The 72,089-nt window shown below is 35.7% G+C and overlaps 1 protein-coding gene across 1 annotated transcript; it reads left to right on the forward strand.

Moving 5' to 3' along the window:
• Positions 1–4,509: 4,509 nt before the first annotated feature.
• On the forward strand, positions 4,510–53,908 carry LOC140322527 (dual oxidase 1-like). The gene is made up of 32 exons (XM_072399084.1): positions 4,510–4,534; positions 8,573–8,656; positions 8,890–9,054; positions 12,232–12,419; positions 12,591–12,792; positions 16,656–16,822; positions 17,799–17,859; positions 17,973–18,066; positions 20,034–20,124; positions 21,272–21,374; positions 23,641–23,813; positions 26,628–26,803; positions 27,633–27,751; positions 29,479–29,616; positions 30,482–30,598; positions 31,076–31,278; positions 31,778–31,951; positions 32,869–33,094; positions 34,027–34,120; positions 35,144–35,319; positions 37,234–37,303; positions 38,757–38,941; positions 40,371–40,601; positions 41,714–41,813; positions 42,391–42,440; positions 44,223–44,350; positions 44,955–45,108; positions 45,649–45,881; positions 46,408–46,566; positions 48,286–48,441; positions 51,555–51,683; positions 53,193–53,908. Exons 1-32 carry the CDS (start codon positions 4,510–4,512, stop codon positions 53,313–53,315), a joined length of 4,494 nt encoding a protein of 1,497 aa, XP_072255185.1. The 3' UTR covers positions 53,316–53,908.
• Positions 53,909–72,089: the final 18,181 nt, after the last annotated feature.

The following is a 72,089-nucleotide window of genomic DNA, read 5'->3' on the forward strand; positions in this document are numbered from 1 at the left end:
AGTTTGGTATGGTTCAGCAGTTTGTAGCTTCTGTGTTAGTTGATGTGCTTTTATGGCTGTGTGACTTCATAAGTGCTGCATACAGAGAAATATGCACAGTGCTACCTTTGCATCCTGTCTTCTATGGGAGGTGTGAAGCAGCTCAGACTTTGTATGTACATGTCTGGAACTGTATATTAAAATGAGACATACAGCTGCCCTGCCCCACCAAATTTCATCAGGAGTCCATTCCAGGAATCATTTGTATCTCATACAAGGCTGAATGATACACACACATTGCTGAAAGCTTAGAAAGACAAGAAGGGGCAGGGGATACCCAAAACTACTGAAAATTCTGCAATTAAGGTCAGTGATCAATTTCAATATTCTACTGTGCAGAGGGATAACTTTAGGTCAAGGTTTAAATGCTTCATAATGCAAATTCAGAACATATGTGCAGCCACAGGCTGTTGTTTTATTCTATCTTTGCAAAGGTAATACTGTGTTGTAGTGTGTGGCAAGTGCAACATGTATAAGAAGAGTTAAGTTAACCAATTCACACAAATTAGGATTTGACCCAAAAACACTTACTTAAATATCTGCAGGTGCTTTGAGGTTAGTGCTGCCAACCATCCCTGTGTCTTGTCCTGTTCCAAAGTCAATCAGTAGCTGCTGTCATCAGACTAATCCTCACTTTAATCATCCTTCAAGTGCTGTTCAGTGTTGTTATCATTCACAGTATATAGGGATCTCTTTATACCTGTGCAATACCAGTTTGTTAATTTGCACTTCTTGCTTAGTTTTTTTCTATAAATGTATACAGGGCTCTTGTGTACATTGCAAGAAAAGATAAACTGGACATTTAATTCAATAACATGGCATCTTATGAACCAGATATATTGGGCAAAAACATAGCAGTCCACAGGCAAATGCATTGATTCAGCATGTTCATTGTGATTGCTTTAAATGTTCAGCAGACGGAGCATTCACTTGAAGGTCTACCATTGCAAAATTTTGCACTCTATCAAACCACATGTTTTTAGTTCTTCAGTTAGCAAAAAAAAATTACACCCACTGGCCACTTTATAACTTTATTAGGTATATCTTGTTAGTACTGTTTTTTTTATATAAAGTCCTTTATGCAAATCAACACTTTCCAAAGGTGATCCATTGGAGTGAGGTCTGGTGACTGTGGAGGTCTTTGAGTACACTGAACTCATTATCATGTTCAATAAACCAGTTTGAGATGATTTGAGCTTTGTGATGTGATCCCTCTAGAAGTAGTCATCAGAAGATGGGTGCATTACAGTAATAAAGGAATGGACATAGTCAGCAACAATACTAAAGTAGACTGTTGCATTTAATAGATGCTTGCTTGGAACTAAGGGGTCGAAATTGTGGCAAAAACATATCTCCCTTACACTATTACACTACCAATCTGAACCATTGATATATGGTAGGATGGACCATGCTTTCATGTCTTTGATATCCAATTCTAACATTATAATGTGAATGTCAAGACTCATCCAACCAGGCAACATTTTTCCAAACTACTCCTGTCTACTTTTGATGAATCTGTGCAAAATTTAGCATCAGATTCCTAGCTGACAGGAGTTATACCCATTGTGGTCTACTGCTGCTGTAGCCCATCTGCTTTGTGGTTCAACATGTTGTGCAGTGACTGATGCCCTTCTTGGTTGTAACAAGTTAAGCATGAGTTACTATTTACTTTCTATCTTACTCAAACTAGTCTGGCCATTCTCCCCTGACAAAACATAAAAGAACAGAAGAAACAAAGGCTTTTAGGCAAGGTTAGATAAAAGAAAAATGAAAATATTTATTTTTGTTTTAATTAACCTTGCCTAAAAGCCAGTCTTCCTACTCTTCTTTCGTGTTTTGACATATGTATAATTTATAGGCTTGCCAACTGTATTTTTGTTATATTAGGTCTCCTTTTGGTTAACCACCCACTACCTACCATTCTCCTCTGACCTCTGGATTCCAAAAGGCATTTATGTTTTTTTAGGTGAATCTGTGTATGTAATCATTGTAATTTAAAATGGTGTGAACAGACGGGATTTTAGTGCAGAACCATTCTGACAACTTCTATGTAAAATACATTGTGCTACATTGCGCTGCACTTGCACATCACATTGTACATTTTCAGCATATGTACAGATAAATGAATGTGAGTCATTGAGGTCAATCAAAATTGCTGAAGTCCAGCAGAAGACCTTGCGGGCATCACATCACTGGCAATTAGGTGAATAATGTTCCACTTTAAATATAATTGAAGCCAACCTGCTCCAATAGGTTTTCCAATTATTTATTTATTTTTCTGCTGTATTTAATTTGAGACATTTCCAGTCTGTTGTGAAAGGTAAAGGATATTTATAACTTACAGGCTAAACTAAAAAATCTTAGGAGAAGAGCGTTTGATTGCTTCATGTTATTTTAAACTTATTGGGAGCACATTCAACCTATAGATTTACACCCTGTGTCTTGTGAATTTACTGTCTAGATGCCTAGACACATTCTAAGCCTTCCTTAGTAACTATTCATACTCCTTACATCTGTTGCCATGTTTGCATGAAAGCAATTGTAAGAAAGCAATGTAATCATTTTGAAAGTTTTAAAAATCACAGCAAGATGAATTTGAAATATAACTTTTAATTATAAACTAGTTTGTGTAGTAGTTATGAAAAATTATTTTAAATAGGTGATGCAGCAAAAGGGAAAAATCTTTGGATCAATGACCACAATTTATCTGATTTACTGCATAATATGAGGGAAAAAAATCATATTGTAAGTAAAATTTTGTAGCATGGCAGATCAAATTTTAACAGACAACCATTTGCTGATTTTATTAGTTTAATGATATTCAAATCAGGCATTTTAAGAAATGTCTAAGAGAAACAGAGATTTTATACTTATCTCAGTCAAGAACCTGAGGCAACCTAAGTTTTGCATTCTGATATCAGTTTGCAATTTGTGCATGCAATTTTTAATGTACATGCAGCACAAATACAAATGTAACCACCTATCTTCCTGTGCAGGAACCAGCCGAACAAAAATAAATCAAAACAATTTATTGGTGTAATACTGATTGCTGGGTATCTGATAGTAACCAACCTGAATTTACTGTTTTAAAGCCAGTCCAGTACAAGTTTGGTTCAGAATGGCTACGATGGGTTATTGATCTGACCCCCTTGAATCCCGTAGCTCCTTACCTCTTTTGAGTTTCAGATTGTTTAATCATTTTGGAGATGGTTGGTTTTGTACCTTATACTTTTAGCATTTGTAGTCTACTCTGCAGTTTAATTTTTTTATCATTTTTGAGACAGTTAGTGCTTTAATATGTTATCAGATTTGCATGAAAATATTTTTCTTTTCTAAGTTTTAAATAGGAATGGAAACAAGCACCTATTATTTTGTCAAGGAATCCTGATTGGCTTATCCCTCAATTTTTATCCCAATATCCCACATTTTTTACCTGACAATGTTTTTGGGGATGTGATTTTCATATAATTCACATTTTTTTTAAATGGAAAAGCTCAAAACAAGAGCTTGAATTTTAATTTAAAAAAGCATTTTCCCTTTTTTTCACTACTTTGTAAAACATGCAGGAAAAAATAATGTATTCTCGCAAACTGCTAGCTTATCATAAGGTTAGAATTAAGACGAGGCAACACAATTTTGTACAATGGCAAACTTTTTACAGGTTTGTAATTTCTGAAATTCTGTGTTAAATTAGGGTGAATTTTGCAGTACAGTATGCCATTAACACAAATGCTATACAGAACTTTTGTAATCATTAGGATTTTATTAAATGTTTCTATCATATATTTCAATAAATTTAAATCTATTTAAACTTTCACACTTGAACAAGTGGTGACAAATCACAAAATATCCCTGATCCAGTCTGGGTTCTGACCCAAAGTTTGAAAGAAACATTAAAAAAATTGTTGCTAGCACAAAACTCAAATTTTGGATAATTCTTGCCTGGCATTTTCTGCCAATGCAGCCTTTAAGGATATGTAAAATGATATAGTTTCAAAAGTTGTAAAAATAAGCTAGTATGGCCCTTCAGTACATTTTTTTATTAAGAGATGTAACCAATCAATTCCCTACCTAAATATGGCTTTGCGGCGATGACTAGAAGAAGTATTAGTATAACCATAATACTAGTAAATAAAGACACTGTGGAACTATATGCTGGGCTGGTGTCGCTGGAGGACGCCGCGGGCTCGTGTAAAGAGCCTTCTGTAAAGAAATTTCACACCGAGCCACACTTGGGAACAATGCCATGGGGGGAAATAGTGTTTTATCATTCATAAGGCAAACAATTGGAGTTTTGTTTATAGCAATACTATCCTTGGTTTATGACAGTTATAGGCTTTTGTGTCCTTGTTTAGCTGTTAGATGACCTTGTCAAGATCAGCAAATGTTCAGCTACTCCAGAATTTAATGTTACCAAGTTTTCTAGTTAGGCCCAAAAGCTGTCAAGAAAGGAGCTAGGCATGGGCCAGCATGACTGAAAGGGGAAGGTCAAAAGGTAAGGTGAGGAAGAAGGGGGGATGGTCTGGTTGGGGGAAAGTAGTAGGATAGGTAGTTCAAGAAAGAAAACAATGGGTGGGTAAAGTAGAAGGCCTTAAGCAACGGGAAAAGAGGGGTTAGGCCAGAATTTTTTGAGTTGGAAGGAGAGAAGATTCCCACCTGCCCGCCCTGAGGTGGTCGGGTCGGTTGGGTGACGGGTAGGCGTTGGGCGGTGTGAGGTCCTCGGGAGACAGAGTGTGGTGTAGCTGGGTTGTTAAAGTGATGGAGTGTGGGGAGCCATCTATGGTATGGGGTCTCCAAACATGGTGAATTAGGTTAATGGGTGTTAAGGTTGGGGTTGTTATGCGTGATTGATATTGTTCCCGAGGCAGTGGAATGGCACCTGGGAGCACAGTAAAAAGCTTAGCAATTCAATGTTATGTGATTTAAATGTTAAATGTTTTTTTAATTTATTAATAATTATTTTATTAATGAGAATAATAAAAAATAATTAATGTTTAAAAAAAGATCTTCAAGATAACAGTAACAGCAAATGCACAAGTGAATTTAAGGATAAGAAGTAAAGCTACTTTGCATGCAAGAAATTGCTATTTTCCTAATGAGCATCAAATAGAATTTTTAGATATGACAAAAATGTTTAGGAGCCACTGAGTAGATTGCAGACAAGTATAGATCTTTACTACAAATATATGTTAATAAATAATAATATATATGTAAATAAAATATAATTATTGTCTGTTTCCTTGCTACCTCACAGTATCCAGAGATTTAAATTTGTTTACAAGGAAGTTTGTATGACTTTTATAGTAGATACATATTAGGCTGTTACCACTTGTAATTGTTTCCTGAAAACCTGTTAGTGTACACACCTTTTTAACTTTGGGAGTGTCAGACTTAGAAATTGAATGTGCTCATTATAAACTATGATGCATCAGTAATGACTGGGATTACATTAATGCATTACATGACATTACTATATATGCAGATGGTTTACAACAAATTCTTATAGTATAATTTAGTAAAAAATACAGTGCTAGTTAGTTATTTATTTAGGGCCTAAATGTATAAATAGACACCATTAATTTGCTTATTTATAATATTGGTGTTTTGCAAAACTTATTGGAAATAGGACACTAATGGCATTTAAATTATAGCTAACTTGAATAATGATATTTCATTTACATTTGCTGTAATAAAACCTCATTCTTTTATTCACCTATGCATTCAAGAAATCAAATTAGAATATATTTTATTATTTTTCTTGATTATTCCTTTATAACTATTTATATAGTTGCAGGACTACTTGTATACCTAAAACAGAAAGGCGTTGGACACGTCTTTGACTTCTGAATTAATACAATATAGATGGTAATAATGGAGTTGATTTAGAAAAACAAAGTTTTACTCAGCAAAGGAATAATTCATTTAGCTTAGTGAATGTGGTGATAATTTACTTTGCAATGAATCATGTGCAAATAAATGAAAAAACATGCTTTTTGTTGAAGACAGTAGGGCTTTCCTCAAAGCTAAGTTAAAAAAAATTTCACTGCAAAATGATAATTCACTTTGTTAAGTGAACAGCCTAGAATACTTTAGTAAATCAACTCCAATGTAAAATTAAACTTCCAGTAATAAAAATTGACAGTAGCAGCTGATCCTCTCTCGTAATAGCAGAGCCCACTTCCTCTTAGGAGTGATTTCTTGTGCAGTAGTTTATTAAAATACACAATGAAAACAAGTCTTTAACTTTGAAGAGTCCATTTACTTCACCACTGCTGGCTGGCTACTGTAGATCACTTGAAGGTTTATGGGTTGGAAGGAATGTTGGGAATGATGGTAGGGCCTGCCAATGTAATGCAGTGTAGCATTGCAATGTGAATTGTGGTGTTAGTGGCACAAATTATTCAATATTCACAAGCTTTGTTGAATTAGTCAATTAATTACAAAATGTAGGCTACCTGTATTGCGCCTGGGCACACAAACCACGACCAACTCCAGATATCCTTCAATCAGGCTTTATTCAATGTCATAAAGCACAACAAGGGTTAAGTCCAAACAAGCGAAGTACAAGAGGGTAAGGCAAAGACAGGTCAAGAACAATCCGGGGTCAGACCAGGCAGCAGGCAGAATGGCCGCAGGGAATTCAAACTAACTATGTCCCACCCCGCGGTGAGGCAGCTGAGTGCCACGCCCTCGGGGGGTACAAGAGGGATGCATGGTAGCACGCGCACCTCTTCCCACAGCACCCCTAGGACGTGCACTACTTTGCACATGCAAAGGAGTGCTGAGAGCAGGAGTTTCAGTAACCACGTCCGAAGGGATGCCGCCCGGCTGAACAGTAGTTTGGCCAGGACAGATCCCTCCGCCTGCAGAGAGAGACAAGCTCCGAGCAGAGCATCAGCCTCGGCCATGCTGCCTGCTACAGCGGCGTCTCCCTCTGTGGCTGGGATCCCCAGGAACACCGCGGGCTTGCAGGACGGGTAAGTTCCTTACACTACCCCCTTCTTCTGTCTCCTAAACCCTCACTGCTCATCCGCTAATTCATACCCCCCTCCTATAGTGTGCTACTTCCACTTCCTCTTAGATTGTAAGCTCTTGTGAGCAGGGTTCTCTCCTCCTGTTTCATTGTTTGAATATGTTTCTCATTTGCAACCCTTATTTAATGTATAGTCCTGAGTAATATGTTGGGACTATATACATAATGTCTAATAATAATAGGCTTTTCAAGATGTCCATCAGTTTACATTCTTGAAGCTACAGGTAATAGTAGACATAGTAAGTGGATATTGTGGTTTAGATAAAAAAATACATTATTTTTTTGCATCATATCTACTCTAAATATACTGTGATATAGCGTAGTAAAATATATATCATAGGAAATATAAAAAAAAGAAAATTGATTTCTGTTTTTTTCTACTGTGTCAACCATATTGATTACAAACTGCATTTTCTTACCACCAACCAAGGCAAGCATCAGTAACACAAGCAGCAAGTCCTACTAAAAGCTCTATCCAGATCAACCTACACCCAAAAGGTATGAAGCTGTTTAAACAATAAACTGTGGACAATAAACTGTTGGACAATAAACTGCGACCTGCAATTTTTTAATTAGCATACCAAATTGCAAAGCACTAGGAGAACAAATTACTGAGTCACTGGCTTTAGTTTGCTGTTTGTTTGCTTCAGGTCTAAATTATAAAAATAATAAAGCTGAACATAAACAATTAGACAATTTTTCAGATGTAGATGAGAAATGTTATGGTTTGTATTTCTGTTATGACAAGTTAAAGGCCAACATTTATGTAAAAATGTAATAAATGCATTAAATGTTTTGTTTGGAACTAAGACTGACCATACCAAGCCCCACTGAATTTGTGGAGTAATTTTTAGTTTAAAAATATATTATATTATTTGTCATTTGTTTTCAGGTTACCTCACTGAAAAATGAATTCAAAATGTGGAGTTTTGTATGCATCACTTATTCACATAGCCCTGTGGAGCTTCTCGCGTAAGTTTTTTATGGAGGTATTTAAAATGTTCTAACAATTGCTTTTTTTTATAGTGACTTAAATTTTCCTGCATCCCAGAGAAAGTATTATCACTGTAACAAGAAGTAGGAAAAACTTCTCTAGCTTCTCTATACTATTAGGGAACAAAGTGGTTCGAATAGACTTACATTTTTGGGTGGAGATGCACTTTTATTGTTTCCATTTAAAGAAAGACAAATACAATTTCTAAGTACAGACAATAAGATTATGTGGACATTTAGAATCTTCTATGTTCTGTACTATTTATGAGGATTCAGGGCACATTCACTAATCATTTACTGCACAATAATTTAAATCTGTTCCTGTGTACTAAAATGGAACTAACCCTAATTAGGAAAAAATTGTGAGCTCTTTATTGTAGGAGGAACAGGCAACGCGTCTTCTACAAAAAAAAAAAACAAACTTACCTGCTATATGGCTATAAATAGATTACATGTCTGATTTTATTATATACTTATATACTGCCTTATTACTTTTTTGTTAACTAGATGCACAGAATAACATTAATTGGGAAATTCAGCGCTTCGATGGCTGGTATAATAATCTTATTCAACATAGGCGATGTACTGCAGGTAAAGTCATGTTTAGATTACCAAATGGATGAAACTCAAGTAAAATTGTTTTTATTTAATAACATTGTTTTATTACATGACATCCAGTTTTTACATACCTAGGTATAAAATTTCCACTGTGTTTGGTATTGTCATATTCCTTGGACATACTATATTATAACATGAATAGAATATTTTCTTAGTGTGTTGTAGTTATTGGTTATGATCTATTTATTTTGACATTTCCTGTTTAGGTTCTAGACTGATGCGCCTTATGCCACCTGCCTATTCTGATGGAGTTTATCAAGCTATGCAAGAACCACATCTACCTAACCCAAGAAAACTCAGCAATGTGGCTATGAAAGGAGACTCTGGTCAACCCTCTCAGCGGAACCGGACAGTGCTGGGGGTGTTCTTTGGTAGAGATACAAAGCTTAATGACATAACAATTGTATTTGTTTTGCTTGCCAAAGTAGTAATAATGTAGCTTTCATGTGGCTTTGTAACATAAGGAGAATTGGTGAGCCTTCGACCAATCCAACTAAGTGGTGGCATGTTAACCTAAAACATATTGCCGGATAAAAACAAATTAATAAGTTAGTGCCCATAGTATGGAGGAAGTAAGTAATAAGAAAAGGAAAGAATAGAGAGGAATATGTGCCCAAACAATGCCTAATGCTTGTAGTAAAATAACAACCATGGGTCCTGCAGCCTGTTCAAACAGCTATGGACCTGCAAAGATCTGGTTGACTAAGGGTAATCCAGAGTTCTCACACAGGAATTTGTCATGTGTATCTGTTAGGACGCTAATTAGGTCCTCGTTGACATTCAGTCTGGATTTAGCTACATTTAAATGTAAATATGTGAACCTCCATTGTCTAGGTACAAGTGTACTTTAATTCTAGACTCAACAGCTAAATATACATGTACCATATATGTGGGAACTATTTACCTGCCAAAGGCAATCCAGACTGTGCAATCGGGTCCTGACCCCACTGCAGAGACTAATTAAAGAACACGCCTACTGATTGGAGAATAACGGAGCAGAAGCTCTCTTTCTATCACCATGCTTACTAATTGAAAATAAATATATATATAATATAAATATGTATAGATCACCCAGCTTCACTGATGAAAGTGTATCTTCTGCATTATATCCCCCATTATTATAAGTTTATTACTCCTAAATGTAATACATTTCACTAGTGTGTGCTACAATGATATTTCCTTATCATAACATTTTAATATGCATGGAGTGTGTGGGAACATTAAGATGATGTAATAATGCTGCATAAGCACAGCATCACCAATTGTTTGTTTAAGGTGTATCCTCAACACGATTTTCTTTGCATTTCTGTTAACCAACATACATTAAATGTTTTAGGGCGTGTTTTGAGTTTCCATATGAAAAAACAATGATGTAACTTCAAAACTATCTTTTAATGTCTTTAGAGCATGTGGAGGCAGAGAATAAATGCCATGAATTGTAATCAGTATCATGCTCAAAAGGATAATTAACACACATTTATTGTACTTTAAACCAGCAAATACTGGAACAAAATCACACTTTATTAAGAGAAAGGCTTTTCTTGGAGACTCAGATAAATCTTCTCTGCCACAGAAAATGTAATGGATAAGGGTCTTACTAAATGGAAACTTTGTAGTGCTACATGATCAGAATTCCACAATCTCTCAGGACCTGTGGGTTTTGTAGACTAAAGTTAAACTCCATCTTACCATACCTTGTCCTAGTGTTTAGTCCTGTTTTCCTGTATACTGTCACTTCCACAAAACAACCATTAGAAGCTGCAACAGGTATCTTAAGCTCACCTCATTACTTGTGTGGTGGATTACAAGTATCATTCATCCCACTCCCATCCACTACTCTTCCTGTCCTTCATCTTAAGCTTTTTATTTTTTCCTGTTAGTTTAGTGTGAGTATTTCCATGGGTGATCAGTGTGCATATTCAGTCCATTGCTCATATAGTGTGAAAGGCATAACTGTGGCCTGCAAAATCCCCTGTCCATATTGAAGTTTACTGCTGTCACGAAGTTAGTCATGATACTACAATGTTGTACCTCCTGTGCTAACAATGTGCCTGACCAAACACAGACATAAGGAGCTGAGGTTTGGTATTTACTATATTATTATATTATAGTAGTGACAAAAGAAAACTAATATTAAAGGTTAGTGAAATACTGTTTAGGTAGACTAGCACCGTATAGAAGGAGGGATCTGATTTTAGTAAATGGGTTCAACAAATGGTTGTCTGCACACTATAATGCAAAGCTGTAGGGTATGAGAACCATGTATGACACTAGAGAAAAGGAGGGTGACTGTGCTGATCATACAGTAAAAGCCCTAGCCTTCCCTGCAACTACCCTCTCTCTGCCTTTGATTGGTTACTGGTCTAAGATACCAGCAGAGGCTGTGGACTCTTTCTCCTGGCTTCATAGTCCAAGTAATTAACACTCTTCCTAAAGGACAATACACAGAGGGAGTACAAGGATGGTTTGAGGGTACCTCTAAGTTCATCTTTAAATTATTTAAAATAAACTTTGCAAAATTTAGCTTACCTGTGCACTCTGGTCTAGCACAATATTTCTTCTGATCCTCATTCTCTAAGGCTTCATGTTGGCTCAGGGGCAATGAAGCTGAATGCATTTAGATATATATTAGCTTCAGAGAAAACATATGTCTGACATTCATACATGTCAAAAACAATCAGCAGTTGGGAATACAGTTTGGAAAAAAATACCAATTTTTTTCTTATAAAAATCAAACCGAAACCAAATGATAGATTTTGATAGAAATTATATTCTTTTTTTATTTATAAGTGCAAAAAAGTTCCTTGCATCTTCTTTCCTCTCTTCTACCTTCACCTACATGACTATCTTGGTCAAGGCCTATTCCTTACTATCCTATTCCTTTTTCTTACAATCTTGGTTTTACCTCTGTTTCTGTCTTCTGTATTTTAATCAACTATTTTTGATACCTTAAAGTTTACTTAAAATATCTATACTTAGGATTGTGGATGCTGAAGCACATTGTTGATGATGGAAATAAACTGTATATAATGTCTGCAACAAGAATCTTAAAAAATACCTATCTTCTTCACCGTTGCAAGCCTATAGCTTTAAACAGATTCTTTGTTGGATAGTACTGTTGGCAAAAAATCTACATCAGTGGTTATATACCAAATGCTGTACAAACCTTCATTAGACATATGGTGCTATGTTGCAACAACTCCTTTTCATGGGTGCTAAGCTGTCATGTGATATGTTAATACTATTATTGGAAAATTATTTATTAAATCAATAAACAAGAAATACACTTTCATGTAATAAATTAACACACCACTGCATTGTATTTTAAGATCAGAGTGATATGAAGTAATACATTATGCATTAACAATTATTGTTATATGTGTATGACATGTACCAACCCCATGTAATGCTTGAAATTGGCAGCATCACTTATAATTATGACATCTTTTATGTAAACCTTTGATGGAACACTGCTGTTGTTGTTTCACAATTGGGACAGTGTAGTCCCATACACCTAATGATATATTTATAAAACATCTGTTTAACAGGTTATCATGTGATGTCTGAGATATTTAGGATTGAAGACTTAGGATGTCCGATTGAATTTTTAAACATTAAAATACCAGCTGGAGATGACATTTTTGATCCAGAAAACACTGGAAAAGTAGTTCTTCCCTTCAGGAGAAGTAAATGGTGTAAGGAGAGTGGAATCAGTCCAAATAATCCAAGATATCAGGTAAAAGAGGGCCTGGACCAGATGTTTATCACTGTAGCATGTAACTTTCCTTCTTACTTTCTAAGTGCAAAATACCTTAATGATAATAATACATTTTTACTTTTTTAACCTTTTTTGTAGTAAGTATTTGTACCATAATGGCCTTGTTAAACCATGTGTGTTTTTCCTCAGATGAATTCAGTAACTGCATGGATTGATGGTAGCTCTATATATGGTCACTCTCATTCCTGGTGTGATGCTTTGAGAAGTTTCTCTGGTGGAAGACTGGCATCTGGATCAGATCCCTTGTTTCCAAGAGAAGCAGATGACATGCTTAATATGTGGAGACCAGCTCACTATTCTGAAGAAAGTAAAGGATCTGGAATATTTTATGGTAATTTACTAAGTAGTACCTGTCCTATTCATTCTAAACGTTTAGCTCGGAAATTCCAAACTTTCTTAACTAATGATGAAGTATGCTGGCTTTGCTGCCTAATTATGTACATTGTCTATGCTAACTATCCTTTAAAGATATGTTAGATGCCTGGCTGTCTTGCATTGTCCTGGTAGTGACATCTGACAAGCTTTTACTAGGGGTAATTTCTTATGTCCTATGCTGGAACTGTAGTGGACCCAGCTTGATTCTGACACCCATAACTTTTGACAAGGGGGTGCTGAGAAGTTCCTGGCTTTGCCCAGAAAAAGGGGAGCCAGCGTTATGAAATAACACATTTATTCAACATTCCCCCTGAGACTGATGCACTTGGTACAGTTGCAGCTGCAGCTTTTCTAGACCGTTCAAATAAAAGTCCTTTGGTTGGGCTGCAAACCAGCTCTCAGCAGCATCTTTGACGTCAGAAATGTCCTCAAAACCTTGCCTCTTCAGGTGTTTCATCAAGTTTGGGAACAGATAATAGTCCGAAGGGGCCAGGTCAGGTGAATAGGGGGGATGGTGGACCAATTGGAAACCCAGGGAGTTCAATTTGGCAGCCGCAACGTTGGACGTGTGCGCAGGTGCATTGTCCTGCAAAAAAAGGATGCCTTTGGTCAACTTTCCATGACATTTCGTTTTAATCGCCTCCTTCAGCTGGTCCAGGAGGTTAGCATAATACTGTACGCTGATACTAGAGCCCTGAGGTAGGTAGTCCACCAACAGAATACCGTCTTTGTCCCAGAAAACGGACGCCATGGTTTTTTTGGCCAATTTCTGGGTTTGGAACTTCTTTGGCCGCGGGGACCTGCTATGGCGCCATTCCTTTGACTGTTTCTTGGTTTCAGGATCATAGATGTGGAGCCAGGTTCCATCCTCAGTAACTAACCTAGCCAAAAAGTCCTGTGCAGCTTCAAAATGGGCTAAAACAGCTTTGGATGTTTCAACTTGTTCCTTCTTCTGATCACTGTTCAAACATTTCGGCACCCACTTCGCTGAAAGCTTGCGCATGTCTAGGATAGTGGTGATAACAAACCCAACACGCTCCCGTGAGATGTCAAGTATCTGGGCTATCTTTTTTGTGGATATTCACCGGTCCTCAATAATGAGCTCATGGACAGCATCGCAGGTTGCCGGGTCAGTTGGGGTTCGGGGGCCCCCACTGCTTATTTTCAACAGTGAAATGCCCAGTCTTGAATCAAGATATTCAGGTTTTGACAGTGCTGTAGGAAGGATACTTCTCCCCCAGTGTTTGTGACATCCCAGTGTGAATGTCCTTTGCTGACTTTCCCTGGAGAAACAAAAACTTCATGACAGCTCGTAACTCCAACAACGTTAAACTTGCTTGTGCCTCTGCCATCTCAGCTTCTTACAAAAAGAAAAAATAGTTTTAAGAATCACAAAGACCTTACATACTAAGATATTAGGCTGTCATATGCCCCCACACTCATTTTCCTATTTCATCTGGAATGGGGCAAAGCCAGAAACTCAGCACACCCTCGTATAATATTATTTTTATTATTATTATTATTACACAGTAATAATATAGCACCAACATATTACATGGCGCTTTACACAGTCCAAAGCCATAGCTGTCCGTCAGAAGGGCTCACAATCTAATGTCCCTACCATAGTCATATGTCTATTAATACAGTCTAAGGTCAATTTACCAACTGCATGTTATTTGGAATATTGTATATAGTATTTGGTAGTTGAGTTTTTGATCTAAGCAATAATTACCTGTGTTGTGGACAACAATGGCAAGCAAATCTTTCTTCTCGTCTTAAGTTCCTAAAGTCTACAATCCATATTCAGTAACCGATTATAAAAATAATTTATTATAATGTGCAATTTTACAATTAAAACATATTGGGAATGTGGAGTGATCACCAGAGGAGATGGTGCAGTGGACTCTTTGCCATGGCAGTAGTGCTTAAATAGTTTCTGAACAAGCTAAATGACCATATAGTGTAATGATGGTGAGCAGCTCAGAAATGGGATGAGTATGTATGTTACATTGTCTACTCAGACATCTTTTCCCCAGAACCTTCTCAGGTATTAATGTCAGGGCTGTGCTTGGTAAGAGAGAATAAAAAGGACCCTTTATAGTGCAGTGCAGAAATTGAGAGAAATCAGCAGGATGAGACCATTGACCATGGATCGTAGTAATTGGTGTTACTGAAGTGGGGTGCAAAGTACTGACTTTCTTTTATTTCCTAAAATAGCAGGGATTATGTAAAGAATGCCCTGATTTATATCCCTACCTAGGGCTAAACTAATTACTGCTGTCAGGAGGTCATAGTGAGAAGCAAATATGACCTAGAAGCCAAGCTTTGTTAAAGTATGTCTTTACATGATATTCTCCCTGCAGTTCCCTCCTGGTTTGCGCTGGTTTATATTTAATGTGATTTACATATGTACTACATAATAAACAATTTAATAGATTCTTAAACCAGATTTACATAATATAAATAGAATAGGGTTAAACCAGTACTGGCATTCCTGAATGACCTACATTGATAAAAAATCTAATTAAACATGGCGTTTATTGTTGTTTATTGTCTCTTACATGCCATCCTTGTACATGTCAATTTATAGGTACTTGGGCTACTTTGTTCCTTAATACTGTTTGAGTCTTAATAATAATTCATAATTATGGGTAGGACCAAAGAGGTAAATCAAAGTAATTCTCCATAATGTGGGGGCATTAACTAAAGATGAAAATAGACAAAGGTTCTTTGTCTTTCCCAATGTATTTTTAAAAAAATAGTAATGATAATGATAAAAATGTCATAACATACGTAATTAGGTTAGACTCCACTACAGTCAGAAATACAATTTCCATAGGTAACACTTTCCTGAGTACATAGGAACAAAATTAGCAGCTTTTCTGACTGCTTATTAAGGTGTTATATAAAGCTTCATGACTCCATATTTTGGAAGGCAAAGTCCACTGGGAAGCAATGTAATATTGTTTAGTTTGTATAGCCAAATTAGCACTTCTTTCTTTGCCTTTTTTACTGATCACCACTTTATATTTCACAGTCATGACCACTGAATGATTTTTATTCCATAATTTACCTAATTTGGAAATCCATTGTCATGATCAGTGGCCATATGCTTACATTGCATCTTTGATAGAGATCATAGCAAAACTGCTGATTAGACGTTTAAAATACTACTAAACCCCATTGTTGCCTATGGCATTGTCCACTTTTAAAGTGTTGCAAAAGTGGCAAAAGATAAACTATAAGATGGGTATCACCATCTATCAACAGTGAATTTATGATCTTCTAAAAGCAACAATCTTTTCAGCTGATCGCCACTTTTAAAAATATGTCAAAAGGCTGTAATTAAAAAATGGTGTTAGTTGTGCATAAATAAATACTCTTATATTGTTAGATTACTTTCCTGGAACAAGCATGCAGTAGAAAAAAGTCTGAATGAACTTCTTATCTGTATACATGTGAGTGTGTTAAAGTGGTGATTTAAATGAAGCTGTACTTACATAAACAATTCAATTCAATATTTCAAAAATTCGTATTTAACTTTTCTTTTGCTCATGATTAGGTATTCAAATTCAGCTTCACCTTATTTACTGAACTAAAAAAGCATTATTATTGTAACGTGAACATTCTCTACTCTATTAGCTCTAGCAACTTAGATTGTTCTGAGGCCACTGGATTAGCATAATGGCCAGGAAACAAGCATTTTAAGAAGCTTAGGTGTGCAATCAAAATACAACTTTAAAAATATGTTTTTACAAAGTACAAATGTATGTCACGTACAAGAAAACAAAACATGCTATAATACTGATTTTTTTTCAGGTTTTGGTAATGCCAGGGCTAATGAAAATCCTTTCCTTCAAGCTGTAAGCATAATCTGGTTTCGATTTCATAACTACCTAGCTGATGAATTCGCCAAAATACATCCGGATTGGTCAGATGAAGACTTATTTCATCATGCCAGGAAATGGGTAATCGCCTCATACCAGGTAAAGAAAGTTTAAAGATTGTGTTCAACCTAAAAGAAAAAAAGAAAAGGAGAAGAAGAAACTTGCAGAAGGTGGCGAGATCTTTTCATAAATGAGGATTAGCTTTGAGAGGGGTTGTAATACCGCAATAGACAGCATATGGAAAAAAGTCTGAACTTTTGCTAATATAAGACCTGTAAAATCTTTTATCTTTGGATCCTTTGCTGACTTTATATAAAAGCTGTCTAAATATTGAATCTATTTTATTGACAACCTTTTCAATTGACTCACATTTCCTCCCATGCAGTGCCTACTTTATAAAAGCATCAGAAAATTAAGATTCAATTCACAAAGTTAACATACCAGGATAAAGAATCCCTTTTCCCCCAAAGGACACTTTTTTCAATTAGCTTTCAAAAAATGGTCCCATGGCTCAAACAAAGATACTTAAATTGGGCTTTATAGCCTGTAAACAAACTGTACAGCCAATATGCAAATATGCAGATTTAATGGATGCCATTGGAAGGACTCAAACTAACTAAGATGCTCACTAACACTGTACAGATGCCATTCCTTACCCTTACTGAAATTGTTCTTTTCTTTCTACACCCTCCTCCATACCCCACTCCATGCTTTTTCTTTCTTTAACATCCTCTATACATACATAATATATTGTCATGATATTTTAACAAATTTTTTGTGATGTCAAGTAAAATAATAAAAGTTTGCAGCCTAATGTAAGAGGTCTGATATCGCAGCAGAGGTGGTTTGTGACAATGATTAACCATTATCTTTTTAGGTTGACAAAAGTGCCATTTGCTTAGCCCCTTGTAATGCTGGGCACCAGCTTAATCACATTACAACAATGCATGTTATATCCTAAACTATGAGCTCCAAGTATTTTAATTAACTGACTGGTATCATGTAACCGAAACTCTAATACTAACTATAACTGTTGTCATTTTTCTTTCTTAATATATATCTTGTTTTTTTTAAGAATATCGTAATGTATGAATGGCTGCCCATCTTTCTTCAAAAGCAAGTATTGCCTTATCAGGGTAAGAATTCAAAACATTGTATAAGACCAGAACATTCATCAATATTTTCTTTTATAGCACCAGTGCAAAGTAACTTGGTTCTTTGTTTTTAATAAGTGTTTTGTTCTTTATAGGTTATCACCAACATGTGGACTCCAGCATAAGCAATGAATTTCAGGTTTTTGCTCAGTTCATATCATCCTTGGTCCCATCAGGTGTTTATGCCAGGTAAATGATAATTAGTAAAAAATAATAAATTGCTACATTACAAAAGAACTTTCCTACCTACAACGGGTGGAATGATTAGAGGATTATACAAAAAGAAAAACAAAAAGACCCTTGTAGAATGTAACAGGATTTTACAGGAGTTTAGATGGATCAGATATCTGCTTTCACTATATAATTCTATCCACCGTTGACTTCCTGTTCAGTAATCTGTTTGAAGGACAACACAGTACGTTTTTTGTAAGGCTAGATTGATAATATATGGTAACATAAAACTATGTGAAAAGCTAAGCTTAATCTGCTAATAAATACACTGATTAAGCAGCAAACAAAAATTCTCATGGCTTATAGATGCCCACTACAGATATAGAAAGGAAGGGGTTATTGATGTGGTTGGACAATTCTGCTTCTGTTTTCCTTCTCAAAACTCTAGGGCCCACCACATCCTGCAGTAACTTACTGAGCCATTTCAATTACACAAATTTTATGGCAAGTTTAGTACAGCTGTAAAAACCTTTTTTAGCACCTACAATTCTTGAAGCTGTATTCGAAGATATAAATCCTTAAAGGTTAAGTAGAAATGGTTTTAGATGAAAGAAATGAAAAAGATTTGTGTCTCTCATAGTTTTCCTTATTTGTCAAGGCCAGTGAAATAAATAATGTCACTTACATTCTACACATTTTGAAAAAAACTATTAGAGAACAAAGGAAGTATTATGGCAAATCAATCAGCATCCCTAGTCAATCAGCTTAATTATCTATGATTCATTTATGTATGGATTGAACTTAATGTTTTCAAATGACAAAAAATCATCAAAGCTGTTAGCTGAAAGCATAAGCTGACAACTCAAACTTTTTATATAATAAAAAAGTCCTTCTTTACAACATGGAACCCGCCTTATCTTCAGACTTCATGCTTTACTCTACAATGTAAGTTCCTATCAGCAAGTATATAAGGATGTGCCTATGGACATGCAAATAGTGACTTTGAGAAAGTATTGGTGCTAAAAGAGGATTTGGTTATGAATATGTTATGAAGTGACAGCTTATGCTCCCAGCTAAGACTTGCAGCTTATATCATACAATATGATCACTCATGTATTTGAAGTACAAATACCTTTGTTTCTCATAGAAATAACCCAGATTCACTCTATAGGTTTTTATACTTCAATTGCTAACATAATATACAGATCATAGTTATGTATAATACCAGTATAGGTGTCTTTTATTTTTTAGAACAATCTTTATTTATGACTTTTTGGGAGAATACAAGTAATTATACATACAGATAGAAGTACAAAAGAAAGGCAGTGTCTAAACCAGTGTTTCTCAACCAGGGTTTATCCAGAAAATTGTAGGGGTTCATCAAGCAATGAGCAATTTGTGCCCCCAAGGTCACTTTCACTGCCACCAGTGATCTTTTTGAGTATCTGTAAGGGTGACATCCTTCTATTGGCCAGCAATGTAAAGGCAACCCTTCCCAATGACCACCACACTAATGTACTGTGAGCAGTGGATACAGTAATTTTAGAAGGGTTTCCTAAAGACCTGAAAGTTATTTCAAGGGTTCCTCCATGTTAAAATGCTGGGAAAGGCTGGTCCAACAGTACATAATGGCATGGCAAGAGCACAGGAAGGAAAAAACCTGACAAAAGGTATAACAACTACTATTACATTGTTTAGGCTGTCAGATTTACAATCCAGTATTACAAAAAGAAGAAAAGGATAAAAATAACATTTTCTTAAAAAGTTTAGAGGGGATCCAGGTGGTGCAAGTGTCTTTTGTTCTGCACTAGTACAAAGCATATTGTTTCATATCTGAATTGAGCTCTTTTTATTTTAGTTGTAAAAATAAATATGAATGAATATAAATATATGCCTTTAACATATACTAATATATCATACATCATGCTTTTGAAAAAAATGTTTTGCCCACAAACTTCTAAGTGTTTTCTGTGTTTTATCTGTAGAAATAAAACATGTGATTTTGTAAATGTCACTGACTTCAGTGGTGGATCATGGCCTATTTACCGTTTGTGTGAAAGCTACACAGGAAAAGAGGTAAGAAAATGTGTCTTCTTGCAGAGGTATAAAGGGGACTGTAGAGTGTTTTATAATATCTCAAGAGTACAAAATTTTAGTTTTAGAACTTTCTAGAAATGTAGCGTCTCTCTTATGAACCCTTGTGATGATTTTAGAGTTATTCACTCTGCTTGTCATTTCCCTCTGCTGCAATCATTACCATGTGTAGGCACCCATCCATCACAACAGGCTGCCATTACTGAATTCTCCTTTGGGAATTGCCCATGAACAAAGTGTAGTGATAGGTAGCTCTGACAATCATTTTCAGCATATTTGTTGTGCGACTGAAATTTATCAAAATCAGACACAGACAGGCTTTTGTAATTTTTAGTAGGAAGTCAGGAATGGCAGCCCTCTTCATTCCTATGACAGCCACTTGAAGCAGTCCCTAGTTTAGAAGCCAGCTGTGGCAGACTTGCAGAACTGTAATTGGGTACATAGAGCTTTTTTAGGGTGACCTACAGTGTGTCACGAAGAAACCAATGAGTGATTCAGCTCTGCAACATTTAGGCAGAAATACTACACATGATTTATTTATGAACCCACAGAAGATGAATACCAGTTGGCTATCCACATCAAGAGATCCCACTCACATTCCTTATTCACTGTGGCAATTCTCAGGGCTTTTTCCTGTATTGAATTATTTTAAATTTAAAGTATATATGTTAGAATTCAAAGACTGCTTATGTGTTTATTCTGCATATATAAATAAGGCTAAAACATTAAAAAAAAATCACCTGGCCAACAATTATAATACTTTTATCAAAACAAGCTTTACATGGTTCCAATACAGCCATTTTTCTGGAGGTTGTAGACACAGCTGGTTTTATCAGCACATAAACCTCTGGAGCTTAAACATGAGAAACACAGCCTTGTTTATTTTTTACTCAATTTCAATTTTTTTTAAACAAGTTTAAACAAAACATACAGAAAGAAAAAACATTTACAGTACATGTTCCCAATATCACAAGATGACCTGTAGTGAAAAAAATAGGCCAATATGAGTGCATTTTCAGTGTATACAGAACTCTTGTGTAAACTCTTGCCATATAATTAGAATTTAGTTTAGTTTATTAAATTCTTTTACATTTCATTGTTTTCCTCATATTTGTCACTTTTATCTCAGAGTCAAAAAATGCCGACACCTCAAGATGTTGAAGCATTGATTTTTGGAATGGCTTCACAGATTGCTGAAAATGAAGATAGTGTTGTTGTTGAAGATTTAAGAGGTATGAGACTATTTTTCTTTTTCGTAGTATTTATAGTAACTTTTTTTTACCTTTGCTGTCATATATGATATAAACAGGAAGGATCCCTGTGTGAAGAACTACTACTATTAGGTGTTAGAAATGCTAAAAATAGGCATTATTTAGAAGTGTTTTCTTTTTTCTTTCTATACATTTTTCTAAATGTATTCTTATGAGCTTGATCTGTAGTTTGATGTCCCCATGGTAATGGCACTAGATTATCAAGCTTGAGTGGTATGATTTTTTCACCAGTATGGGAAGAATGATAATTCAAATAGAAGTCCCATCATAGTAGGTTTTCATGCTTCTATAATAATAAGTAGTGAGCATGTACTGGAAGGAGGTTTCTGCCCTTGGTCTTACATAGGTATAGTGAATATTTGCCTTTTTCTCTCAGTTCTAAAACCATTAAAATTCCATATGTATTATGGTCCAAACCTAAAAACAGCAAAACAGTCTCAGAATTGCTTTTATTATAGCTTACAAAAGACAACTGCATTATCCTACAATTTTACCAAATATCAAATCCCCTGCATCTCACAAGCTTTAAAATATATTAAATATATTAATTTGTAGTAAAGGTACATATACCTTGTATCCCCCATATGACATACAGTACATTCCTTTATACAAATTGATTATTATTACTTACAATTCTTTTGCAAACCAATATTTTTTACAAGCGTAATAAAAGAAGTTCTCTTTTGAAACAAACTTGCTTCCACCCCCAGTGCAGTCAAACAGAAAAGCCGACTGTCAAAGAGGGTACATCTATTCACAATGAGGCATGCCTGATTTACTTATATATATACTTACTTAAATGTATACTTGCCTTTACTGCAATCTTCTATTTCTCCTTGGAATTGTGCTATAGCTCCCTCATTCCTCTTGAAAAAGCAGTAATAGAAACTCTGAAACATGTTGAGGTTTTTTAGAAGGGCACAAAATAAAAACTTCCTAAAAGCGTGAATACCTGACGTGACAAAAGTTATAATAGGAAATTAAGGTGTGTTGTATCTATAAATAGTCATATGCTTGGGAGCAAATATGGACTAATTTGTAATCTGTCTGGATTGGCAAAATGTATTGTTTTTGAAAGCTATATGTCTTTTATTGTAATTTATTATTTCCACTGTTTTTTATTATTTGTCCTGTTTGTTGGAAGTATTGTTCTACTCGTGTTTTTTTTTTTTATAAATAGAGTGCCATGTAGGGTTCTGGGATTAGGATTAGTCAATGTAGAAACCATTCAAATGGGAACTTTATAAAAGTAAATATAACTATGTAACTTTTGCAAAAGAAAATATGTCTTGCTAATTAAAACCTAAAAACAATGTTTATATGAGTACAATGTTCTTAGGGCTAAATTCAAAATGGCCGCGACGTTGTAGTTGGTTTACCGGTACTTCACACCAGGGAACTGTTGCTTCTTGGTAGATGCTACATGTAGCTTTTTCCAGGGGCAGCTCCATAGAGAATAGATAGGGGTGGCAAGAGCAAGGTACCAGAATCAGGAAAACTGTATAATATTGCTTTATCCAAACCTGCCCTTATAGGCCATATAAATATAGTTTGTGCTATGTTTTTAATTGCATAGCTATTTTACAAAGTTTGTATTTCTATTTATCAAAGTTTATAGGTATACAGATACTTGGTCATTACAAATATACCACAAAACATAAAACTCTTAACATTATTTTTCTTTATCTATTGTTGTAGTGTTTGATCTTTGTTCATTGTTTCAGGTTCAAATTGCAACCAAGTGTTCCTATTACCAATTTGGTTTTGGGAGACGTTTTTGTTATAGTTTGGCTTTATCACTGGCAAACTTCTGTGGGAGATGGAATGCTAAGAACAAAAAAGTGGGTATTATAGGATTAATAAAGGACCACTTAGTGTGTAGATAATGCCCCTAGAAATGCCCTAAAATCTTTCAAGAATTGTATATTACTTGTTTGGGTTATTTTATCAAATAACAGGAAGTGGGGATTCTTGCCTAATTTCCTCTAGTGATGATATCCGTTTCAACGCGACAGCTGACTCAAATTATCATTCACCTGGTAGGAATAAGTGTGCTCCAGAACATTAATTTGGTGATTTGTTGATCTTTAAGTGCACATTCCTTGTTATTATAACTTGTTACTGGTTTAGGTTGGGAACTACAGCAGATGTCAAACATGTTGTTGTTGAAATTGTTTGATTTTAATTTATTGTGAGTGTAATTTTTAATAATTATTTTGCGTAACAGACTACTGGTATGGATCTTTCAAATATTCCCGTACTGATTACATGTCCTACAGCATTCAGAGAGGCCGAGATTTTGGACTTTGCTGTTATAACCATGGAAGAGAATACTTTGGACTGGCACCTGTTACAAGTTGGCAAGAAATTAATCCAAAACTATACCAGATAAACAGACAGGTTAGTATCTTTTGGAGTAATACCTTAAATTCACATTCACAGATTAAATAGTGTTATGTAAGACTTCTGTATGCAAGACCTCCTAAATCTTTAGTTATGAAATACTGCTTTGATACATGAATATAAAAGGGGAAGCCTATTCTTAGAACTGACAAATAACATTTAGCAAAACACCTGACCTCAAGAAAGTAAAGCATCCCATTCACTAGGCCTTTTTCTCAACCTTCTTAACATGGGGTAACCCCTTTAAATACTTTTTCTATCTTCAGAGAACCCCTGCTATAATTACTATATCAACTCACAGTACTTTAGTGTGGTAGTCAGCCAAAAAATCTTGGTATCATTTAAAATGACCTGAGAGTCAGAAACTGCTCATTGCCCAAGTGACCCCTAGCAACCTTTTAAGAAACACTGATCTAGTCTATGTAGTTGTAAGGCCCCGGTCAGCACCAGTATTTTCAGTACCAGTATTTTCCCAGACATAAGTCCCCCGATCTATTGCCGTAGTCTTCACCTATAGCAGCCCCCCGCTCAGCCTTGGGACACTGGTTGCGTCTCCCAGCAGTTGGTTGCCCCCTGAACCTGGTGCGCAAGGGATGGTGTCTGGAGATAAGCCAGCAGCTGACCAGGAGCCCACAAATACATAGTACAGAAATTATCAGGGAATCCAGAAACACAGGAGATCAGTCAACCAGGCGAGGTACAATGGAACGGGCACAAGCAGAGTTGGGGTCACAAGCAAAGGTCGGTCCAGGCAGCGTTCAAATAGAAAGTCAGGAACAGGCAATGGTCAGCAACAGAGAACACTCAAAATAACTTCAGCACAGGTAAGCCCAGCAAATGCTATAACAGGCACAGATGACTGGAAACAGAGAGACTATAAAGCTTCAGCAGCCAATGAGAGCATGGGGTTATACAGGAACCGCTCTGCTAATCAGATGCACACAGCTCCAATTCCATTCAGCTGTGAAGCCTCAGTGCAGAGGATGCAGAGGGAAAAAACACAGCTACAAGTAAACAGGAATGCTGCAACCCTCAGAGCACTGATCCTGAAACCCCAGTGATATCGGGAGCGCAGCCGCCAGAGGAATTAGGCTGCGCACGCCCTTCTGCGGTGGGGCATCACCGGGGATCGTATCGTAGCGCCTCCCAACAGTAGTCACACGTTCTAGTTCAATGGATGCATAGGGTTGGGAAATTCCCACTCGCCACCACCATTCTGCATAATTTACTACCTAAATATGTGATGGGCCATGGCAGTATAATTATGCTTCTATTGAAAATTAATAGAAGGTAAAAAAAAATGTTATGTTATTTCTTCAGTTAATTTACCTGCTACATTTGGACTGCATTTTGGCAATGTTAGTTCTTCAGCAATTATGAAATTCCTATCATTCCCCTTTCATCTTTGAGTAACAAAAGATGTTTCCCTATGTTTATTAGATATGAGTGTTCTACAGGTTGTCTCAGTATTACGGACCCCCTGTTAATGTTTTACTGGAAGGAACTGATTTTTCCCCTACAGGAACAAATTAAGGATACACAGACTCTTGGTATAGTTGAAGTCCTGCCACACAGAATTATCTTTATGCTCCTAAAATAATCTGCAGGTCTGAGAGAATCAGTGTCTCTCAATTACTTTTAGGTTTAAAATAATGCAGCAATTATCAAGTTAATAAATACCTTTCACTGAGACCTTTAATTAAACTAATACTATTGTAAGTTCTCCTATATCACTGCCCATATCCTAACCAAATACTCATCTAATTGCTAGTTGATATAGCTCGGTGACGGGACAGTTCTTTTTACAATAACTCCTGAACAATTGCATTTAGCAAAACTGTGTACTGTGTGTCCAAGGTTTGGTAATGATGTTTGGATATAAAACGAATGAAGAGCAAAACAGACTTGTTTTCCTAAAAAATGCACCCATGACATGACATGTGTCTGTTCTAAATGTTCCTGTACCCTGCCCAGTTATATTTTAAAACGGCAATATTTCTGCTGTAAGGAAATGTATTTGCAGAGACAGGCACCCAACAATATTATACTGTAAATGTATTTTCTCTTCTTTAGTTACTGTCATATAGTATTTTAGTATTGCAGTCCTAAAGCATATTTAAAAATAAACATTTTAACATTTTGCAGTGTATCAGCCCTTAGATTTGGTTGTTGTGGTACTTTTTTATTTTTGCAAGCCTTCATTTTCTGTATGTATGTAGAGCAGCAAGCACTCTTGCCCTGCAACATCAAGGCCCTGGGTTCGAATCTCGGCCAGGACACTATCTGCATCCCCATATTTGCTTAGGTCACTCCCACCGTGAAGTATAGTGACTATAGTGGCTTGACTATAAACTCTGTAAAGTGCTGTGTAACATGTCAACACCTATATATAAATACATAATAATTATGTACAGAGCAATGTTACCCAAACTGGAGAAACATATTTGCCTTTGTTCATCTCCATTACATCTAAATGTTGGAATAAGTAGTTTAATGAGGAAAAATAGGACTGTTTCCTGCTTTGTGGTCATCTCATTGCAAGAGATAAGGTCATTCCATTTCTGGCAAGATCAACAAAATATTCAAAAAAATGGTCTAGCTTGAAAAAAGAAATATAATGCAGCCAGCACATCTTAGGACTTATTAACTGCAATATGCAAATCATTAATTTTTTTAGTTTAGATATATCTTTAAAGATTTCAATTGGGAAACTTAGAACCCCTCCATGATTCTTGGAGGGTTTATTATGTATTAAAAAGACAGGTACTCATATACCTCATACATAGTAATGTGTATGTTTCTATATTGTAGTTGTTTGATGACTTGGCTGCGCTCTATCACAATGACATAACTAAATTTGAGCTGCTTCCGGGAGCCATGCTGGAGAGTTTTGGAGATCCAGGAGAGCTTCTTACAGCCATTGCTTTGGACCAATTTCAACGTCTACGAGACGGAGATCGATTCTGGTTTGAAAATTTAAGAAATGGGTACATGTTAAAAAATGATATGCAGAAAAACTCAAGATTTTTTTATGTTCATTTTTTTCACCGTAATTTAGTACCTACTATAGGAGCTAAACCATCCACAGTAATCATAACTGCTCAAAAATCATTGCACCCCAAAGGAGCAACACAAATATTATAGGTTTAGAAAATAAAATGTATAGTACAGATCCAAGCATGACCCCCATGCAAACCCTGCTATAATCATAACCACTGGATATCTTCTACTGCATTGCAGTCCTAATGGAAGAAGAATGCCACCAACACCTTATAATCAGCTCTTCTAAATTCCTTGAAGGTGCAAATAAATTTGTCTCCAAAACAAACAACCATCATAGCCTTATCCAACATAATAAACTTGGAAAGGAACCTATTAACAGAGCCTCATTTATAAATTTGTCTAAAATAGGCAGTACCACCACAGTATCTAAGCATATTGAAAAGTATAGTGAAAAAGTGCAGTATTAGTGTGGACAAATGATTGGTTTCCAGTGGGTTATATGGAATAAAAGTTATCCGAATTACTTTGTTAAAAGAAAAATGTGACTTTAAATTGGTGAAATAAAGAGGTGTTACAGACAAGCCATGTAGCTGTTTTGTGTTTGCTATTACTTTTGCAACACCAGTGCTTTAGCTGCATTACTTTAAAGATTCTATATCAGTCATATATATATATATATATATATAATAATTTTGTTTTTTATAAAAAGAAATATTAGTTTTATTAGAGACACTTTCAGTGCAGACACTCAATAATTGTCACTTGAAATCTGATGCAAATAAAATAAATCTTTGTACTATATTCCTTTTTTAGGCTGTTTACTGTAGATGAAATAGCCAAAATCAAGACTATTTCATTTCATGATGTTATTGTAGCAGTTACTTCCGCAAAGGCTGGAGATATTCAGGAGAAGGTCTTTACTTGGGTTGATGGTGAGTACAGCTTTTTTCCTTTTGCACAATCTATTTTTCCAGTTTTCTTCATATCTACAGTACATGCTCATTTCGATTTTTTTATTGTATATGTGCACAGCCACAAGGTCACAATACACTGGAGACCTGGTCAGGGCTGTCTGAGCTTTCACCTAAAATTCTAGGTAATCAAAGATGGTGCTTTCTTTTGGTGGTTATACAGGCTGTTCCTTTTTATATTCCTCAAAACTTCCTCAAAAAGCATTTAAATAAAAAAATTTATAATTATGAGCACTCCTGTCAATACAAATGGTAATTATTTTTCACCATCAACATAAGCTGTAAAATCTATGTAAACTATATACTTTATATCATCTTTACATGCATTGAGCCATTTTTTTCATTGCACAAATTATTACTTAAAGTGGAACTAAAGTGAAAAAAAGCACACTTATGTTTAATCGCACAGATCCCTTCCCTCGATCTGGTCCAATGTTGTCCTAGAATTCTTTGCCCTGACGATGAAGAAGCGCCGGGCGACTGCCAGCTTCCTTCTTCTCTTCCGGTCTTCTTGCTACGTCACCCGATCTCGCACTATAAGGGGCGAAAAAAGAGAGCCAATCTGTATCTCTTTCCCATTAGTGGAAAAAACACATCCAGGGCCTCCTAGGATGTGTTATATAGGTATCCCGGGATGCTCTGCGTTGCCAAAGGGGCAGTGCTGCACCCTATTTAAAAAAACTATTTTTACTTTACATATTAGGGTTATCTACCCTTTTATGTAAAGTAAAAATGTTGACTTTAGGTCTGTTTAACTAATATGAGTTTAAATTCCAGTTTCAAGAGCGAACACATAAATATATTTAGAATATGATGCCCAAATATCATATTAAAGTATTGACAATAGTCAAAGCCAAGTTTGTTAGCAAAAGTTTGTCTATTATGGTCTATAGTTATCCATTGTATGTGTCTAATATATCCTAATGTCACAGTTTTAGTGTAGTTCAGGCACTTTGTTGGCTCCCAATATAACAAAGACGTGAATTGATTAATTTACCATCTGGTAAAAAGGGTTTGAAACATTTGAAGAAAACCGTACTCTGTGGTCTAACACGGAATTATGACACTGAGATCACAGTGTACCATATCAAATTCAAGGCTTTCCGCCATGTAGTCACAGTGGTTAAGTGGTGCTGCAGAATCACTACTACATTAAAATCTATATGTACTACAAACTAATGTCTGGATGTGATGCTTGGTCATATTTGTATGATCAATTTCAGTCTTAGACTGCTGGGTTTGCTAAATTAGACTTCTGTAATTTTACTGTAAAAAGGTGAAGTGAAGATACTGGGCCTGATTTAATAAAACTGTCCAAGACTGGATAATATAGACTATTGTGGGTGAACCTAGGTTTCACCCCAAACATGAAGTGGATCTGGTCTGGGATTAAAAACATTTGCCAAATATTAGCAAATTATTTTGAAAATGTATTCCATGTTTGATGGATCTGCAAGGTTCTCCCATAAAAGTCTATCTTCCCAGTGTGTTCACTTCAAATGTTCAATCACATGAAGAAGAAGCTGGTAAATTTTCTTGCACATGTTTGAACCTGACACTGGTTCACATGTGTAGGAAACATCCTTGCACACTTTAGCAAATCACTCCCAATGGATGTGTTTTAAATTAAATTCACCATCAGTGTTTTATTTATGTAATAATTTTATTTACTTTGTTATATTTCTTAGGTGATCCGTGTCCTCAACCAGAACAGATATCATCTGCAAAGCTTGCCCCCTGTACACCTTTAACTGTTACGGACTACTTTGAAGGCTGTATACTTGGCTACAGTGCTCTAATTATTACTATTTGCTCTTTTCCTTTAGGTTTGTATTGTTTACAATTCTCAGCATTGCCCTTACAGTATGGGCTTGATTTAATAAAGATCTCCAATGCTGGAGAGGAAGCTGGGCGATTTAAATGTTGTGTGGATTTCTTAAAAGTCATTTGCTTTTTCTTAGCAAATGTTTTCAGTGCTGGACTAGATTAATTCCAGGTTTGCTGGATTACCCAGGTTTATTGATAAAAGTGTATCTTCTCCAGCCTTGGAGAGCTTTAATAAATAGGGCCCTAGGACTGAGATAATTCAGATGAGATAAGCTAGCATGGAGAAAAAATGGTCATTTCACTGATGGAATGTACTTACCTCAGCACTTTTAAACTATATTTTAAAGAATACCTAAACCAAGATCAAAAATATGTCAGTTTACCATTTCTTAGATGCAGTGGGTCTGATTTATTAAGGCTCACCAAGACTGGAGAAGATAGACTATCATGGGTGATCCAACAAACCTTAAATATATCTGGTCCAGGGTTGAGAACATTTGTCAACTAATAGCAGGTGCTTTTTAAGAAAACCATTCCAGACTCAAAAATCCTAGAAAAAGATTGAAACAATAATGTAACTGATCAGAATGCAGCACAAGCGAAAGGCACAGCAAGTTATCAGCTGATTTACAGATTTCTACCTCTACCCACAAAAATGTCCAAACATAATCGAATTATATTTTTGAAAAATTTACAATAGTAAGATATTGGCTATTGAGTATTACATGGTCACTGCACATGGTCACAAGTGCTAGACAATATTTATTGGTTATTTTTAGTGATTTCTATAATTATTTTTAAAAAATATTCAGGAACATTTTAGTTCTTATTGGTTTCTTACTACCTTTTCTTTTTCTATTTCAGTAAGTTTCTTCATTGCGTGGATAGTTGCTCAGTCTCGTAAGCGAAACTTTAAAAAAATCCAAAGTAAACGAGCTTTGCCAAGCACAAAGAAAGTCCTATCAGCTGAGGGGATTGCAGGTAGATGTTATTTCATACATAAATGTTTATATGTGTAATGGACCATTATATGGCTTATAATATCCCATTAAAATTCTAAGGGCGCTATTTATAAGACATTCCCTTAAACATTTCCTGGGAGAATGTTTGAGGGAATGTCTGTCTCCCTGTTTTATAAATAGAGCCCTACATGTTTTAGAATAAGAACAATGAATACCTGATTGTATCGACTGAACTAATCATACATTGCTAATCAATAAATGAAAACTTTAACTACCGGTATGTGCTGTTAAATTTTATCATATCATTTAATCATACAGGTAAACATACCATGAGCTCTTTATGGTTTGCTTGAATGTTGATTTTTGAAAATTAGCAATGGTCTTGGTTAGTAGATAAACACCAGATCATCTTTATATACAAAAAAAAACTGTTTATTTTGTATGCGTTGGTGATAGTGTATGCTGTTTCACATTATCATATAAATGTCATTTTAAGCTCAAGAGTGGCAAGGACCAAAGGAACCTTTGTGCACAGTTCTCCTACAAATCTATCCTCAACAAGTGATAAAAATTTTGGACGCTCGATGCACATTGACTCGAACCATTTCCTTACCTAGCCATAAAAGATTAAATGTCATTCAATCTAATAATCATGGATGCAGATCTTTGCTGGTAAAGGTTCCCAAAGAGTATGATATGGTAAGTGTTATATGATGTTTTAAGATATTAACTTGTGATTAAGAAAATCATTTTTTTATTTATTTAGTATTTCTATACATTTAGAGATAATATGACATCTAAAGTGTGCAAAAATACTCTTTATTTCAGACTAGTTAATCATTGTACTTTTTAAAACTAAATCAAACTCTTACTAGTTTTGGGTTTTGAAGGAAGTTTGTATGCTGAAAACTTTAGTCACTCATGGGGGTTACTTTACTAGTGATTGTTCATCTAACAAACCTTCAAGTTGTTTAGTGAAAACTCCAATCAATAGCAAAGTAACGGTATAAGCATGTTAAGAATGTGATACAGAAAAGTGATTGAAGTGCAGTTCTTGTTAACCATAGTAACATTTTACATTTTTTCTTTCATTCTCCCATGCTGAAATGGAAATAGGATAGCTATGATTGAGCCAAAATAAAATTTCAAAACATTTTACACAAGCTTTATCAAATTTAACATTTACATTTTGTTGCAGATGCTATACTTCTACAGTGAGTTGGAATGCATAGGTTTTATAAATCAATTGCAGGAAAATGGATTTTCACTTATTGAACAAAAGATGGAAGAAGAGAGTCTTCTAAAGGAAGCTGTTACTAAAAAACAAAGAAGTCTGATCTTGGAAACATTTTTCAGACACTCCTTTTCTCAAGTAATATATACATCGACTACCCTACTGATTTCATTATAATAGATAAATATGTATATGAATTAAAGTTGTATGTCATTGCTTTATTGCCTTAGAAATTAGTAACAATGTAAATATCCTAATCAACTTACCTTCATAAAACACTTTAAAGTTTCTTCTCCCACCCCCCAAAATTGCCTTATGTACAGAGATACTTTGCAGCACCTTTTACCAGCTTTCACATCACAAACTGCAATTGTTGTCTGGTACAGTAAATTGCAGATAAACCTCTCCAATACAGATAAACAGCTTCTGGGAAATTCTGTTTTTATATAATAGGCCTGTAAAGACCCAACCCATTTGTAGTTATTGTCTTTGCTGAAGCCAGTTGGAAAGAATGGTACCTGAAAGAATTATAGTTTGGAAAATGTTTTAAAATGTCTTAAACACCCAGAGGGTGGTCATTCACATAATCTTTTAACACATAAAATTAATTTTCTAACTTTGAAATTCTCAATTGCATTATGATTCTAATCTGCATTCATTCCCAAAGGATAGGTCTTCTCTCTTGCATTTAGTCAAGGTAAACTACATAAAGAAGAGAAAAAAAGAGGGTAAATGTGGTGCTTGATATTCCAATCTTTGGGGCTTTGTTGTTTGATGTGTTATACCTACAAAAGATGAGTGACTGTTACTAGCATAAACATAGAAAGATGGCAGGACAGCAAGTTTGAGATGTCAGGGGGCATCTCAGTGACTCTCACCTAAGGTGTCATCCTGAAACAAAGCAAAAAAAATGGGTCTTGAACACATTAAATTATTGAGGAATACATATCATAATCCTTTCACAGGCCCTAGAAAGTCAGTTTAACTTTGCAATTGAATACACAAACCTTGTTTCATACCTCATTTCATTACTCTAACCATTATTTATTCTGCAGGTTCTTGACATTGATCAGTCAGGCATTGAAAACCTCATAGCTGAGAGCTCTTTAAAAGTGAGAGAGGCTCTTAAATGTGAACTAAGCAGGACGGAGTTTGCCGAATCATTGGGACTCAAGCCTCAGTCCATATTTGTGGAGTCTATGTTCTCTCTTGCCGATGAAGATAGGAACGGATATCTATCATTCAGGGAGTTCTTAAACATACTTATCATTTTAATGAAAGGTCATTTTCTTGTTATTAACAGTTTACATAAAGTTGGTAGGGAATGACAATTCAAATGTTAGAGAAAAAAAATATAGTTTGTAAATCAGAATTATTTGATTTCAAAGGATAAGATGAGTGTCACGTATACAAATGCTGTGTTTAATTCTAAATGCTGCATAGTAAAAGCAATTATTTGTCTGGAGAATGCTCAAAATAAATTATATCAAACAGCCTAATGTGGTAATAGATATAGTTATGATATCAGATATAAAAGTATAATACAATGCAAGGTAAACTCCCATTGAGTAACAACAATGGTCTGAACTAATGTGTGTTTACAACATACTAGTAATTAGACTTGCTAGACATGTTTCCCACGTTTTCTAACTTCAGTGAATTTAAAACTAGAAAAATGCAGTTGTTATATTGCCTGTTTATTGACAGTTATTCTGCCAATCTAATCCATTTATTGGGCCTGATTTAAAGCTTTCCAAAATTGGATGGGATTCACTTTCATCAGTTAACTTATACTACAGTGGACTTATACTATATTACTTAAGTAAACCAATACAAATTTACTGTATCACCCAGCTTCTCTGATGAAAGTGTATCCTCCCCAGTTTTGACAGCTTTAATAAATTTGGCTCATTATGTGAAGGAGGACTATGCTGAAAGATGGTGTCTACATTTGTTAACCTCTCCTTCTAAAATGGTTGATCCAGATTGAAGCCAAAGATACAAAATTTACATTTTAGAGGATCAGTGGTGGCAAGCTATATATTTCTCAGTACAAATTACATTGTTTAAAAAAGTCACAAATTTGGAATGTTACAATGACAGTAATATATAATTCTGCTAACTTTTAGTAGAAGAACAATTGTCTCAATTGCTGATTTTTATGATTTCTTTCCTTATATTTATTTATTTTGTCTTTATTAATTTCATTTTAGGATCACCTGAAGAGAAATCCAAACTGATGTTCACTATGTACGACATTGATGGAAATGGATTTCTTTCAAAGAAGGAGTTTTTCACTATGCTAAAGTAATTATATATTGATCACTGTGTGTTTTTGTGTCTGTGTGTAGAATGTTATTAGGGATTAGCAGAACATTTTTAACTAATCTAATTGGCAGCAAAATTGTTGGCAACATTTTGCAGGAGCAAAAACCTTTACCTTAACTCATTGGGATGTATTTATCAATGGTTCAACAAGAAGTTCCCCCAACATTCCAATGATGCTCCCCAGTTTTTTCAACCATGACTCAATTTTCTAAATTCACTTAAATGCACATTTTTTGACAGTGGCCTGTCTTCAAACAAGATTTTTACATTAAAAATGGGATTCATCTAACATCTGTCCCTCAATAAAAATGTACTAATTATTGTTTAGATTACATTTGAATGTAGATTTTTAAAAACTTCCCAACATTCCATAGTCCAAACTAGTCAATTTTTGTCTTGTGCAATATGCATACTATTTTGAGAAATGTGTATTTTTAAAGTATTTTAATGTTTCTATTGTTAAAGGCTTTTTTTAAAGTCACTCTGTCACTAAAACCAGTGTGGAAAAATGTATTTCCTGCCAAAAAGACAATATGATTGAATACTCACCTCTGCTATTGAATCCAGTCAGACAAGTTGAGAAAACTAATTGGATTCCAAAATTGTATTAATAATGCTCTTGAACAGCTGGTAACATCAGCCACCTGGATTGTCTGAGCCAAAAGCACAAAGGGGACATAGATAGATGTCAATGGCAACCAGATGGATTGGCTAAGTTGCCCGCACTTCATTCCTGATATGCGCTGGGATCCTCAGTAGAAGATGGAGATACGTTTGCCAGTATAGCAACCTGTTATTTGTCTGTGTGCAAGATTTCCATGATATGAATTTGACTTCAGATCCAAGGTCAGCATAGCTCAGATCTCAGAATTGTCTCTGGTCATTACTTTTCAACCACAACTGATGGTGGAATAAACCACTGAGTTCAGAGGCAGACCAGGAATTTGACCACAAAATCACATAACACAAATTAATTAAATTTATTTTTGCATCCTATTTCAGATCTTTCATTGAAATCTCCAATGACTGCATTTCTAAAGATCAGGCTGAGGAAGTCATAGAAGTTATGTTCAAAGAAGCAGGATTTGAAAACAAAACAGAACTGACATGGGAAGATTTCCATTATTTGCTTAGAGATCATGACAAGGAGCTGCGTCTTTCCAAGCTGCAGTTTAAAGGTGTAATATTATTTCTATACCATGTTTTACATAAATAAACACATTTACAACATATTTCTTTTCCCATGGGTGAGGCCATGCACACCACCCCATGTATTATTATATTCTTCAACCATGTTTTTAACTTTAAATTTTAAATGCACATCGTACTACAAGTAAGTAGAAGACTTTAAACAGCTAATGCCACTCCATATCCATGTCTAATAGCTCAAATTTTAACAATTAATTAGATCCTACTATGTTAATAATATACTGGATACCAATACATGTGTTTTCTTTGGTTTTGGGATGTTAATTCACATAAATATATATGTACATGTTTTCTACAGTAAGCACCTTTTTAAAAATGCTGTAAAATTTTGGGACCAATTTCTTGGTCTGCACATTTGCTCACTCACTCTGTTGAATATACTGTGTGTCATTTATAGCAAAGAATATAACAGAAGGTGCTAGAACACAAAATAATAGATGGGAACACACAAAATGCCAAGGTGGACTGTGTGCGGGAGGAAAAATGAAGAATTAAAAATATTGTTGTAGTGACTCGTATGTCCTGTTGTATAGATGAACAATTACCTGTAAAGAATGTTTTATGTAAAGAAACTCTTTTTAATGTTGTTACCATCTGCATTTAGAATAGGCATTGCTAAATGGGACACATAGTCAATAACCCCTTGAAAAGGTAGCAAAGTGAGAACATTTCTAAAAAGGAGGAGAGAGAAGTAAATGTTTTTATGATAATTCTGTGAAAGCAAAGGAAAATTTGGGAAAAATGAAGTGTAAGAGTAGTATGATAGATTGGTGGCAACATAATGGTGGTGTAAGGTCAAATGCTATTTAAAGAAATTTAGCAATATCAGAGCTATGAGGGGGTCTATTTAATAATGTTTTCACCAATTCACCTAACTTTTATTCAAAATGTACACATATTTTTATGTTGGGTTTGTTTAGAAATGGTTTGAATCAACATTTGCACAATCATACATTTTTCTAGTTGAATCTAGTGTGAACAATATGCCAATTTAGGTTAAAAGTTTAGAGAATCTTTGTTAAAACATCATTAAATAGGCCCTCTAATGTCAATATTATCCGAAATTATGTAAGAGTGATCAGTGGAGATGGTAGTAGGCAAATCAATGCAAAGAAATTCTTCAATAAAAAGCTAACCCAGCCAGGTGGTTGATAGATTAAAGCACATGTCATGTTAGAAGAATGAAAGTGTTAGACAAAATGGAGCTCAAAAAAGGAAATATATATATATATATATATATATATATATATAAATATAGTGCTCCAACAGGGGAAACAAATCCTTCCTGACCCCTGACTTTAAAACACAGTTATATTCTGTGCTTCTAGAAAATCATTCAGCTTTTTCTTAAAGCAATATAAAGTACTTGCTGAAACTACACATTAATGGAGCCTATTTAACGTTTTCACAGACCTTACTGTGAAGAATCCTTTTCCTATTCAGTGATTAAATTTATTTTGTTTCAGATGCAAAGAGTGCCCTTGAAAAATGCTTTTCTTGTCTCGTGCTTGCCTATAGATATATAAATATATGTAAAAAGAAATATGGTAGGCAGAGATAGGTTGGAATAAAGAGTAATACCCAGATATGAGAATTCCATCCCCACCTACAGTGTATTTTACAAGCTCCAGGAATTTGATTGAATTGGCGTATTTGCATGAGTGTGGTATAAAAGAGAGAATGAACCATATGTTTATATCTGTATATATGTATACCATCTGTACATGTTACCTAATGAGTTAGTTAATATATAGTTAATATATCTATATACAAAATCAGAAATGTTATAATGTAAATAAATCAGATGTTTCAATGTTTAAAACACAAGGTTAAATAAATGTTTACTTTGTTTTTGACATATCTGACTTATGTTTCCTGTGCAGGTATGGATGGCTCAGAGGTGTATAATCACATGTGCAGAAGGGTATCTGGTATTACACAAGATGAAAGACAGTATGTATTTCTTGTTATATATAACTTCACAATGTGTAATAATTATTGTTTCAATAACAAGAAGAAGAGTAGTGTGTATTAGGGTCTATGACAGTTACAGAGGCTGTTCACTATGCAAAGATACACGGATTGTAAGATTGAAAGAAAAAAGTTAAAAAATATCAGCAGCAAACAGCTTCCACAAATTATTTGACAAAACATCTGGAGGTGCCACGGTACTTAGAGGCAAATCTTAAACTCCATGGGCCTGGTTTATTAAAGCTCTGCAAGCCTGCAGAGGATACACTTTCATCAGTGAAGCTGGGTGATCCAGCACAACTTGAATGGATTTGGTCCAGGACTGAAAACATTTGCTAGGAAATAGCAAATGACTTTGAAGAAATCCATTCCAGTATTTCTGGATCACCCAGCTTCACTGATGAAAGTGTATCCTCTCCAGCCTTGCAGAACTGTATGAATAAAGCAAAATAGTTTGGGACCTGTTTACTATGGCAAGGCAAGAACAGGCCATTTTCATTAAAAAAATAAAAATAAAAAAGTTACATTTGCAGTAAGAAAATTTATAGTAAACATGGCTGTATTGTAAGAATATTGTAACATATTCAGAGGTGGGAGATGCAACCTGACCATAGACCAGAGGCCCCCTTCAGGAACACCAATGTTTTCAGTTTTGATGCAAACCAATGTGTAAAAGAAGTTACTGCTCCCATGTTTGATTGTCTTACCACTATATACCTTGCTGTTTATCATGCTGCTGTTCTTCCAGCTCTTGACTAACCCTCTGACAGATAACTGAAGACAGATTTCAGTTATCTATGTAGGTATTAATTTTACACCAGAACTAGTAGTTGAGAAATACTAGAAAAAATGGCAAGAACATAGTGAGACAGATTGTTGGCCTAGCGGCTGCCAGAGTTCTTTGGGGTAGGTGTATAATGATACTTTAATACAGCTCCTTGCCAAACATACAAGGTACGCTTTTTGCCTAAAATGGCTAAAACTAAAGATAATTTGGGAATGGTCAAGCCCACATCTAAGTGATATTATGAATGCATAACCCCATACTTCTAAGAGCTGTTCACACAAAAGCAATCATAAAACACTAGAAAATGGAAACAGTTTTGTGTTATAATTTCTACTACCTCAAATAGAAAGCAGTAGAAGTTATTATTATCAGAAAAGATTCTACTAGGTCTTTAACACAAGTACCTTTTAAAACACTGTAAAGGTGTAAACATTAAACTAATTACAGAAACGAAGGGATAGTAATAGTAATCATTTTGTAATATAAGATTGTTTTTGGAAACCATCGCAAAAATTCCAAAGGGTTTAAAAACTTTATGTTGCAGTTTTATATTATAGCTAATTTTTTGTACAATTATTTTTCCATAAAAAATTTGGACATGTCATATGGTATATACTTTCTGGATATATTTCTTTCTTTCTCAACAAGTCCTGGCATGATCTTGGAAGAAAACCTTCTATATACAGAGGCCAAAAAAGAAAAATACCAAAGAAGCAGATTACATCAGAAAATACAGGCGTTTAAACGCTTTGTTGAGAATTACCGTCGACACATTGTTTGCGTGGTGATATTCTATGGCATTTCTGCTGGGCTCTTTATAGAGAGAGCTTATTGTAAGTATTGTAATTAAAAGAGGACTGCTTGTAAAACTGATAAATTCAATGAGTGTAAAAGACAACAATTATAATATTTAAAGACATATCTATGTCACAGAGTGAGTGTTTTTAATTTTTTCTACTGTGTATATACTGCTGTGTGTTTGTGAATGCATGAATGTATGTATGTATGTGAATGTGTGCGTGTGTATATGTATGCATGTGTACCTATGTGTGTTTGTATAGGCAGATTGGAATGTGAGCAGGGCCAAATTTTTTTTTTTGCTTTCCAGTAACAGATTTTGATGCTGAAACACACAAAAAACACCATGAAAGCTGTTCCCCAAGAACAAATGAGAGCAAAAAGAGAGGGAGGGAGAGAGGAGAGGAGAGGGAGCATGAGAAGGAAGAAAAAGAGAGCGGGAGTAGGAAAGAAAGGAAAAGGGGGAGAGAGAGGAAGAAGTGAGCGAGAAAGACGGAAAGGGAAGGACGCAAAAGAGAAATAAAGAAGGGGGCAGGGAGAAGGAGAAGAGGAGAGAGAGGAATAGAGAAATAGGGAGAAATAGGGAGAGAGAGGAAAAAGGTGCAAAAGAGAGGGAATGGATAGTAGGATGAAGAGGAGAGAGCAAGAGCCATAAAAAAAAGAAGGGAATGGAGTGAGTAGGAGGGAGAGAGGGTGCGGGGAGAGAGGGAGAGTGAAAGAGAGAGGAAGGGAAAGGGGAGAAAAAGAGGATAGAAGAGGGCTGAGAGAAAAGAGAGGGGAAAAGGTGGAAGAGAAAATTTCGGCAGAGGAGATGGGAAAAAGAACGGGTGGGGGCAGAAGAAGAGGAAGGGATGGAGAAAAAAAGAAACAAAGGGAAAGTGGAGAGAGAGAAGAGAGTGAAGACTGAAAAGGAGATAAAAAGGGGAGAGAAAAAGCATTAAAGGGAGAGTTGGGGGAAGAGAGATAGAGAAAGTAGAGGGGGGGGGAAGAAATAGGGGGACAGAGAAGGTATAAGAGAAAGGGGGGAGGGGAGAGAGACAGGAAGGGGAGGAAGAGGGGAAAGAGCAATGGAAGGAGAGAGAGTGAAGGGGTTCCAGTTTCACACGAAGATGTTGTAAAGCCAACCCAGGCCATGGCCTAGGTGACCATGTGGGAAATCCAGCCCTGAATTAATGTATGTCTGTGTATGCATGTATGTGTGTGTATGTATATGTTTTGTATACAAGTTTAAATGTGTGCGTATGTGATATAATCATTCATGTTTATGTATGTATGTGTATATTTTCATGTATAATTTTGTTGTGTTTTTATTTTTGGAGGGGGCAGTGGATTATCATGTTTAGAGCCCAAAAATGGTTTGAAATAGCCTTGATTTCAAAAATCAAATGGGTAAAAGAAATATATAATGTGTAAATGGCTTTACTTTTTCTTTTGTAATATAGATTTTTTTTATATTTTCCACAGTTTATGCTTTTGAGTCTCAACACATCGGTATTGCTGAAGTGACTTTGCCGGGTATCATTGTATCCAGAGGGTCAGCTGCAAGTATATCCTTTATGTATGCATACATTTTGCTGACTATGTGTCGGAATCTCATCACTTTCCTGAGAGAGACCTTTTTAAATCAGTACATTCCCTTTGATGCTGCTGTAGATTTTCATCGACTTATTGCAAAAACTACACTTATATTGGCAGGTAGGTTCTGTTATTTTAGTAGATACTTCTCTAAATTAAAGTTAAATAAAAAAGGGTGTTGTATAAGATATGATTAGTGTTTTTTTGTAATTTTACTGATTTTTGTTGGAACACAATGTAGTATTCTAGGTGTCATTTCATATGCAAGAATAAAAGTATCTCAGCAATAGCATGTAGGTGGGAGGTATTACAACCTTAGTTAGTATACCATTTGTTGTCTGTGTGCTGTTGGGGGATTTCTTACATTGTCTGTCTTTAAAATGCCACTGGAACTAAGAGAAAAGCTTTAAAATATTAGGTGAATTGCCCTCTTAGACAGTTGCCACCAGACAACTGAAATGTTGTATGTGTTTTCCATTGTCCCAGTTAATATGGTTATCATCTCCCAGGCAGGGACACAGATAAGTGGTAAGAGTTCTAATCATTTTTTGTGCAAAGCAAAAAATGTTGGGTTTTGAAAATGGTGGCATAATCAGAAGATCAGTGATTCAAACGGAGCACTTTTAGCCGATTTATATGGCATTTATTATGGACAAAAGATTAAACAGTATAAATTAGATAAATAAATAAAGTTATCTGTTGGCATAGGTAAAAAATAACAATATGTTATAGGATGCCACAAAAGAGTTAACTGTTAAGCACCATTCAATATAATATCCTTGATTTACTAACGTTCTCGCTTTAATAAATCTGGCCCAATATACGTGTGTCTTGAAATGGAACTAAGCCCTTAATTATAAAAAAAAAATGCAATGAGACATGTTCTAACCTTATAACCTTGCCAGCATTTTTTTAAATACCCTCAACCTGTCCCTGTTCCTTTGTTGACACCACCATCTTCTTTTTCTGTTTCGGGTTCTGGTCTTTGGCCATCTTCATTGGGTGGACCAGGATGACATATCTCCTGTGCATGTGCAGGAAATCAATCTGTCTCAGCATCCCCGGGGTATGCCAGGATTCCCGACATATCCTGGTGTCGTATGCTGAGATGTGCATGGGCTGCTCAGCATTTTTTTAAAAGGAATATAGCTATCAAGCAGCTCTTTTGGGCAGATTGTTGTTGTATGTATAATTGAACATACTCATGTGATACATGTTTCTTTATCTTTCAGTACTCCATAGTATGGGTCATGCAGTCAACATTTATATGTTTTCCATCACGCCTCTTAGCACTCTGTCCTGCATATTTCCTAAAGTTTTTCAGGATGACGGGTAATGTCAAGTTGATATAAATTATTTAAAACAAGGGTGCTTCTTTATTCTTCTATCTCTGCTCATTTCCAGTATATATGGAAAATACTAATTGCTTGAAAGGCAGCAGAAGCAGTACTGCTGGTTAAAGAAAATATGCAGGTTTAAAAAGAGGGATATCAATTCACTTTACATGTCACTATTATTAGCACAGATAAACCTTCTTTTATTTATTTATTTCTGTTTTATAAATAGTAAATTAAACTGTTTAATTCTAAAAAAAATAAAAAATAAAAAAAGAACCTAATCAAGAATGACAGCTTGTACTGCTCATTGCTTGCAGCAACACAGCCAAACACTAACCACAAGCTATATCTCTTTGCACTGATGAGTTATTTTTCTTGCTTATTCACAAAAAACAAGAATAATCTAGTTATTAGAATTGCATTTGCTTAGTTACTCACCTCTATCAAACTGGAATTGTAGTGATCCAGTTATTCTTTTGCCTTTAACATCTGATCTGACTTAATTTCTTGAATTTGATTTATTTTACTTGTCTTCCTTTATTTAATTTACTTACAATATTTTTCTTTTCAAGATCTGAATTTCCAAATAAGTTTTATTGGTGGTTTTTCCAAACAATACCAGGTAAGTAATTTTGCAAAAAAATGCTTATTTATGTATTTTAGATCAGACTTTCTCAATCTTTCGCCCCAAACAACACCTAAAGTATGTTTCAGGTGTTAGGGAACCCCTGATATAATCTATTATTGTAAAAGTGCTACTTGCATTGGAGTAGGAAAGTAGCTGGAAAGTCCACGGTTTTATGCAGCTGGCTTTGCAAAGTGGCGTTGGTCCTGGATACAGGCACAATCTTATGGGAGGTCAATCATCAAAGCTTTAGGAAGCCCTGGCAACCTCTGAGGTACCATAGTGTTCCTTAGATGCCTGGTGGAGAATGGCTACATTAAAAAAAATGTTTCCCAATGTTTTATGGGAGCATGGGTTATCTTTTATGTTCATATTTTTTATTTACATTCTTTTTTAAAAGAGGTAATAGGTGTTCAGTTGTTTACCTCATTCAGCTCATGACATTTCAGACAAGAACTAAGATTTGGATGATCCATAAGCCATTTATCTGTTGAAACAGATTGTTTTTTGGAGAGAATGCTTTCCAAGATACTCATAGCAGTTGTTAGAAAGAAGTGTTACTACCTAGGATCATATAACTGATGCTGCTAAAGACATTCATAGAACTAAATAGGCACCGATGCTTGTACAGTTGTTGATATTTACAATAAATTATCCATTGTAAAGTACTGGAAAAACACTGATATGCTAAACAACCACTGCTAGAGAAAAGAATTATAAAAGCATGCCCTACCAAAAAAAAAAAAAGAAAAACAACAAAAGTGTACAGATGCAAGAAAATTTTAAGAAAATGATTTGTTTACATAACGAGCATTTGGAGAATTAGATACTGAAGAGTTACATTACAAGTAATAATAATAGTAACAATAATACAAGCACAATAAATTAAACAACAGACATATTAAAACATCAATATTAGCTATTAATTGTACACCTAAATGGCCACTAGATGGTGGCTGTATTGAATCATGAATCCCAAATAGTTTACAATGGGACAAAAATAATATTGCAAAAATGAATTTTCAAAAAACAATAGAATATGAAACATGGCAAACTAAACATAAACAGTAATATCAAATCTCAAAATAAAATTATTATAAAATAAGAAAAAAATAAATTGGACAAACTGTTCAATTACAAGAATTTCTTGGTTGAGGTAGGAGAAGGTAGACACTTCAAGAGAGTGTGTACATTGTGTGATGCTGGGAGGTTATATGGAGTGTAAGGATTTTGTTTTTATATAATAAATATGCCTACATGTCTTCTTCCATCTCTTAAAACCATCACTACTTACCTAATATTCTATACCCCTCACCTATTATGTGCTACTTCCCCCATCTCTGTGATTGTAAGCTCTTTGGGGCAGGGTCCTCTCCTCCTGCTGTGTCACTGTCTGTATCTGTCATTTGCAATCCCCATTTAATGTATAGCACTCCGAAGTATGTTGGTGCTATATAAACACTAAAAAAATAAAGATATAACAAATGAGATACCCAGAAGGTCCCATTAAAATATTAATACTTTTGCTATACTTTGGATATAGGAATGTGTTAAATGATAGGGCAGGCTCATTTATAATAGGTAAAATATTTATCATTATATATCTATGTATTTGGTAATGTGTTTTCATAATATTCTAACTTCTATTTTGTTTATACAATACAATGTTGTTATGCATACCATGTGTCAGCTGTTTTAGATGTTCCAATGCAGAGCTGCAAGTCAATATTTAACTAGTCAATGAATAGTTCTGATACAAGTGTTTTGTCTTTCTTAAAGGATTTACTGGAATTCTCCTTCTGGCAGTCCTTGCAGTGATGTATGTTTTTTCTTCTCACCATTTTCGGCGAATCAGTTTCCGTGGATTTTGGCTGACGCATCATTTGTATTTATTGATGTATATTTTGGTAAGATAAAATTTAATTGTAAAACTAGTTATTTACTGTGTGGACCTGTCTGCTTAGAGTGCATTCTCCATGCAATAAATACTCTATACTTATGGTGGCCACCAAGCATCTATTTATAAAACAGAGAATCTGACAATTAATAAAATATTCCCTGGTGAAAAATCCTTGTTACCAATAAAACACAAAGACCCACAATATTCTCCAGTATGGAATATTTCAGTGAATAAATAGACCCCTTATATTTAGACAGATGACCCACCAAGGGATTATTTGGATGCAGAGGTTGTATTGCACCACGCAGGGTTGCACAGTGAAGAACTTGGGCGTGAAAAATTAAATAAAAATGTAACTGTGATGCACTAAGAGGGGTGGGGAAGTTCATTGAAGTCATCCTTTTAGGAAAGCAAATAACTTTATTAAATTATTGTGATGCATAGTACAATTGATAGATTAATATAGTATAAACTGTGTTCGAATAGGATCTTTTTCATTTTGGGTGATATTAGTAGGATTAATCAACAATAAATTGATTATAGTTTTTTATTATTAGTTTTTACAATAAAATTGTTTTGTCTCAGTTAACAAACTGTTTATTTATTTCCAGATTATCCTTCATGGCAGTTTTGGACTTATCCAGTTGCCCAAATTTCATGTCTACTTATCAGTTCCTGCTATAATCTTTATTGGGGACAGTTTGATAAGTTTAAGCAGAAAAAAGAGAGAAATTAGTGTTCTTAAAGCAGAACTGCTTCCATCAGGTAATTCAGACAATTCCTAAAAAAAAACAAAAATATGTTTCTAAATATTTTAATATTTTTTTATATTATATATATAGAAAAGTGATTTCTGCAAAGTCAGTCTAATGAACCCTCCCTTCCAGCCTAGTTTCATAGCCAGCCCGTGGACTTTCCTAGATACAAAGCAAAGTAACCTTGTCTTAGTCTTTATCTGGCAAATAAAGAAACAACTGTGCATTACTAAAATCATTCCTGTTCTCTTCATTCCTTTTCTCTTCCTTCGCCTAACATGCTCAAATAAGTAATGTTCCAGGCAATAGTGTCTAAGTGTATTACACTAATGGTCCTCCATTTCTGCTGTACAGAGAAGGGTAAAACAATCTTGAGTGCTTTTGCTGGTGCGTAAAATACAATTTTTAACTAACAGGTAACAGAGTTAATTGGTGTTTTTATATATATAGAGTTTAGTATATCTGCAACTAGCTTTTTACAACTAAAAAAAAAAAAAATAGTACTTAACTTCGACTTTACACTCACCTAGAATACGATTTTGTTCCACAGATGTCACTTTCCTTAAATTTCAGCGTCCCAATGATTTTGAATACAAATCTGGACAGTGGGTGAGAATAGCTTGCTTGTCCTTAGGAACCAATGAGTACCACCCATTCACATTAACCAGTGCTCCTAACGAAGACGCGCTAAGCTTGCATATCAGAGCTGCAGGACCATGGACCACTCGACTGAGAGAGCTGTATTCTCCACCTAGTATTGCCCAGCTTGGTAGTTATCCAAAGGTAAGTCTGTTTATTTGTTTGTTTATTCCATTTATACTGATATTCCTTTTTTAAATAGAAGAATATGTGATTTGTTGTTTATTACATTATATCACCCATATGGGTTTGTTTTTGTGTTGAAAGAAGTGGTGTTAGGCTGTACACATGTCAGTTAGATGAATATTTACTGATGGATTCATGAACAACATTGGGGGACCACTGTAAACATGTCAGAGTTTCATTTGAAACAAGCATGACCGTCCTCCTCTTGCAGATGCCCAACGTTGGGTATGGATTTGTTAGGACGATCCATGAACAACCAATGGGGAATGAAGTCAAAGGAGGAGAGTACAGCAGGGTGCAGCTCATTTGCCCTCCCTTCTCCATAAAGCAGAACGGATATGCTCTTTTGTTCATATGTCAATCTCTGTCACAAGGAAATGGTCATGAAACATTGCTACATAATTTAGCAAGGAGATGTTATTTTAACAATGTGATTTTACTTTTTACAACCAAATATTAAGTAGAAAAACACATTTCTCTACAGATATATTTAGATGGGCCTTTTGGTGAAGGACACCAAGAATGGATCAAATATGAAGTATGTGTGTTGGTTGGAGGGGGAATCGGTGTTACCCCTTTTGCCTCAATCCTTAAAGATTTGGTGTTTAAATCATCTGTGAATTCAAAGATAATGTGCCAAAAGGTAAGCGAGTGCAGTAGAGTGTTTTGGAAATTTATCCTACTGAATGTGATAATTTGCTGTTTGAACTTCACATGCATAGAGCAATTAAAACTAGTGTTTTTACACTTGCAAGCAGGACTAAACCTACTAATATGAAATTGCTTGCAGGTGGGTTCTTCATTGCAAGAGGGACGGGCTATGTTATTTCTGCAATAAAACAAACTTACCTGCCTATTTGCAAATGTTTAGGTAAATTCATGTCCCCTTGTACAATTGATGAAAGGCCAGTACCTTAAGTCAGTGTCTCCCAACCTTTCTTAGTCGCGGCACATATTTTACAATTAGAAAAATCCCACGGAACACCACCAAAAAGTCAGACACGTAAATTAGCTTACCTGCTGCCATCTAGTGGAAGAGTTTTTTTTGGTTCTGCCTATCACTATACATCGCTGGTATAGACAAATGAAGACAAATTTTTTGCAGTAAATAAATCATTATTTAACCAATTAACTGAAATTGGATAATTTCCCACGGTACACCCGAAGATCTCCCAAGGCACACTAGTGTGCCGCGGAACAGCGGTTGAAAAACACTGCCTTAAGTGATATAAATATAGGTTACTGAAGTGACTGTGCCAAGCCTTTTTATTGCAAATAGACAAGGAAAGGATAGAAAAATTAGCGGCTCTTTATGGCTAACTTGATTAAAACTAGATAAAATCCTTTTTTTAATTCGTATAAAATAATCCTACAAACATTACAGTATACATAAATCATGCAAACACAATAAGGGAGAACCTTATGTGTTTACTATACATAATACAAAATCTCTTAGCAATGTAAAGTAATGATGTGTTTTAAGAAAGGATGTTCATCCAACACTAGATTATTAGGTCAGAATAATTAGTACTGGTATTACGGTCCCTCCCAACGTGTTTCGCCCTAATGTAGACAACGAGACTACAATTCAATAGATCATGGTAAGTACACAAAATATAAACCATCAATAGAAAAACATAATGTTAGATTCCTATTCACAAGCAGTAACTCACTTGATATATTGACACGGTAGAAAGTACTACTGATAGGTTGAAGGATCAGAAGCTGAACTTACATCAAAGGTCAGAGTTTTAGATAGCAGGTAAGTAGGTTGGATAAGCACTATAATGGATAGAATCCCAATTAGAAACCACTAAAATATATTATGAACGGCCATTGTCAAATTCAAAATAGTTAAACTTACTTGGACGGTATAATGGTTAGTGTAACTTATTGAGTATTCATTTCTTATGCCAAAAACATAGGAATTGGGGGTATTCTATGAGAAAGCAAATATTTTAATGTTAGAAAAAAGGTATTTAAAAATGGTAGGATAATGCAAAATATTAGTTGTCCACAAGATGGCATACCTGGGGTGTGATCCATACGGATCCTAATAGAACTAATATGTCACCTTGCTCTATTGCTGACATCTTCCTCTGGGATCAGTTTCTTCGGTCATTTTGATAGCCAGGCCAGAATGATATAACATGTCATTCATGCAGCCAGTTATGCTGGGATCATGCACAGTATACATTACAGGAAACATTGCAACCATGCAGGCAAGTTTGTTTTAATGCAGAATGGATGCTCACTCACATTTTTTTATTTTCATTTTTTAGTTTAGTTTTACTTTAAAACTAGTGTTTAAATTATTTGAAAAAAAGTATTAAAAAGTATTTTTAAAAATTATTTTTTTTAGATATATTTTATATGGGTCACACGTACACAGCGACAATTTGAGTGGCTGGCAGATATCATAAAAGAAGTTGAAGAGAATGATGAACATAACTTAGTGTCTGTTCACATCTACATTACTCAGTTTGCTGAAAAGTTTGACCTTCGTACTACCATGTTGGTAAGAAAAAACTGCCTGACCAAGTAACATTCTCATATTCCATGTTTATAGGTTCTACAAGTGCCTGCTAACTGTTTTTTTCTAAAGAAAAATAATGTTTGTTGCAAGTTAGAAAACTTTCTCTTCTCTGGCTCCACTTTGGGTGGAGCAGCTTGCATCCATAATAATAAAGCTTTAATGATTTGGTATTCTGTACCACAAATATGCCCAGATACTATACAGGTAGTCCCTGAGCTAAGGACGTCCGACATACAGACGACTTCTAGATAAGAACGGGGCTTCCCTGCTCTTCCCTGCTTGTTCCTGTGCAAGACAGAGGCTTGAGGGAGGAGGGAGCGGTTCACAGACTTGCAGAAGAAATCTTTTGCTAAACACAGGGTAACTGGGGCTGTGGGTGTTCTTAGGGGGTGAGCTTGTTCTGCATCCCCTTGCAACTCTTTAATGTCCAAGACAGACTCTGCAGTTGTTTCTTTTTGCACAGCTTGTTCCAGAAGTTAATGAATGTCTAGAGTTAATAATGTTTTTTTTGCTTTTTTTTGCTTTGTTTGATTACCTCACAGTGAGGAATTTATACAGTAACTGACACCACGCTGCCTAATAATATGTTGAGACAAACATCTGTCCTAATTGCATTTATTAAAATAATGTACCTGTTTCGACTTACATACAAATTCAACTTAAGAACAAACCTACAGTCCCTATCTTATATGTAACCCAGGGACTACCCGTATTGTAGACCTTATAGGGGTTACTAGCTTAAAAATGTGCTTATCCAGTCATTTTTAGGTGATCTATATTGGTGTAGGGGATCTGTTCTTTCGTGTTAGGGTAGCATTGGGCCAAAGAGACTTGCACTCTTGTCTTGTAGCACCAGATTTGATTCCTAGCTACGCCAATATCTGTATGGAGTTTGTATGCTCTCTCTGTGTATATGAAAAACCTATAGGTGGGTTAATTGGCCATGACTATTGCAGGGGATTGTGAGACCAATGATGGGACAGTTAAAGGCATGACTAGGGACTCTGTAATGTGCCAGGGCCAGGGTTAAATTTAGAAAAAGATAAAAGGAATGCCTACCAGAATGATTAGTTTTCCTGGCACCGTGACAAGGACCAGGGGTCCACTAGAGGGCAGAAAAAAGATAATTTAGCAGCCTTAGACTGGTACCCACCAGATGATATATCTGGTTCTCCTGTTCATTATTGTTATTTTTATTATTATTAATAATAATAATAATAATAATAATAATAATAATAAGCTGTATTTTATATCACACCACCATGTTACTCAGCACTGTACATTAAGTGGCCAGTACAATCCTAGTCAGAGCTATAAAAATAATAATTATATATATGTATATATATATTAATTCAAAGATTAGAAGAAAATAAAGAATTTTGCATTATAAATTCTAAACTAAATATTTGTTATTTGATATTAGAGAGAAAACATGTATTTTCTGTTGTTGTCCTGCAATGCAGTCATTTTATCTTATTTAGACTTTGTAAAATAACAGACATATACTTACAAGTCATTTTATTGCAATTTTACTTCAGAAAACTGAAATTCTATTCAGAACACTATTTTCTTCACCATCCGAGATAATGTATAAATACAGAGTAAAAATAGCTCTTGGTATAACTTATTAAGCTGTATTACAAAGTGTCAAAAAACTGCTAATGCAAGTTGATTGTATAAATTACTATCATACATTGATAAAAATGAGCACATAATGTTCCTGTAACTATATCATTTTATATACAGGCTTCAAAAAATTATACTTAACAGACCTTACACAGTCAAGAATATTAATATGGATAAGTAATCCTCAGATGACTTTTTGGTATGTTTCTCTGGAATTACTGAAAGAGAGAGAAAAATAATGTAGCTGTATTTTAATATTAAACTGAGCCTTGTTGTAATTTACTGGTACTTTCTTGTGTTTTACTTTTAGACTCAACAGCTAATGGCTGGTTTGGGGTACTGCACTATGTACCCCATCAAGGTTATTTCCATTACCATACTAACCTTGAATACAGTAAATCAGCCCTTCTATTTCATATACCCATTTATGTAAATAATTGTTCTGAACTACTTTAGGTTAAAATCCAGTGCATTTCATGTTCATGTGAAGTTCCTGTTGATTGGCTGTCCACACCTTTTGCACATCTGAACCCAACTGAACCTCTTACTGTTGCTCCTATGTATTCTCTATAGGCTGCTGCAGGTGAGATGCTACATGTAGCGTCTGACCCAAGCGTGCGAGGAAGAATTACCCTATACACAATTTTCTGGCTTTACACTTTCATTACCAAATTCAAGTTCATGTTTTTAGTTGTGTTTTCTCCAGTGATTTATTTAGTTTCCAGTCAAAATTATAAAATTTTGCTATTGATTTAGTAATAACTTTATAGAAGATAATGAAGAAATACATGTACATGTACATGAAAGATTTACACAAACAACTTCCGCTTTGACTACCTTAAAAACCAATAGTGTTTCTGTAAATTCATTCACTCAGATTTATTATTCATTCCATTTATAATTATATGGATTACTGTAAATTAAGAATTCATAGGGGTTAAATGATAAAAAAATTTAGCAAAATCTTAACAGAAATCTTACCTCGAAATTTCACAATTTTGATAAAGTGTAGTGGGGTAAATTGGAAAGATGCAATTCAGTTTTTTTGGTGGTTTTTAGTGGTGTAATGGGTATTAAATAGTCCCTGAGGATTGCAATAACTCCTTTAGCTATCTAGGATGTGCTGTGTGGCAAAAATGGAAAAAAATACCAGTAAAAAAGTAAAATAAAAAAATAGAACTGAGAATACAAAAATAATGATCAAATAGTCACCCAAAAATGACCACAACTGTCATAGTTCACAACAGGGGTTTTGGACCATGGGGTTCAATTCGGTCAAACTGTTGGTGAATCGAACAAAGGCAAATTCGATTAAGACTTCCGAATATGTTAATAGAAAATATCAATAGGGTGTAATGTTTTAGTTGTAAAATGTATTTTATTTTCCCATCGGCACAGACGCACCCCATATAGCTTATATCGGTTCATTGCAAATTTTTATTTTTGAATTTTTATCTTCTCCATTCTAGTATATATGCGAGCGCCATTTCCAAAAAGTCTTGAATCGCAGCTTATTCACTGGTTTACGATCTATCACCCATTTCGGAAGACCACAGTTTGAACCATTTTTTATTTCTCTGCAGGAAATTCATCCAGAGGTAAGTGCTTTTACTGTTCATTTACAGAGATGAAATTCAAATGTATTTTATTGTTAATTTGTGTAAAGCCATTGTCAATCCCATTAACGTAATTTGCTGGTGTATTCTGACACGTTATTATAATCTAGCAAAGCTAATAAACCTCCAGAGCTAATTATTGAGTTATCATAATATTCAGTAATTTAATAAACATAATAGGATTCTACAGCATTGCTGCAAACGCTTGTTATGTTTTGTTGCTGAGTACAAGAAAACTAAAAGCTTTCTTGTATAATTAGCTGCCTGTCACTAACCATTTTCTGAAGAGTCTGTATGTAAGTGACCCTTGTCATAGCATATAAAGTCACCTTTATAGACTCGTACTTTTTTATTTTCTCCTTACTTGCCAAACTAGTAAATAAAGCCTCTATGAGTTATGTACCAGTGTTGAAATGTCTAGGCTGCTGATATGCAGTGTGTAAAAAAGTTTTAAATAACAAGGTACATATAGTTCCTTAATGTAATACACAAGATAAATGTAATATGTTAAGAAAAACAGAGTGAAAAATCTTTTTTTTAAAACATTTTTATTTAAATAATAAAAAAGACATTAACAGTATACAGACACAAAGGGCCTAATTTATTGAAGCTCATCAAGCCTGGAGAGGATACACTTTCATCAGTAAAGCTGGGGGATACAGAAAACCTGGAATGGATTTCCTAGAAGTCATTTGCTATTTATTAGCAAATGTTTTAAATCCTGGACCAGATTCATTCCAGGTTTGCTGGATCACCCAGCTTCACTAGTGAACTTTAATAAATCAGGCCTAGTGTGGAGATAACATCCCATAACATGGCTGATAGAAAACAAAAAAAAGATTAAAAAGGGGAGTGACTTTGTTCCATACAAAAGGGTGGGACAGGTCCAAGGGAAGATAAGGGTTATTGGGAGTGTAGAAGGGGGAATAGGGGATGACTACTTTGAAGCGTATGAAACAACCATATGGCAGCTAGAGAACCAAATCCCGGGTCCTCTAGGCCTGACAAGAAGGATTGGTGGCCAGTCATAAGTAAAAAGGGTAATGGCTATGGGGAAAGGATCGAGGTTGGGAGGTATTTCACACATAGGCATGGTGTAGGGCCTGTGGTGGGGTGTTGTGTCAGCTGTTGTAGGGCCAGGCAATCACCCAAGGAAGTGAATGTACTGCAAAAAGTCTGTTCCAGGCTCACCCACTGTTTGCAGAAGGAGTGTTTCACTCTCGTGATGTGGGCCGCCATTTCGGGAGAAATTTGGCATCCCTAACCTCCCTTGCGACTTGGGTAGGAAGAGCAGCTTACTGCTTAGCCTGGGGCTGTTCAATCTTCAAACTTCAATCTGAAATCAAGTTTAGTGAAATAACCAGAATATTCTTAGCCATTAGGAAAGTAATAATTTCATAGATGAGCAGAACAGGATTCATAATTTACAAATTTACAAATGATATCGTCTTTTTATTATAGCGTGTCCTTTTAATTTTAATCTTTTCTCAGGTTAAAAAAGTGGGAGTTTTCAGTTGTGGGCCTCCCGGAATGACCAAAAATGTGGAAAAGGCATGCCAGGTCCTAAACAGGAGGGACCAGACCCAATTTACCCATCATTTTGAAAATTTTTAGACAGAATATTATTAATGTCAGGTTCGAAAAATTTAAATTACATCATAAGTTTATTTGTGTTATCATTTACTGAAATCAGCTGTACCAAAAAAACTGGTTCAGCCATTTTGAGAAAGTAAATCTGTGAATGGTAATATGGTTTAATATGTAACTGATTGTTACACAAGCATCATTTATGTAATTATGTAATTATATGTTTTTACTCTATATTATTTTTTTATTGTGTTGTTGAATTAGTTGTATGTACATGAAGAAGGATTAGAATAACAGGGAAAAAAGTAAATGTTAAAGGGGAAATAAACACATTTTTTTTAATTTTTACCACATATCAACTAAGATTAAAATGGCATAACAAAATCTACTTTGCAGAAAACTTTTAAAGCTAAGAAGGAAGTTTTCTCAAGCATCTACCATTTATATAAGAATATAAACTGATTGGAATGTAAACCAATCTACTTATTTTTTACCTGAAAATCCAGAAAAATGGCTTGAGTATAAACCTAGAACACAAAGTGTGTCCTTCACTGCTAAAACTCAACAGAAATCAACAGAAAAGCCAATAAAGTTATGTGAATACATACATCGATGGTGTCTTTTTTTTTAAAACATTCATTTAAAGGGTGATTTAAATTACATGGGCTCAGTCTGTAAATATTTCCCTCCATTTTACAGGGTAAAGTATTTAATGCTTTTGATTTGGTTAAGATGGGTCACTTGCACATTAAAATCTGTTGTGCATTATTGTTGACCACCAGTATGTGTCCTGTGTCATTGTGTAAAGTGTGTAACGAACTTTGGTAATATCCCAGACAGCAAGAGTTTGTTACACGTGTAACATGAGGACACAGTGTCACCTACTGGTGTAAACCAAGTATAAACTGTTACTTTATTCAAATAGAAAATTCTAATTTTCAATACAATCTTTTGGCCTTTTTTTTGTCTTCTTTTGGATTTTGCCAATCTTATTGTCTCCAGGATTTTGAGATTAGAATGTGGAAATAGTCCTTGCTTTATACATGTTTGCACAATAATGCACCATATACTTTAAACAAAGGTTTGAATTGTATGTACAGTTAAGTTTAAAGCCTACTCTCACAAAAAACAGAAAATGATGCAGTTTTTAAATCTTGTTTTAAATAGTTCACACTGACCCCTGTGCATTCTGAGGAAATTTGGTAGAACTAATAAAGAGGCAGGGGATAGTATCCTTGTAGGGCTGGGTGGGACTCAATGCCTCATACCTACTGCTGTTGGGTAATTTTGTGTCTGCATAATTGGATAGTGGAAGCAAATCTTCACTTGTGAGTATATACAGGACAATATAAGCTTAGATTTATGATCAGTCTCCATTTCAGATTGGGAATGGCGTTCCACAGTGTCACCTGTGTAGTGTAAGTAGCATGTGGGATAAGCAAGGACTACATGGTGGGAAATGTTTTCCTGTCTTACAATACTACTACATCACTGATCTAGCTGTCCATTAAAGTGCATGTCTAAGGCCAATAAAAATAAACCTTCATCAATTTTGGCTTGGGCTGGAGTTTTATAGCACTAGCAGATTTCAGATGATTCATGTGATATTTGCCACATCCATTCTTCCAAATAGATATAATTTAAGGATTACACTACATATTCTGATTTATAAGAATCCATTTGAGAAATAAAATGATCATGATTTACTAAGGAGGTAGAAGGATGTTCATTATAAGTGGAACCTAATTTACCTTCAGTAATAAGGAGAAGCAAAGTAAACATTTCCTTTCAAGGAGTAAATTCATTTAGCTTAGTAAATTGGATGAAGGTGTGATAACTTTAATTACCCAATCATGTGCAACAAATATCCTGTTTTTTGTGCTCATTATACACATTCCTTTCAAAGTGAATTTTCACTTTGATTCACCTCATTAAACAGATAGAAATGCCTCTAATGTGAACATGTTCATGTTATTAAGAAAAGTTGTGTCATATTGCAGCCAGACCACTTTGTTTTGTTGTTGCAATCGTGTTGTTGTCAATAGGCCTGATTTATTAAAGCTGTCCAAGACTGGAGAGGATACACTTTCATTAATGTGTGATCCAGCAAACCTGGAATGGTAAGTAATTGTTAGCAAATGTTTTCAATCTTGGACCAGATCCATTCCAGGTTTGCTGGATAACCCATCTTCACTAATGAAAATGTATCTTCTCCAGCCTTGGAGAACTATATTAAATCGGGGCTTTTGGCTCTAGGTATGCCTTGACAAGTCATTTTTTAGAGTGATAGCACTAAAAACATTTGTTCTTGAATGACTTACAAATCAATAGTACTTTTTCAATTAAAGGAAACCCCCTCTAGTATTCCAGCATTAAATCACTAGTGTCTGGCCTTGTCCCCTTATCCCCCTTCTATGTGATTTTGCACAACATGCTGTAGTGGTGCTGATCAATTAGCAGCAGTTCTTATAAATTGCCAGTAGGTGGCAGCAAAGTATCAATAAAAATGGATGGAGGTTCAGCACACAAGACTATAGTATTATTGTAGATTTACATATAATAATATTTATTAGAATCATAAAGCATACCTATTGATTTAGAAATAAGATAAATATATAAATGCTTTTGTAAGGATTAGTCTACACAGACTGTTTCCCCAGCATTTAGCTTGAGGCTTTTAAAGCCCTTGTTTGAAATCACATGCTTTACAATGGGTTAATCCACACCAGGACTTTTTCTTTATGACATTTATCTTAAGTGTTGCTTGCAACGTTTAAAAAATTAAAGCGCTGGGTTAACACTGGAAAACGCCCAAAAATGCGAAAAAACGTGGGTAAACGCTTCCATTTATATCAATAGAACGTTTTCCCACGGTTTCCCCCATTTTCCCGTTGTTTTCCTGCGTTTTTGAGCACTTAATATGCAAATTAGTTAAAACGCGATACAAACGCGGGAAAATGCGAAAGCTTTAAAACACTAATAAAAGTGCATAAAAACGCATATAAACGCAATAGAAATGTTACATGCGTTTTTAAAAAATGTAGACCCAGCCTAAACTCACATATCTGATTTTAGGGTATTTAAATATCTAATTCTACATTGCCACATTACCAAGGGTTTTTAAAGTGTACTACAAATTATAGCAAACAGGTAAAATCTAGTGATCATCATCATTTGTTCATGTTTTTTTTTTATATATGCAATTCTCATTTATTTCTGACCAGCAGAACATACTCCATAAGGGATTTTCTTTAGGGTTCAGTGTAAAAAATAGCCTCTATGTACACCATGTTCGGTGAAGTAACATATTTCCTGAATTGAATCATAATGGGGGGCTGCTGGTGTAAGCAAGCCAAGACACCTGCAAAGGAAAAACATTATTTTCACAGCTAAATACGTGCCGCCAGCATATACTGTCACTGAGACAGGAAAAAATCATACTGTTCTGTAATACCATCTACAGCTTTAAAGCATCCCAAGCATGTTATTTTAAGGATTTGTATCATGGAAGTCCCCCATGACAGAGCCCAGATTTCTCTGCTGTTTTGAAAGTATTTTGTCTATTAGCTCCCAAAATTGGCAGAATTCAAGAAGATCCCCCCAGAGTTCAATAGGATTTGCTGAATTTTAAACAAGATTTTCCAACCCCTTGGAGATTCGAACCCAGGCAGATTCATCCTGTGTTAGCAATGAGAAAAAAAACAGTGCATGACTGATTCCTGCTAAAGGTCAAATCACACAGCCTGCTAGATTACTCCCACTCCCCCTCTGTTGGAGCATATTTTACAATGTTTTGAGAGTTTCTATTTGCCTTCCTTTGAACCAGTGGTAGGTATAAGTTTCTGTATGTACAGGTTTCTAATTTATTTATTATTTATTTTTTCTCTATTGGTTGCACTGTGAAAATCTCATGCACACACACAACATATTGATTACCTGCCTAGTGAACTTGCATTGACTTGGTGGAGAATTAGTTATTGACTTGTTGTTAAACACAAATGTTTCAGTAAATGCCGGATTCCCCGATTTATATATAGACTCCCCATTGTGACTAATACAATGTATTGTGAAATACCCTGATGGTAGAGTCTTTGATGTGATGACTTCACAGTCTCTTATTAAAAATCATCCAAGATGAGAATTAAGGTAAATCCTTTAAAAATAAATATAGGAGCTGACATTGCTTTTTAAAAACTAAAAAACAAAACATTCATCATTTAGAAGGTTTCTTTTTATGGGGAGGGAGGATGGGGAAGCAGTAAATGAACTTATAAGGATACATCAGCCAGTTACAACAATCAGGAGGTGGGGGGGGGGGGGGCAGCGAGAAATAACCAAGATAATATACAAAGATGTGCAGTTCAAAATAGGATTCTCAGCAACACATGGGTATGGTTACTTTGCATTGACAATTAATAAAATTGCAAACTAACAAACTATCTAGGCCTTACTGTAGGTCTAGCAAATAAAGGAGAGTGTGGTTCATGTGTGTGTCTTTTCAGTGCAATTATCGGCTGTGATGGCCAGTGCTAGAATCCATGTAGAGTACCGGATGGCCACAAACCAGTAGGGTAAGTAAATTATCCATCTGTCCTGGATAGACAGAACGAGGAGAGGTAGAGAGGCCAAGGGTGGGTGCGAATTGAGGGCAGGAGAATTGGTGGACAAGGGCATCTGGCTCTGTACAATGGTTTAACATGAATTTAGATGTACAGTTGGAGATCTTTACATTAGTCTTAGCAGATCATGTCAAGCCAAGGTGGCGACTGTATTCCACGGAAGTGGTGAATTGAAACCAGTAGAACCATGTATTAAAGAACTTCCTACTCGTCCCTTGGCTGACACTGCTTTTTAAAAACTTCTGCCCAGCTGTCATGGTAAACCTCAGCTTTACTGAAAAGTCAGAATCCTTTACATACCTGAAGGAGGTTGGTTGCATACATCTGGAAATACATGTACAAGTCCTAATGCTGCTGTGTGAAAGCATCTCACGAAACTGAAGTGCCTAAAGCATAACTGAATTCTAGAAAAAAAAATGTGACCGGGCGGGTCCTATATTGCAGAAAGGACAGGCGATCTTTTAAATACACTCACCTGTCCTCGTTCTAGTGCAGGTGCCATCTTGGTTCCAAACTTTGGCCATCTTGACTGGCCAAGCCAGGATGACATAACTTCTGCACAGGCGTGTGGGAGTGTATTCAGTCTCAGTAGCTCCAGGGGAAAAAAAAGCTCTGTAAGATGATGGGATACCCAGTGCATTCCAGCATCCTACTCTTTTATTTCTTCTGCTTTATTATGTATTTATGAAAGTTCTCCAACTCTCCAGGGAGATACAGCGTATACCACTGCACAAACGTAGCTTGAAAATGTGCTGGGAACCCTCCTAATACTGTCTGACTGGTATTGGTGCTTTTTATACACTACACAAATTGCAACACATGTTAACACAATTATTGTTAATGCATGAGTTATTGCTACAGTTGAGACTCATTGCTGATCCCTTCACTTATCCTGTTTCAGCATTGTTCTTTCCTAACATTGAATGCATTTTTTACGAGTCCCATTGAATATATATATATATATATATATTGTGACAGAGTGTCCCTAGAAAGGGTAGAAAAGGTCAGGAAAGTGTTAAAAAGGCTCCAGAGAATAGAGTGTTAATAGGATGTTTAGGGCCCTGGAGTGACTTGGTTTGGTGGGTTACTTGGCCCAACCCAATCCTGACTGGGTTAATATGCACTTGCATTCAGGTGCAAGAGAGAAGGTGTGCTCAGCGAGAGGCTGACAGAGGAAGTACTCAGCCAGAGGGACTCCAGGCTGAGAGAGAGCCAGAGAGGGATTCCAGGCTGAGAGAGAGCCAGATGGACTCCAGGCTGAGAGGGAGCCAGAGGGATACCAGATTGAGAGAGAGAGCCAGAGTGTTCCAGGCTGAGAGAGAGCCAGAGTGGATACCAGGTTGAGAGAGCCAGAGAGATGCCAGGCTGAGAGAGAGCCAGAGCGACTCCAGGCTGAGAGAGAGCCAGAGTGGATTCCAGGCTGAGAGAGAGGCAGAGGGATGCCAGGCTGAGAGAGAGAGCAAGAGTGTTCCAGGCTGAGAGTCAGAGTGGATTCCAGGCTGAGAGAGAGCCAGAGGAATGCCAGGCTGAGAGAGAGCCAGCGTGGATGCCAGGCTGAGGGAGAGCCAGAGTGGATGCCAGGCTGAGGGAGAGCCAGAGTGGATGCCAGGCTGAGGGAGAGCCAGCGGCCAAACAATTCTACTAAACTGTGAGTGGACCAGTACTGATATAGTATGGTATTATAGCCCAGCCAGGTACTGTTTATTGTTTTGTTGTGAAGTGCTGGAAAATGTGTTGTAACACTTGCATATTCAAATAAAAAATTGCTGTTATTTTGGACTTTTGGAGTCTGCTGCTGAGAGAGAGAGAGAGAGAGAGAGAGAGAGAGAGAGCTCCCAGGACAGCTGGAGACAAGTGTTTATGTCTTTGAACTTTAACTGGCTGAAGTTAAAGCTACGTACACACTTCCAACTATTATCGTTTGTAAACGAACGACGAACGATCCTGCACGATATCTCCTGTACATACAGATAATGACACGATCGTTCAAAGATATTGTACACACGTATTTATACACACAGTATATATGAATATATATTTATATATATATATATATATATATATATATATATGTATATGAATATATGAATATATATATGAATATATATATATATATATATAAATATATATATATATATAAACACATACACTCACACAATACAGCCTGTATCGATCAAATGTTCGTTCATCGTGCATGCTCAGAACATGCACGATCACTGAACGACCGTACACACGATAGATGGTCAACGATCGTCGTCCAATCCGATCCGCCGGTCCGGTCGTTCATTTCCAACGACTATCCTCGTTCATCGGTGTTGTTGGTTACTTTTTTTACAAACGATTTTTGGCCAATCGGTCGTTCGTTTGTCGTTCATTTCCAACAATAAAAATTGGACGTGTGTACGCAGCTTAAGCCACCCTGTTCGGACAATTGTTTTGTTGTTGTTTTTTTTTAAATAAACCCTGATTTGGCATCCAGTTTTGCTAGTTGCATACCATTATAAATATACACACACACATCCTATACAGCAGTGATTTTAATCTACTATTCAAAATAGTTCTTTTAAATGCAGAATTAGTAAAAATCAAAGGCAATTAACATTTTTCGTGATCGACATAACAATGTACATTTATATAACATTATATTCAATATATTATTTGTTTACTGTGAATTATAGATTAATTATGCTGCAGTACAGAAAGGTAATTTTGCCTATAGATTTTAACATCTAAAAAAGATATTTAAAAACCCTGTAAACATAAAAAAAGACCTTTCTATGCTTTATGTGACACATAATATACAACTGTGATAGATTGTCTAACCCAAAGGTGTAAAATGTGTCTTTTACTGGATTGTGGAGTAGACTGAATGTTTTATTACATTTTACTGCTCTGCAACCTACCCGCAGGTTTGGCCAGCAGATGGCAATGCGTTGCCTTCTCATTCTCCTATTACTGATTTTATGGTTTTTAATGAAAGTATTTAAAGTGAGACTACTGACTTTTGGAATCCATTCATCCAAAAAACTTTGTTTTCAGATAAATTATATATATTATAAGCATGGGGAAAATGTTTTGCAGTTATCAAATAATGTTTTGAAGATTCTGATTTAGGCTTTTCCAATGAGCTTTTCTCAGAGTAACTGTCAAGTGAAAGGGACTGCTTTTAACTAAGTTTACATGATCAGTCTCAATGTTGTAATGAGAAAAGCTGCAGTCAAAATAAGTGCTTGGAAAGTACCCATTCTAAATGGAATCCACTGCTGCAGGGGCCAGGGATGAGCATGTCACAACCAAGACTATCTGGCATATTTAGCAATGATTTTAAATATATATATAATATACATTATATATAATAATTTATATATATATATATATATAAATATATATATATATTTATAACATAATAACAATGGATATAAGAATTACTAGTGAATTCAGAAACATAATCTATGCTCCCATTCCAGCCTCACCTTCCTGATTCCTACCAACAACCTACCAAAAGCAGTGTCTCCAAAAAGTACATCTCATTGGATATAGGAAACTTATTGAGCTGATTGTATTCAGCAAGCCAATCAAGTGCCTTGGCAGAGGTGAATGTGGCTCCACTCTCCTTATGAGCACCATGGCACCCTGTAAAGTGAAGGCACCTGATCTGTGCTAATCTCACAAAAAATGTGAAGTGGAGATACTATATACTACAAACATAAAATTGTGAATATAAATCACATTAATAAAATAAATGATTTCTCTTTGACCACTTTGTTCAACTAACCGAATGTCACACTTACCTCTTCCTCACTAAAGCGCAGGCATCCCTCTTCTGAGCATGCTTGCAGTTCTGAAGCTAGGCGTGCCTCTGTTTCTAAGCCTTATCAATTCCATCCAATCCGCTGGCCAATCAGAAGATAGCCTCTTGATCAGCCCTGGCTATTTAGCTGGCTCACAGACTGCACTTTGTGTTCGTGCAACAAGTGTTACTAGTGCCGAGCTCCCTAGTTCTGTGAACTAGTTCCTGTACACCTGCTGCTTAATCCAGTGTTTCCTGTTTCCAGCGCCTGTGTTAACCCTTCGTTGTCCAGTTTGTTGGTTCCCAGCCAACTTCCCTGTGCTGTTCCTGTGTTTCTGTCTGCCTGTATATATCCTTGCATCACCTGTACCTTCTGCTGTTTCCAGGGTCTCCTGCGTTCCCTGTGCCCGCAGTGGACTCTGTGTCATTGCTGTCTGTTTCCTGGATCACTGGCTATTGACCCCTGGCCTGTTACCTGACCTCTTTTGCTTGCTGCCTGTCTCAACCCCAGCTTTCCTTGACCATCCTTCCTTTGGTACCGTGCTTTGCCCACCTTGGTGTACCCAAGGACCACAACCTGGCAGTAACCAGCAGCGCAACATCCTCACCATCAGAGGCTCTGGAGAAAACCTGGTTACTGCTTGGACTCTGGGCCTTGGCCCTTCTCGGGGCTCACACCACCTCTGCAAGCCCTAGCACCCCCTAGTGGTCCAGTGTCTCTCCGTTCGTGACACCGAATAGATGTTCCTAGTAGAAGCAACTGGACCCTTGGCGCCAGGGAGATTTTCATGATCAATTTCCCTGGTTGTTATTGTTAATTTATTAGTCTGATCATGATGTTTGTTAATCTAATCTGATGTTGTACCCTACATGGGTTCACAGTCGAGCCTGTAGAGAAGCACACTCCGCCAAGTTTTCCAATCACTAATTATCATCATCTCAGTGAATAGAATGTAATAATACTGGAATTTTATCTGGCTCCCAACTGTTTGAATTCTCATTATATTTACTTAAGTAGCATTGATTGATTATGTATTCATATAGTCACAATGTATCCTGTGTAACCACAAATCTTACTGAATGAATTTGTTAATAATAGGCAACAATGAAATGGATTATGGAAATCTCTGTGAAACCCACAATCTAGTTACTTCTAGCAGGGACCTTTATTAATTTGGTCACACAAATGCTAGAGACAGGATAGATGCACCTAAATCCTGTGGATCATATTGTTTGCAATGGCAAGCAAATCATTACTGATGCTTATTCTTGTCCCAGCAGAATAAGTGCATGGCATTGAACAAGCATTAAAAAAACATGAATGTGTACATTTATTGATACATAGCAAAGGTTTGTGGACCACACTGCCTTATTTGAACAGGAATGACTCACACATCATGCTATATGTCCCAACCGTGCTACATAGAGCGCATGCATGGAGCATAGATGTATGATGGCAATATGTTACCACCAAAATATGATGAAAACATATGCCTATGCCACAGCCCACCAACACCACCCATGCAACCCGGAGACCATCGTGCAGAAGTCCAGAGAAAAATGTTAGACTTTCACATGCTAGTTTCAAAGTCACATTTTTATTTTACATTCCACAGAAAGTACACTGGTCAACAAACATTTTCTTTCCAAACAGATTAAAGTCATTTTAGATTATGTTTGATGCACAGATTCCAAAAATAGTATTGGTTTTGCTAGATTGGCTCTAGTTTTTGAAATAATTACCTCAATAATAACCTCATGGAAAACTAATGAAACATGAAAATGAAGCAAAATTTATTTAGATATGCCTACGTAGACTAAATAAAATTTTTGAAATACTTAATGTCAATATATTCTATATTCAGTATAATTAGAGCTAATCACTAAGAAGTATTTGAAAAACTCAGTTTGTATGATTTCCTTTTATGATGATGATCAGGACAATCACGCTGAAGGCTCCAGCAGTAGTCTGCCATCATGTGTCTATCCCATCTGCACTGATACCTTTCTTCCATCACCTTTATATCTTGATGGAACCTCTCCCCTTATTCCTCACTGAAATCACCAAGGTTTCCTGGAAATTTTTGCAAATGGAGATGGAGATAGTGTACCTTTATGCTCATAGTTTCACCCAAATGTTTAAAGTTTAAAAGCAAGTTTTGAACCAGTTATTCATAATTTTGTGCTTTATGGTTACCCAAGAAGTTCTTGCTAACCATGACATAGCTGTGCCAGGCAGAAGCTTCAGTATCAGTCATGTAACTTATGAAATTTGAATCATTTATCAGGTTTCTGAATCTGGGGTCCATCAAAGGTTCCTACTTTAAATTTTTCAGTACTCAATCCAGGGAAGAATCCACAAATGTATTTGAAGCAATCACTGTCCTTGTTCAGAGCTCTAACAAATTGCTTAATTAAACAAAACTTTATGTGTAGTGGAGGGAGAATGATTTTTTCTTTGTCAACCATTGGCTCGTTACGGATGTTCGCTGCACCTTTTTTCATGTTTTCCCTTGAAGGCCATCTCACTTTTTTCCAGTGATCCTGCTTTGCTCTACTATCCCACAAGCAGATGAAACATGGGTACTTTGTGTATCCACTTTGCTGTCCAAGTAAGAAGTTCACCATTTTTAAATCAACACAGATGGACCATTGGTGTTAATGATAGCAAAGCTTTTGTAAGACCATTTTGATATTTTTATACTCTTCTTTATGTTTTGTTGAGTGACCAGCAGGAATTGATGCATAGCAGTTTCCATTATGCAGTAAAACAAATTTCAAACTTCGAGTGGAACTGTCTATGAAAAGCCGCCAGTCTTTTGCTCGGTATTCTGATACTCCCATATGGGCTAGTAGACCAGGGATGTTACAACAGTACACAAAGTCTCCATCTTCACTGAAATAAGGTAGGAGTGTCACCTTTCTTGTCCTATAAACCGTTATTTTATCTTCCGGTCTCAGACAGTTCTTTTTTTTAGCCTGGGTGCTAAAAGTTCAGATGCTTGTTTTGACAGACTTAGGTCACGTATTAAATCATTGAGCTCTTCTTGGGAGAACTGCTGGTTTGATGAAACACTTCCTTCATATTCACTTCCACTGCAAGCTCCTGGATTACACTCCAAACCCTGTATATCCTCCATGTTGGATACAGGAATATCAGGGAATGTACTGAACACTGGTATGGGAACATCAGCAGCATGCGGCACAGGTCGTCTTGCTGATTCCAAATCAGGGTACTCCCACTTGTTTTTCCTGTAATGATTGAAACCTTTTACATTCACAGCACAAAAATAACAATCATTATGATGATTTTTGGGCTCTTGACATACCATAAGTACACCAAATTTCAAACTTTTAAGGTTTCCATTTTTCCAATGACGTAGACACTCTACACAAGTTTTGCATACCATATGGGGAGCACAATACTTATCTTGGTCCCCCAGTTTAATACCATAATATGCAAGATATGCTTGTTTCATGAATTCTGTAATGTTTCTTCTCTGTTTTTGCTGAGAATATTCACTATAAATGTAGCAAAATGCATTAGGGTCATTTAAACAACTTCTTGAATAAAAAATGTATGAATAAAAAAGATTAATAATATTGTTCTGTGTTAACATTTGTTGTTGGTAAAATTGTCTATTCCAATTCCTGTATCACAAGAACTAGAGCCAATTCAATGAAACTGATGTCAGACCTGAAATGCAGTAAATATATTGAAAAATCCTTGGCAAGTGAAAACATATTTTTTTTTGTTGAGCTATGTTATTAACATATTCTCCAATCATTGTTTTTAACCCGCACATAATTACTTCAGCCTAAATGGGTTAACTATTTTACTTCCTACTTTACTTTACTAATGCCTTATAGGTGTTATGAATAATGTTTTCTGTCATTCTGGAACAGTAGAAGAATATACTGTAAATAAAGCCATACATGGAAAAGGTGTCCACATAGATATAGTTGTATCTTTACAATAGACATAGAAGCTGTCCAGTTCTGGCATGTTACCCTGAAGAATCAGACTTAATGTTCACATTTCTCAATATAAACTAATATGCACCATCATTTACAATATTATTTGGTAAGTAATGTTATTTGAGGTTGCATTCCACTATGTCAGCCGTTCCCATCCAAGATTCTGTGGAACCCTAGGGGACCTCAAAAAGTTGTCAGGCATTCCTTGATCTGTGGCTGGATGATCTCAAGATGGTGCCTGCATAGTTCCACCACTTGGTAGTGCCAGCTGCATGAAACTAAAGACATTTTAAGGGTCGGTAAAGATGGCATCCAGAACCAAAAGCAATTTTTCCATTGATTCATTTTAGCAATGGGTCCCCGACACCTTTAAATTATTTGAAGGGTTCCTTAAAAGGTTTACAAAGTACTGGTATCCATATAATTTTGCAATCCTAATCAAATAAAATTGACAAAATAAAAACATTTGAAACTTTATGTTAATAAAAACTGAGGACCCCTGGACTGGAGAATAGTCAGGCTGTATATTTAGGGGGTAACCAAAGGTTAGCCTCCTTTTTAATGTAAATTTCTGCTGTGCTGTATTTTCTATACCTGAACCATGATTTGTTTTACAACTTGAGAACCTGACTTTGTCTTTAATGTGTTTTGCAGCTGAACATCTTGTCATGCTGTGAAATTCATTCAGCTCTAAAGTCGACAACGTTTTCAGCACTCTTCGGGATATTCTAGTACTCTGTACTGCTTTCTAATTAATTAGCTGTCATTGGTGATAATATTCATTCTTAATATCATACTAATTCCCAAAGACAATGTGTAAATTTAGGTCACATCGCTTATTAAGTCAAAGTTAAAGGACCTCAACCTTTTTCATTTCGTTAGTTAGTTTTTTCTTTTCTTTGACACAAAAAATGTCTTAAATCTAAATGTGTTGTCCATTTAGTAGCCATCTCATTCCAGTAAAGGGTAATGTTGGTTAACAGACGATGTTCCTAATTAATTCTTTAGGATCTTTCTTTATCCATTATTTCCAGTCCATCACCATGTATTTCTTGTGAATATACTCTCTCTATATATATACTTTGTTAAGCTTATGATATTCTTTATACACTTCTCTTTACAAAACTCCTTTCTGACCCCATGTTGTAGTTAACACTTTTTTGATTTGCAATCTTTTATCATCTTCCTAAGCCTTCCATACAATGTTTAATGTAATAAAGTGTATTCATGCCATGAATAAATGTTGTATATACATAAAACAGGAGGACACATCGAGTGCACACTGTAAAAGTCTAGGGGATAAAATCCGGCAGCAGTTTTGGAAGAAAAGCCCTGATTACACAAATACTTAGAAGGTAAAAAGTATCATGCAGTCATTTAAAATACTGTAGCATTCAGTATCATAAGATGATGATCTAGAAAACTACCCCCTCGCTTTTCAAAACTGTAGCTACTTGCTAAAAACCGCATTTGTTCACATCTTTGGTGCCCAGGACTAATTTTGCATTTATAATTATCACTTACTCCCCCAGTGGTTGTTAATACAAAGTGGAGAAATACTTTAAAATAAAAGATTGCTAGGAGAATAAATACTATATAAATAATTTAGATATCTAACCAATTATATTCCAGTATTGATGTTTTGATTTCAATTGTTTTTATTTATTTTATGGGGTACAAACAATTAAAATAAACCATAAGAAGCAAACAATGCATGTTGAACATATTAGAAAGGAATAAAAGATAAAAGAAGGGAAGATAGATCTGCTTTAAAGTAAGGGACATTCTGGATCCCAATACTGGAATCAAGGATCCCACACACACAATCCGTATCTACAATAATGCTAGTCAATTTTTCATTTATGAACACAGAATGTACACATTGATTAACCTCTGCAAAACTTACTGTCTATTTTGCCAAACCCCCGGAATTTGACTAAAACATTTCCTGGATGAATGGCATGTATATGCACTAACTGTGTAGGTATCATAAATTATCTGATAAGGACCTTGAAAGCCAATTCCAGTGATGAACATATATATATAATAGAGGGTTTATAAATATGAGACCATATTCAACGCCAGTCTTCCCCTACCCTCTCGACCTGAAGATCTCTTTGCCAATGGGAAACATAAAAATGCTCATGTGGGTTGGAAGGACGGGTAATTTCTGGTTATATACCGTACTAGAAATAGGTTTAGGATATAGTGGGGTACCAAATCAAATATGCTCAAAAAAAGTTAACGTATTTAATTTTACCGAGGGAACATATTATTACGAATAGAATACAAAACTCAAAATAGCAAATGTCTAAACAATTCCTTAAGAGGTGCTGAGTGTTTTTTTTAATTTGAATAGCAGACCAACTAAGCATATAAATATCTTTTAATCAATCAAACACTATAGTGTATTAGCAGTCCACCAATAAAAAGCTTCAGAGGAGTCAAGTCTCAGAGGAAAACTGAGATTGTGCAGAGGAGGAAGTAAGGGTAAGTGTGGGTAAGACACAGGAAGTACATATGTAACGTATTTTTAAGTATTGGTGACTTAACATCATGGGACTTGTCTAGTGGCAGCAAGGCAATAACAGTAACTACTATAGGTGTAAAACAGTGGTGCCCAACCTTTTTTCATCAGGGGTCCGCATTTGACATTAAGAATAAACTCGTGGGCCAGGTTACTGTAACATACATGCACTAATTAAAAGAAATGACAAATCAAGAATTTCTGCACTATTTAGTACTCATTTTATTAATGGGATGTCTGAAGTTGCTTTTGAGAAACCTTCTTTTGAATGTTTGAAGTTCCCCACTGACAGCTGAAGGGGGCGGGGAGGAAGGCCGTGTTACAAAAGCCTCACTGCCTTCCTCCCCGCCACCTTCCCCTGTCAGCGGTGAAAGACGTGGACTTAGAATTAGATCCTATGATCAAGAACAGGATCGGAGCTCTGTTTCCATATGGGGACAGGTTAGTGAGGCACAGTTCTATGTGTCTCATCTTTGTAATGCTTGTTGTCTTGCAGTGTATGGGGCACCAGTATTGTTGCGCCGGCGCCCCATCCCCTGCAAAACAACGAGCATTACACAGTTGAGACACGTGGTGCCTCACTGACCTGTTCCCATATGGAAACAGAGCTCCCATCCTGTTCTTGAGCACAGGATCGCATTCTAAGTCCATGGCTTTCTCCCCTGACAGGGGAAAGGGGCAGGGAGGAAGGCAGTGAGGCTTCTGTAACACCGCCTTCCTCCCCGCTCCTTTGAGCTGTCAGAAGAGAAAGCCATGGACTTAGAATGCAAGGAAGGCGGGGAAGAAGGCAATGAGGCTTCTGAAATACCACCTTCATTTTTTATATCTTGCTGTCAAATGTATGAAAAGTATTTGCAGGGACATATAACTGTGACCCCCTGACGATTTTTTGAATTAATTCTCAAAAAAAAGTTTTGTAGCAGCAATGGTTATCCGGTAAAAAACCCTTTATAGAGGACTATATAATTACATTACATCACGTTAACTTTACACCTAAAAAAACTCCTAAAACATGCAAGAAACCTCTTCTACATAAATGCAGCATGCAAGAAAGTGTCCCTTTAAATGAGCTCTTTGCCAAGCAATGACCAAATAATATTGATAAATATTTCATTTATTTGGATGATACATTTACAGTAATTCAAAGAAAAAACTTCAATGTTTAAAGAGCAATGACTTTAAAACTAAACTGCTGTGTCTTGCAGGATGTAAAATTGTCAAAATAATCTAGAACATTCCATCCATCTAGTGATTGCATGAATATTTCAATAGTTTATGGTTTCCAAATATAGCTGACATAACGGCACAGAAATTCTGGTAGTTTCAAGGCTTGTCTAATACTGCTGAAATGTTTTTTCAGCTTCAACTATTATGGTAAATAAATACATTTTTCTATTTAGTCAAAGTCAATTAAAAAGAAGTGTCTCTGTGCTGGATGAGCAATCATCTTGCCCTTTGTCCTTCAAGAACTCGAGACAAATTAAAACAAAAGTAACACCTTCACAATTCAGCAGATCTGTATATGTCTATCTGTTGATTTCTGTCGGATCAATTGTATATGTTAGCAAGGTCAAGAAGACTGACTGAGATTAGTATTCAGTATCAGTTTACACTTGTCACTCTCTCAACCTCAGTCTCTCTGTACCTGCTGCCTTAGCGAAATGGGCAACGAGACGGCTGAGAATGCATTGGGCCAGATTTTGTAATATTCTGTTCTAGATGAAACATACTGATTTCAGTAACATTGTTTGTCCGGTGAGATAAATCCTAGAATTTCTTTATGAGTTCCAAATTTTGAATGATTATCCCCAAATATAGTGATTTAGTGGTGGCATAGTATGCAGAGGTGGCAATATACGCTATCCAATTTTTTTTAGAATACCTGTACACCTTCTTATTCTAAAATCTTGCAGATAGAGGTCTGAGGCTGCGGTTAAGCTGGGTTCTCACTGTTGCGGTTTGCTAAGTTACAAGATAAAATTGTATTAATCTTTTTTGGTGTGTTTTGGTTAATGCATTGCAACAGAAATAAAATGTGATCTTTGTATGTTTTTGGTGCTGGATAGGCTGGTTTAAGTATTAATGGAGCTGCTAATCTGCTGAAATGCTAACACACAACAGTCTTTACAGTTTATTCAATATATTATAAAAAAACAATCATCCAGTGAGCATCAACATATTGGTCAGAAACTCCTGTGGATGGTCAAAAAAGAAAAGTAAGACTAGTCCTAGGTGACAGAAAGTAACTCAGAAATCCACTTTACAATGTTGTAGAACACAGAACCCTGTCTTGTGATATAAAAATATAACCCATACATAATAAAGGTATATATATCACACATTCCTCTTCAATATCTTCCTATATCCTATACCTGAAGGTGAGAGGGCCATGACTATCGGGTCCATGTTCTGACTGGAGCATGTCAAAAACTACTTAACAACTGTTCTGGAACAAAAAAACTATATCCGGTTCTACTTCTATCAGCCAAGAACCTAAAGCATATGATACATTGGACCAAAATTTGAAACCACTGATTTAACCTCCATAGAGGTAACCCCGAGTGTGACTCGGGGTAGAAAAAAGTTGCTAAAAGTGGTAACCCCAAGTCACACTCGGGGTATGTAAACGTATGGGAAGGTAATAGTAAATAGAGCCTTACCTGATCTGCTGGCTTCCTGGACCGTCCACCGCCCGATCTTCGTCTTTCTTCTTCCTACTTCTGCACCCAATGAGTTACCGGGGAGTTTCTGGTGACGTTGGTGAGTGTGTACTTTGCCAGCGGGGCGGGGAAAAATACCTGTATTGAATGCAATAAAATGATTTTTACGTGTAAAAGCAGTACATTGTTTTAAAGAACATTTATTTTACAGTATATATAATAGTATGAGTATATTGTGTATTTTTTTTATTTTTTAAATTTAAATCTTTTTTTCTTATAGAATATAGAATTTTTAATTTATTCAATTTATTCTTTTTACATTTACATGATTTTGTGTTTCAAACTTTATTATACTCATACTATTATATTATACTGTAAAATAAATTTTCATGAAAAACAATGTATCGCTTTTAGACATATAAAACCGGAAGGAAATGAACCGCTAGGAAGGTTAATGAGCATGACAATGAGTTCAATGTTTTTCACTGTCTTTCCCAGATCTGAGTCCAATAGACTTTGAGATGCTGTAGAACAATAAATGTGCCACGTGAACACGTGATGTAATTATGTCTACATTGATCACAATCCATGCCAACAAAAAATGAGTTTTGCCACCAAACTTTAAAGCTGTTTTTACAGTAATGGGAAGCCCTACCTAGTATTAGTGTTATTATTTTTTTAATAATAATAAATACAAGTTCTATAAGAATCTTTCTTTAGCCGAAAGACACGCATTGTTGTAATTGTCATGGGGCAATGCATTGCAGAAGCTGGATTTTTGGAATCATGGAAAAGTCCAAAGAATTTACATTAGCAGTTTTTAGTGGATTTTATTATTCCAACAACATGATCTAGTGCAAGCAAACATGCATGGGTGTAAAACATTCCTTTGCTGTGAACTATGAAAGTATCTTTAAAAAATATTGTGAAAATATATATCAAACCTAGATTCTTTTCTCAATATAGCTTACAGTTTACAATTCGCTTCACCAAAATAATATATTGTAACAATATGACAAAGAACTATTTCTCATTTTGTGGTGTGCTAGACTAAGTAGCTTGGGAATTCCTGAGGTTTTATTGCTGTTTTTTGTTTTTCTCTCTGCTATGTAGCTTTCTGATGACAACTTTTCCCACTTGATTTAACAATATTATATTCCTCACACTTTAAAAACACTTTTTTCCCTTTTTAAATCACATGTCTGATATTCATTTTTCCTGTCACCT

Source organism: Pyxicephalus adspersus, chromosome 2 (genome assembly GCF_032062135.1).
Source record: "Pyxicephalus adspersus chromosome 2, UCB_Pads_2.0, whole genome shotgun sequence".
Classification (NCBI taxonomy): domain Eukaryota; kingdom Metazoa; phylum Chordata; class Amphibia; order Anura; family Pyxicephalidae; genus Pyxicephalus; species Pyxicephalus adspersus.

Excerpts from the sequence above, each read along its gene's own strand:
- LOC140322527 (XM_072399084.1), top strand. The coding sequence starts at position 4,510 with ATGACTGAAAGGGGAAGGTCAAAAG. Across the intron at positions 12,793-16,655 it reads AGGATCTGGAATATTTTATG|GTTTTGGTAATGCCAGGGCT; the intron begins GTAATTTACTAA and ends ATTTTTTTTCAG. Across the intron at positions 38,942-40,370 it reads CTTTATAGAGAGAGCTTATT|TTTATGCTTTTGAGTCTCAA; the intron begins GTAAGTATTGTA and ends TATTTTCCACAG.